The following is a 72,089-nucleotide window of genomic DNA, read 5'->3' as shown; positions in this document are numbered from 1 at the left end:
CTCATGAAATCAGCAAACTCTGAAAAAAATAGACTCACCTGATGGCGCCGGCCGGAAACTGTCTAGACGGTGATCGGACGGCGGCTGCGGCGGCAACTCCGGCGGGAAAACTTTTTGTTCTCTGCTGCGACGTGAAGATAGGGAGGAGGTGATGATGGTGGTCGGTCGTGAAAGAATAAAAAAAAAAAACAAAGGGATTAATTCCCTTTTATACCTAATTTTATTTCCAAAACCTAATTCCTTAAGGATTTACTTTTTGGACCCGACCCATGAATCCTAAACCAACCAAGGTTCCACCATCGAATCAACGGTTCTACATCAAATCATGTTCACTGGATGATGTTCTATTATCCCACATAGGTTTCCGCTCAAACCATGGCTTGCTCATTCAGTCGAAATCCGGTAATATCTTATCTTATGACCAAGTTCAATTACTTATTTTTGTTTGTACCTGGAAAATCACCATTCAATGTCACGTTCCTCACTAAGCAGGGGACTTAATGTAGATGGTGGATTTTCGACAAAGGGTAGAATTGTAAAACTATACTCCAGATTCGGCAACCGGATGAGTATTGAGGCTCATGTCTCTCATCAAAGCATGAAAGCTCATGCCATAAAATCTCTGAATGAGAAGGCCGTCTCTCAAAGTACATGTAGATGTGTAGTCTCTCAGCTGAGGCCACGACACATCTCATGAATACTGAGCAATTTCAGTAATTACTCCGGATCATGCAATCGGATGAGTATCGAGACTCATGTCTCTATGCATGAAATCTCATGCCACCTCTGATGGAGAAAGTCTCTAAGGGAAGATGAAGATGTGTAGTCTCTCAGCTGAGGCCACGACACATCTCATACTGTATAGAATCGAAAGATTGGGAGGCTCCTAAACAACATGTCTGCTAGTATAGAGCGACAACGTCTTCGGGATGTAACCAGGTTTTCCCCGACTATGCAAGAGGAATATGACACTCCTTCAAGTTCATATTTCTCGACCCTCAGATAATTAATGCTCCTAGTAGGGGACTGATTCCTATTTATCTTAATTAATGCTCATATTGCTCGACCCGACTATGGTCTGCTGAGTTTAAATCCCGAATAGGGGACTGATTCCTATTTATCTCATTCTCCGCTTATCGGACAAAGCTTAAATTTTAGTATGATGTTTGTATATATGAAATTTACATACTGTAAAAATTTCATGTAGTTCTGATCACTTTAGGTACACCAAAATTTGAGAAATCCGGAACTGAATTCTGTATGCACGTATTGAAAGTAGTCGGGTTCTGAGTAATGTATCTTTTTAATGAACCGTTAGAATGCTATGATTTTTTAGTGTGTTGTGGAATATTGAGTTGTAAGTGTACCTTAAAAATTTCAAGAGGATCAGGTAAGTATTAGTACTGCAAAGATTGGACAATCTGAAACTGTGTTTCGGTGAAACAGAATTCCTTTACAACTATCTTCATAATTTGTTATGTCATCATGCATTAATTGGCTTGCAACTTTGCATGGGTGTCATTGAGAATCACTATCACTTGTTAAGTCATCTTATTTAGACACATACTTCTCTTCTATTCTATATTCCAAAGTTCAATACAGTGGCGTACTTCATTCCGTATTGGCGTGTTTTAGCCAATTCATACGGTGCTTTTGTTATAATGATATCTTTAAATTCAACTGTTGGAATATGATGAAATTTGAGTATGTCGTATTTTACCTTTTTATAGAAGTACAGTAAAAGTTTCACACGGATCAGGTCACGTTTGCTACTGCAAAGCTTGCACAATATATGACTATGGTCTGCTGAGTTTAAATCCCGAATAGGGGACTGATTCCTATTTATCTCATTCTCCGCTTATCGTAAAAAGTTGAAATTTTAGTATGTTGTTTGTATATATGAAGGTTTCCTACTGTAGAAATTTCATGAAGTTATGATCACTTTAGGTACACCAAAGTGTGAGAAATCCGGAACTGAATTCTGTATGCACGTATTGAAAGTAGTCGGGTTCTGAGTAATGTATCTTTTTAATGAACCGTTAGAATGCTATGATTTTTGAGTGTGTTGTGGAATATTGAGTTGTAAGTGTACCTTAAAAATTTCAAGAGGATCAGGTAAGTATTAGTACTGCAAAGATTGGACAATCTGAAACTGTGTTTCAGTGAAACAGAATTCCTTTACAGCTATCTTCATAATTTGTTATGTAATCATGCATTAATTGGCTTGCTACTTTGCATGGGTGTCATTGAGAATCTCTATAACTTTTTAAGTCCTCTTATTTAGACACATACTTCTCTTTTATTCTATATTCCAAAGTTCAATACAGTGGTGTACTTCATTCCGTATTGGCGTGTTTTAGCCAATTCATACGGTGCTTTTGTTGCAAGGAGTTATTACTATCCTTGCTTTGTTAAGTTCTAGTATTAGTCTAAGTACTAATGTAGCTAACATGTCACACCATAGAGTGGAAAAATCCAGCCAACCTGCTGAAAACAACAAGAAGAAAAAGAATGTTAGGAAGAATAAGAATACGGAACCGGAAACGGAAGTGACTACGAATTACAAACAATGGACAACTCGAGAGACTGAGAAATTATTGGAACTGTTGGTAGAAGCTACACTTGAGAAGAAAAAAGATACTAGTGGATGTTTTACTAAGACCAATGAGACGCCCAGTTACTTTGTTTGGATATAACTATATAAGGAGAGTTTTGCGTCAAGACCCAGAAGACTTTCGAAGAAGTTATAGGATGTACCCTGATATTTTTCTAAAACTATGTTGTATCATTAGAGAAACTACATCATTATGTGATACAAGATGTGTTTCTATTGAATAAATGCTTGGTACATTTTTACTCGTTGTTGGACAAAGTTCACGATATTGCACAATACGTGACACATTTGGTCGCTCTCGGTGGACAATTAGTAAAAACTTCAACAGGATGTTGCGAGATTTAAATTCTATAGCTCCGAGGATGATGGCTAAGCCAACAAGTGCAACTCCATTTAAAATTCGTGAGAGTACACGATTTTATCCTTACTTTAAGGATTGCATTGGAGCTATGGACGGTACACATATCCCAGTAATGGTAGAGAAAATAAATGCAGCCGTTTATCAGAATCGACATGGAATTACATCTCAAAATGTGTTAGCAGTTTGCAACTTCAACTTGGAGTTCATATACGTGCTCAGTGGATGGGAAGGGTCTGCTCATGATTCGAAAATACTTAACGACGCAATGACAAAAAGAATTGGACTGAAAATACCGCAAGGTAATTTTACTTTTATCTAATGTGAAGTTTTGAGTTTTTTGGTTAAGTTATATTCGGGTTCTACTTGACGAAGTTTTCTTTTTGTGTTTTATTCAGGTAAATATTACTTGGGGGATGGTGGGTTTGCAAACCGATGATATTGTTTAACACCATTTCGTGGCCAACGTTATCATTTGAAAGAATTTTCTGGTACGGGTAATCATGCGAAAAAGGCTGAAGAATTATTTAACATGCGTCATGCTTCTTTGAGGAATGTAGTTGAAAGATTGTTCGGTGTTGTGAAGTCTCGTTTCTTGATCTTTAAGTCTCAACCTCCATTTCCGTATCAGGTGCAAGCGGAGATAATGACAGCTTGTGCAGGCCTACACAACTTCTTACAAAAAGAATGCCGTTCAGATGAGTTTCCGGTCGAGGAAGAGGAAGATAGCCATCCATCAACGCTTGTAAATGACGATGAAATTTTGACACAACAAACTCAAGAACAACAACGTCAAGAAGCTAATGCATGGAGAAAGAGTATAGCGGATGATATGTGGGAAAATGTTCGTGAACAAAGGGAGTTAGAATTGTATGGAGACCGTTAAATTGAAGGGAAAAAAAATTATCTCGTTGCACAAAATAACATACTATTGATACAGAGATATGATCATTTTCATTTATTTTTTTCTTTTGATTAAAGATCAATGTTATTTGCAAATAAGGGTTTATTGTTTCTTAAAAGAGAATGAGTTAGGAGTGAACTCTCTCAAACTCCCCCAAACTCCCTCTAATAAACTCTCTCAAACTCCCTACACTCCCCCAAACTCCATGAACTCAAAAACACAAAACTCTCTCAAACTCCCTACACTCTCTCAAACTCTCTCAAAATCCCTGAGATTTAAAATACACTCAACTCCCCCGAAATCACTCGAGGACTAACCCCCTGTTATTTTGTTGGTATGTACTACAATTTCAATTGATCCATCCATTTGTTAAGTTCTTAGTAATATTTCAATCTAGTAATATTACTCAATCGTTGTTGTTGAAGATGGATGCTAACACCAAATTTCGGTTCCGGGTAAAAATAGAATATTGGTCAAATTGTGTTTACGTGTCGGTTTCGGGTTTAGTCGGCCCAGTGTTCTATCTTCTTACCCACTATCTGAAGAACATCTCTGATGATGACCAACTCTTTTATTTTCTAAATTTATTTGGATTGATTGTTTTTTATGGTAAAAACCAGTGATTTGTTCGCTTATAAATGTGAGTTTTAAAATCACTCAAGTATGATGGTTTAATAATCTCAATTTAAGTGATTTCATAAAAATTGGAAGAACAAAAAAGATTGATCCAGATCTTCTGATTGATCGATTCCAATCGATTTAATGGAGTTTCCCCAGAACTTTGAACTTGAACTTTGTTTCACTGACTGTATTGGAAGGAAATTTGTGATCAATTCGATCAATAATCTCAAGATTCATCTTAATTTTGTGAAATTGTGGATTCAGAAAAACCAATTATTTTTCCTGTACATTTCTTGTGACTGACAAACACTACATATTCTCATCACATAGAAGGCCTCCTTAACAGTCGGCCAAATAATACTAGATTACTGTTAAGCAGTGGGTGCCGACGAAAAAAACGAACCAACACGTATCATTTTTTGCACATTTCATTTTTTATTGTCAACGCACTTATATACAAAAAGATCATGATTTATAAGGGCTGATACCAGCTCTATTAAAGGCTGATACCAGTCCATATAGGACAAAAAGATCCAGGCGATCCTGATCATTGGATCGATGGACTGGTATCATCCCTTAGTAGAACTGGTATCAGCCCCCTTATAAATCATGAAAATGAGGCTTACGAAAGCTGCAGAGCTAGATGACTGGATTTTTTTCTTTTTCCGACCACTTATGAGGAAGTCATTTATGGTCGAATGAAATTGGGTTCGTGAGTTAGTATGGATTACGAATTGCTGCCCAAGAAAAGGAAAACTGTAAGGAAACTTCAAAAATCCGATACCTATTTAGGCGTATAGCCGCATACGCTTTGCTGACATATTTTTTATTTTATTCATAAAGAAGGTGGAACCCATAAAACGAGAGGTTGGACAAAAAACGAGCAATCGGAGGATACTGACAAGCACGTATGTGCTATATTTTATATCCGTATTTATATTAACTAGGACTTATATTTTTGTTAATGACATTATTTTAGTACTTTTGTAGAAAATACAAACGAATTCAATCATCCGGAAAGAAAACGGCTAAACGTGAAGCAAAATGGTGTTTGTGATAAAAAGCTGCATATCACGACACCTGCAGCAGCAGCCTATACCAGCCAAGTTGATTATTTTTGCGATACAACCCAACCCACTTTATGGCTAGACTAGAAGATGGTGCAGTGGATATTTATTTACCAAGAAGTAAAGAAACATGCACGTGAGATGTTGAAGTCCTGGAAGTATCTGAGTGGTGGCTTCGTTATAACCACAATTCTGGGTGGTGTTTCTTACGTATTGAACAACATATTGTTCTCTTTCGAAACGAGAAGAAATTCTCATTTCCCTGTTAAATGAGACAGAGATAAAGGAGACAGCTCAAGGTTTAACAACAAATAGAGGTTGTTGTAGCTGGCATGAACGATGAAGGTTCGGAACGAGTTTAAACATAAGCTTTTGAAGAGATACCGGAGAATGGGAAGAGTACGGTGCTGTTGTTGTACTGATGACTTGATGGTGATGAAGCTCGAGCAGATTCATAGGTCGTAACTAATGGGAGATAAGGTGTTGTCTGGTCATGATATTCGAAGGAGAAGAACTCGTGCTCGACGCTCAAAAGAGTATGGAAGTATCGATGGAAGAAGCTCGTATTTGAGCTTGGCAGTGAACGAATCAGATAAGAAGAAAAGATAGCTGCCATTGCTGGGATCGGTCGGTGATGGACTCTGTGATGCAGGCGAACAAGGGAGAAGAGAAGTTTGCTGTGGCCTGGATTTGGAAGTCGATAGAACGAACGATAAATAATTCATGGATTATATTTCATTTCAGTAATTGAGTAGAAGTTGTGGTGGATACTATAAACCCCGGTTACCGACTTTTCCATTGGATTCGTTTAGTTTGTTTAATTTATTTTCTTTGTTTTTACAATTCTAAAAATATCAAAAACATCTTTTGTTGGTTAATCGATTAAGAATATTGGTTACAGTATTTCCACCGCTCCTTGTGGGAACGACCCGTACTTGCCTCTGTCTACTAGTTGGACACCTGCGATTGCGGTTATACATATAGGGTTCTTCCGGAATCCTATCAGATACAAAAATTAATTAAGATATATTTTTATTGTAGTTATCGGCACTGGAGAAACCTAAAAGAACATGTCGATGAGAACTTTCCACACTGAAAAACCATGTAGCAGCTATAGTAAAATATCCCCATTAAATTGTATTTTTTTTTCCCAGTATTAATGACACCAAAGTACCAGTATCAGCTGAATATAGGATGAAGCTAAGATGTAATTCTAGCTCCCATCATAAACGAAAGAGTTGGAAATGCACCTGGCCATAGGTGTTGATATACACAATGTAATGTGTGTATCATAGTAGCAACCAATTTTCACATCAGCTTTAATGGCAACAAGAACTTTGCCTGGCCAATTGACTATTTAATTAAACTATATCATATTTCTGCCCTTATAGTGAGAATGGATTTGATTGCATCTATAAATTATTTCTAATGAATGTGGAAGGAAGCATATTCTTAGAAAATTAAGGTGTCAATATAGTGAATTGTAGATCACTGGAACTTGAATTACTGAATCCTTATTAACCCCAACAATGAAATGATTGGGATTGATTCATAAAGACTTTGACATAACCATAAGGCGCATTGATTGTGATACGATGCTCCGTTTTGAAAGTACTAACACGAGCATCACTTCATTTGAGTGTATAAGAAAATGAACTAATAGAATGCGAAGTTACGACATCTATCAAAATCAGTGATTTCTAAAGTTACTAGATTTGCACTGCCTCTCCCCATTATGCTTTAGAGTAAGAAACACGTCACTCATCTTACAAAGTCTCTCTATTTAGTAAAACATGATTGAGACCATCCTGTTTTACTTAGATGCAAATGCTAAATACCTCATTCTCCAAAGAAATAAAGTGTTGTTAGTGAATATATATCCATGCAGAATGCGGACCATTCAAGTGATTTATGGCTCTGGTGGATGATTCGTTGCATTGAATCAGTTATTGTTCATAACAAACGATGCGTTTAATTTTTGTAGAATTCCTAACACATATTACACAAAGCAAAGGGCAAAGGCTCACCACCCTTGTTAATGCTATAAAATTTACATCAAAAGGACTTGATGAATATTGCATGTTTAATAAGATCAATATAAAGTATCTTATACCCATGGTCTCGCAGAGGCTACCATCAAAGTTACAGATGGTGCCTAAGGAATAGGTTATGCGTACTAACCTACCTTTTATTGCAATATTACACGCATCTTTACTTAATTCATTTTTAGACCCAATATTAGTCAACCTTTTCTGCGTACCAGTTGGTAACTGGATTTAAGCCTGACATTCGTGTTCTTACGCATTTTTGGTTGCACTATACATGTGCCATTACGATTCCACATCGTACTATGATGGGTCAAAAATGTTAAGTAGTTATGTTGGATATAGTTCCCAACAATTATCCGCATTTTAAAACCTTTGGCAGGAGATCTCTTACGCTAGATTTGGGTTATCATTTTAATGAGACAGTTTCCCGTCGTTAGGGGAGATAAGAAAAGTATTTCTAAGGGAACGACAGGAATTGTCGTGGTATGTTCCCACTGTGTCTCATATTGATTCTTGTACTCCACAAATGTAAATGTGAAGTGACAAAGAATAATCAATTTTCAGAATGTACACTGATGTCGCTAAAGTGACAAGATACACATACCAGCTGCAAATATTCCTGCAAGGTTAGAAATCCTCAGTATGGGGTACACCATAGACTAAGGTGTTGCAACTACACTTGGTGGAAGTGTAGTTGAGGCGTGGCTCCATAAAGGAAGATGGAGAGACCACCAGGTTCGATCAATGCTCACCTAGAAAGAAAATAGATGAGTAAGGCACAACCTAATTTGTATCATTAATGAAATCATCTCATTTGATTGTCTCTGAATATGTACATGAATCAATACTGGAGGACGCTCCGAAGTTTTAAATGATTCTAGAGAACAATGAAATCCTGACGCATTATGAGAATGCACATGAGTCAATGGAAAGATCATGCATGCACAGTGATGATATAATCCATAAATAGTTGCTCTAGAAGAAAAACACAATGAGATCGAACCATGCTTTATTTTGATTAATTTCAAATAAATAGCATATTTGGCCTATACAATCCAGGTAGAACTTGGTTCTTTGACAAATATACAGGTATTTGATGTGGTAGTGCTAACCAACCAAGTGTAAAGCCTATTGGACATACATGATTAATTTGTCACAAAGCATAATGAGAAGAAAGCAGTCTTAAAGTATAAAGACTCGCCTTGTGGCGCGAGGTTTCTCACAAATCCCTGGAATTGTTATCTTGTAATGAGATTTATAGTGTTCTGCTACTTAGTTAGCTTGGTAATTCAAAAGGACTTGAAATGCAGCATATATGTGTGGTTCTTACGTATCTCTGAAAGAATCAAGAGATAGAAGATATTTACAAAAGTACTTGATAGCCTTTTGTTTTCCAAATCAAGTGACTCTAAACCACAAAGTGCGTTTACAATTAGATAGAACGCTCACTTTTAGATTGAAGCAATCAGGCGGATTTGGTATACCCGTCTAAGTGGATATTTGATTTGGAGGGGATAAACAAGTAAGTTATTTTTCCTTGCTTATTCACAAGAAAGTTCCTGATTTGGAATTGTAGCTATCTATGTCGATGGTAAAGATGTAATGGGTACTCTTGATGTAATAATAGACCTTAAAAGCTATTTGAAATCCGAATTTGAGATGAAAAATCTGGAAAAAGCTCGACCGAATACTGAGCTTGTGGTATATTATTCCACCAGTTTGCATATGTATAAAGTTCTAAGGAAATTTAACAAAGACATGCATCCTGATAGCACTCCCACGATTAGTCGAGGTTCAAATGTAAGTAAGTGACTATTTCTTCTAAAGGAAGATGATGAAGATGTATTGGGAGATCAAATTCTCATATCTAAATACAATATACACATTTTTGTACTTAGTATAGTAATATACTCGACTTAATTTCACACCCTCATGGAACTTGTTAGCTAGATATAGCTCAGCGCCAACGCAACGTCATTGGAATGGTACGGTGAATGTAATCATGTACTTAAAAGTAACCATTGACATGAGTTTGTTTTATCCCTGCAAAGATATAGAAAGGAATTCTAAAGAAAATGCAATCCAAAGGTTGTTGATTATGAAGGAACAATAATCTTGTAATCAGGGGGAGATATGGTCGACTATTTTCTAAGTCACTACCGATATTCAGTTTCGAAAAGTATATGACTAAAAGAACTGTCTGGAACAACTCTGAAAGTAATCAGGGGGAGATGCCGACAACAGGGGGAGGATCCAAGGATATGATGTCGACATATTTTACTTTGAAATTGAAGATGTGTTGTACTCTTTTTCCCTTCAATCGAGAATATTTTTTTCCCAAAGGGTTTTGTTACTCGATAAGGTTTTTAGCGAGACAACACTAAAAACATCAAGTATATTGAACGTTGAAGACATAAAGATCACGTTGATATTACTGAAAATATCTGAACCAAATAAATGAAACGTGATAGTATGTTAAGCAACGTAACTTCCAGAAACAACAACAGGGTCTTATAAACATTTAAGTCACCAAAGTAAAGTGTGATAAACTCCTTTTGACTGCATTAGACTAATGAAAATTGTCTAACATCAGGGGGAGCATCTAATGATGTGTTGAACTATTTTCCTTCACCGAGGTTGCTTTTTCCCATAGGGTTTTGTTACTCGGCAAGGTTTTTAATGAGACAACAACAAACACCGGGAATGTACTTTCCCAGCTAAGGCTATTGTCTTTCCCACGAGGATTTTCTGCTTAAGAGTTATGTAGCAACTAGTCAACTTCGACGGAGCAAAGTGATCATCTTCAACGAATCACCTTTACTTGCATTTGTCACGTTGTACTCTTTTCCCTTCGTCAAGGTTTTATCCCGCTGGGTTTTCCTTGTCAAGGTTTTAATGAGGCAACATATTCGAGTCCAACTGGGTTCTAAGTTTGCTTAATATTGTACTCTTTTTCTTTAGTTCAGGTTTTGTCCCTATGGGGTTTTCCTGACGAAGTTTTAACGAAACAATTAACTTAGACTAGTCGGTCCTTGAAGACCGTATTGCATGTGATGAACTACATGTAAAGTACGAGACAACATGTGAAGTACTACGTGTGAAGAGTTGTACCAAGGTTTTATCCCACTGGGTTTTTCCTTGTCAAAATTTTAGTAAGGCGATTGATTTCGGCACAAGCCATCGAGGAGAGGACGTCATTTGAAGAAATACATTAAAAGCACTATATGTAAAACATTATGTATAAAGTTTTGTTATTAAACCGCACAAGGAGAGTGTTGCAGGGCCTACAGCCTATGGATGTGCGGTCCATGAATTATCCATTTATATGTAATATAATGTAACCTATGTAATAGAACTACTAATCTTCCTAATAAGATTCTTCTTCTTCCTCTCCCTCTCCCTCTCATCTCTCCATATTTTCATCTCTAATTCTCCTCAAACAATTGACATTTTGTTTCCCGTGTCATGAGAATGAAGCATGGTATACTTCAAAGAAAAAGAAAAGAAAATGCATGACGTACACGTGGGGATATAGATATGCTTTTGAAGCAACGAGTGTAAAACCCAAACTAACCATTTATGGTTCCCGGTCCTCCCTCTCCGCCCCTCTCTCCATTTCTATGTTTTTTTTTCTTCCTCTCTTTGGTGACTCTTTTCTTCTCTTTCTCTAAATTCTCTCAGTCTCTTATTACCATAAAATGAAAAAGTTTGAATCTGGTCTATTGGATTATTTTTCCTCTTGAAATTAGAGTCACGGGAGGAATGTTTGTTTCCATTCCAATCGTTTGTTTATTCATTTTCTTTTTATTAGATCTTGATATGGGTTTGTCTGATTTCTGATTTGAAAGAACGGGTTGTAGGATATTCATTAGTAGTGAAATCTAAATGGTTTTTGAGCTGGGTTGTTGTTTGTGTTGTGTTATGATACGATTTTTATGAATGGTATTCAGTTTGGTTTCATTTTGTGGATTAAAGAGAAAAGGGGGAATATGGAATCTGACTCAGTGATCGGGGATGTGAGTCATGTGACTCTGTAACTCACCGAGTCGACCCTAATTGACACGAAATCTCTGAAAGCTATACTCTTTTTTTTTTCTTTTCTTTTTCAGAGTTGAAGTTCTTTTTAGTAGCTCGGAAATTATGGTATTCAATGGAATTGCAGAGTTAAGAAGAATAAGTAACTTTGTTTTTAATCGTTGTATATGTGGGAGTTGAAATAATTTGCAAGAAGCTTGATTGAATTTGAAGGGAATCTGATGGAATGCTCTGTTTTTTTTTAATGAAATGGATACTTTAATTTATCGATTCCAATCGATCGATCTAACGGCTATTTTCAAGAATTTTTAAGAGTAATTTGTTCTTAGAATGTTGTTTGATCAAAATTGATGATCAATTTGTTTGATTATGTTGATTATCGTCCGAATTCGATGAAATTAGGAAAACAGCAAAACCAATTTTGATTTTTTTGTACAAAACTTTGTGACTGACAAATACTACATCTTCTCGTCACATAGAAGACCTCCTTAACAGTCGGCCAATAACAACAAAATCAACACTTAATTCCTCGACCTTATCTCCCAAATCTCTGAACAATTCCTCAAATAATTAAAACTTTAACAAACGAAATTCTCAGTACCCATTTATTATTAGGGTTTTTTTCCAGTTATTCAAACCTTAGTGTTGACGGTGGATTTTCGACAAAGGTCAAAATCGTAAAATCATGATAATGCATGTTTCTGGCACATGGTTTTTGGCATATGACGATTCATATTTCACGAGACATGATGAATATGTGATAGGGTGTAGAATACATCCTATTTATTATCTATTGTTTATGCTTTCTCTGCTATTTTTCTTGTAAATTATGTATTTTACGCGTGTTTTTGAGTTGTATAGCTACTTTGGAGTCATACGGAGGAAAAAAAGAAGAAATTTGGTGAAGAAGAAATTACCAAATTTGAGCCCAAAAGGAAAAAAATTGTCGTTCCATGAACGAACACTATCCGGAACCGGCTAAGGTTAAATGGAAACTCTATATGAACACTAAATAGAGATCAGCTAAGGTTAACGGGGTTACCATCTGGGTGACCCTTATCTCAAGTGTTGGGGTGTCTGAATCTGCCCTAAAACAATACCCTAAATCGAGAGAAGACTTGCTCTCATTCATTTCAATCATTTTCACCTGAAATTGAGAAGGAAGAAAAGCTGCGCAGCCATAAGAAAAACCGAGAGATGAAATTGAGAGACTGAATCCGAAATAGAGAAGATGATGGAGCAACCATGGGTTGGAGATGGGGTTTCTGTGAGAATCTCCGACAGTTGAAACTCAAGCTGTTAGTGATGAATTCAAGATCGAAGTCGAGCTGTTAGCGAATGATGATGTGTTTTTGCTGTTGCGATTTGATGAAGTTGCAGATGAGAAAGCAGATGGGTTTGTGGTTAATTTGGATTTTGCTGTGAATTGAAGGCTGAATCTGGTAATGAAAGAGAAGGGGATTGAATCTGTTTTGAGATCCAGAGAAGATGGTGGTCGATGTTGTCTGCGATGGGCAGAGAAGAACAAGAAATTGAGGTAAAGAATGGCGTTGTTGAGTTGATGGTAATTGAGCTCGAAGAAGAAGAACTGCAGCTGTTTATTGAAGATTACCAGGGGGAAACAATATGAGGTTTCTGTGAAGAAAATGAAGAATGGGTCTCGTCTTGTATTCAGAATTGAAAGTTGAAGCAACAAAAAATGGTGTCACAGAGGAGGACAATGCTGCTAATTGTTTAGTATGGTGCTGTTGTTTAAGGGGATCTTGCTATTGCAGAAGTAGGAGATGAATGAATCATTGAGATGAATAGATGAATGTCTAGGAATTGTACAGGGAAGTGAAGAAAAAGACCTGAAATTGGTCGGAACTTCACCAGAATACAAACGAAACTCGGCCGATGTTCGGATGCCGATGGCCTGACTCACGATTCAGGTGAATTCCGATTAAAGATTCAACTCAGTGATCAGACTACTCAGCTGAGTTACTAGCTGACAGAGAAGCTGACTGAGCAGCTAACTCACTCCTCCCTCGACCCTTCGACTGACGGTTTGACAAGAATGACCGTTAACTTTAACAGAACAGTGACGGATACTCTGTCGACGGAGAAGAACTTTCAGGTTGCCGGCGGCCACTTTTCATGCAGTATTCCGGTGATCCCGACAACTTTTCAGGCAACCAAAAATACGGGTATTTGTGAAGAATTCTCTAGACTCATCTAGACTCATGGGTTTGAGGAATTGGACTTGAATTTGGAAAGTGAAGATGAAAGATTTGAGAAAGACAAGGACTTGGAAATAAGACTTACAAATGGAAAGGGATTCTATTCCTAAGAGGATTGCTAGGAAATTGAAGCCTATAAATAGAGAAGTTCTTTACTTTTCTCTATATACACTTCTACACACTTATATACACTTCTAGACCTTTACACACCTTTTACACACACAACACTTGTATTTTTGCTTATTTTTCAAAATTCTTCTTTTAGTTATTTGTGTGAACTTCAAAATTCTCCTTTTAATTATTTGTGTGAATTTCAAAAACATGAGTAGCTAATTTTCTTATTGATTGAGGATGATTTCCTAGTTCTTGATATGATTTGAGTTTTTGTTTTAAAATCTACCTTGAAGTTTTTCACATGATTATCGTTTGTTTTACTAATTGGAATGTTTATACATTCATGGTTGTTTGATAGATTATTTAGAGTGCACGCTGAATTGATTTGTTAACTCAACCTAAATCTAGTATAAGTTAGGGAATACATAATCGTTCTCGACACTTTACACAAGTAGAAAACACGAGACCTTGCGGAGGGATTCCGTGGAGCAATTGTGTGTGAAAACAACGCTAGAAAGTGGACCAAGCGAACCGAGTCTAACTACTAGTACTAAATCTAAATTCATAAATCTTAATGCGTTCGGGGAATTACATCTATTAAGTGAACCTCAAGGTGGTTCTTTTGAATAGAATCTGATAACTAAGCGGACTTGTTACTCAGTGATACAAGGGATTTTGGGGTTAGCTAAGCGAACCTGTTATCCTACGGTTGGTGATAATCTGTGACTAATAACATGTGGATGAAAAACATAACTTGAATCATCGTTTTGCAACGAAGAAGGATTCTTTGGTCTTGTCTCTCTTATTGATTTTCCTTTATCTTTTAATTGCTTTGTTTACTTTCTTTTGCTTTTATCTAAACCAATAATTTCCCCCCTTTTGTGACAATTTTACAACTAAAAATCTCTTGCTCCTCGTGGGAACGAACTTGACTACACTATATTACTTGTTAATTAGGTGGAAAATTATTAATTAATTTGTTGTGGTTACGACACGCATCAATATGTTTCTCGAAAGGCCTCCACTAGCTGAGCGTTCGATACCTCGCATTTCATCGTGCTCTCTATGTAGAATAACATAATTGGGCGGTTCTCCGTAAGATTGAGAGCAATAACGCCTTCAGGATGTCGGTGACTCGTTGTTCCCTGACTACATAGAGAGACCCTCCTCTACATAGAAGTACGATTGGGCGGTTCTCCGTAAGATTGAGAGCAATAACGCCTTCAGGACGTCAGTGACACTCACTGTTCCCTAACTTTGTAGAGAGACCGTGTATAGATCCAGGCGGTTCTCCGTAATATTAAGAGCATTAACGCCTTCAGGACTTCGACAATACTCGTTGTTTCTTGACTATGCACCTTTTAGAACGGGTATGTCGTTTTAACGGGCTAATATCCCTTCTGCAATAGATTAATTCTACCGTGACATTCACCACTGAATTCCTAGAAGATAATCTATTGTGTCTCATTACTCCGATTTCATGATCGAATCCACGGCTTATTTCATGGAATGGTAATAGATAATCGCATTACTCTGATTTCCTGATCGAATCCACGGCTTATCTCATGGAATAGTAATAGATAATTTCATTACTCTGATTCTGTGGTCGAATCCACGATCCCATGGAATGGTAATACTCGTTTTATTATTCCGAATTCATGGTCGAATCCACGGTCGATCCTATGGATTGATAATAAATAACTACTCACTTTTATTACTCACTTTCATGAACTAGTAATAAATACTCAACAACCAGGCATCTGGACTATCACTGACTAAGCCCCATAAAATTGTGCAAGTGTACTCAACAATGATGCACGAACGAGCATTCAAAAATATGGACAAATGAGGAATCCTACACGGAATAGGAGAGAGAAAATATTATTAAAATAATAAAGTGGCGCCTATGGGACCGGGCCCACCGGCCGGCAAGTTATGTTGCCGTGGCCGGTCCCCCACGCCCTTTTTCCTTTATTTTAATTATACTATTATCTTCATGAACTCATGAAAACTCCTTTATTCTAGCAATTTTCCTTGTTTGAGAAAAACTCATGGTTTCTCTATATTTTCACGGTTTCATGAAAAATAATAAAAATAGGGAAAGGTATTGCGGGGCCGTGCAACCTAGCCGGCCGTCCATGCCCTAGCTGTGGCCTATCCCACACCTTACAATCCATAGTCTTTCATAATTATTATTTCCCTCATCTCATGAAACTCCTCTGTTTGAGCAGAATATCATGATTTCTTCATATTTTCTCAAATATTGCTCAAACCATCAAAAAGCCAAAAACCCAGATGGTCACATGACCGACTAGGCTACTCACGCCAAATATTAAAATATCACTATTTTAATATTTTCCAAATTTTTGATCAAACGAGCAAAGTTTTACTTGCTCGTTCGAGCAAAATCGAGAATTTCAGTCAAAGACCGAGCTCTTCTGAATATTCAAGATATTGCTCAAACGCACATAAAAAAATACTAAAGCTCTCAGGACTAAGACACATACATTATGGTGACACGGCCATGCTTCCTTGACCGACCAAGGCCGGCCTTAAGGCTTGCAAGGATCCGGTCCCACACATTCTTATAATTTTGACCTAATTTGCTCAATTGCTCATATTGGGTCCAAACTCTTTCCAACCAACTTGGAATTTGCTCAATCGACCATCAGCTGGTCCCACACCCCAAGGGCCGGTTTCATGCCTTCTTGGACGGTCCCTCACTTTTCCATAATTAGGTTTTATCACCTAATGCTCAATCGAGCACTATTTCAATAAATGATGAAACCGGCATTTAATCATCATTCTTTCACCAACTGGCCAACTAAGGACCCTGGTGCATGCTCACTCGAGCACTTGGGCGCCACATGGACTCCCTCATTCCATTTGGTCAGTCCCTCCCTCACTAATGACCTATTTTCAACAATTCATCAATTGACGAACAATTGATCAAAAATTAGGGTTTTGAACAAACGCTCCACAAAATTATCATTATGAGCAAGTTTAAACACTAATAAATTTATGTTGATCCATCAATCAACATCTGGATTAATTATATAATATTCGGTAGTCTACCAATATTTTAACTAATATTTTATTGGGTCACGTCACCAATAATTAATTCGTCGAATTGAGCAATACTTGGTCAGTTACTCGAATATCGATCCAACTATCAATATTCAGTAATTTGTCAGTAATTCGTCGAATTGAGCAATACTTGCTCAATTACTCGAATATCGATCCAACTATCAATATTCAGTAATTTGTCAGTAATTCGTCAAACTGAGCAATACTTGCTCAGTTGCTCAAATACTGATCCAACTATCGATATTCATATGCTCAGTTGCTCGAATTTACAATATTTGCTCACGAGCAATATCTAAGAACGTCTAACATGTTCAATCCATGAATCATCGAGCATTCGATCACTCATGCTCGATTCAACAGAACTTAGACTCATTATCTAATCAGTCAACAACTGACTAATAAAATACACGTCTGTCATGCAGACTCCATGATTCGTGAGACATCAATCACGTCACATGGGGGGATATCAATTAGGGTTTTGGTCTGGCGGCCTACGGCACGTGGATTCATCCACGATGAGAAATGTGAGTAAGTCGTGCAAACGGTTGAAGGAGTTAGAAAAGTAGTGGGTGGATGGTTAACCACGTCTTTGCACAACCTGGAACTGGTTTCACCACGATTTCCCACTTCCCCACTCTTTCACTCAAGAAACCGTCACACTTACAGGGATCAAGGTGTTCGCTATTCTGAAAATATAAATAAGTCTCTGGATCCACGATTGAACAACAACAATTTTTCCAGCAATCACTCTCAGAAATTCCATCAATCAACCAGAACTTATTCAAACTCAACATTCAACAGTTCATCAATTTTGCAGGAACCTTCGACACATCCACAATCCTTGATCATCATTGATCCCACACAATTCTCAGCTTCCCTCCTACAGATCAACCCATCTCCCTCTTTGCGACCGAATTGACTCTGGAACGACCATTGACTTGGTTTAGGCCGGAGTCCTACAGATTGATGCATATGTTACCTAATCTATCGTTTTATAATTGCAACAACTAAAAATTGGTGGTGTGTGATTGAGAATAAATATCTTTATCAGAGAGGAAGAAGAAGAATAGGAACAAACATAGATAGGAATGAAGGGGAAAAAATGGCATCAACTCTTCATCTCTCTTTTTTTCCCGTCAAAAACAATGGAAGGAGGAAGAATGATTTTGCTTATATACACACGATCAAATTAGGGTTTTCACGCAACTAAAAGTAGGGGTGAGCATGGGCCATTATCGGCCGGTTTTTACCTCATCTGCATCCAATCCAATTCCTTACGGATTTGAAATTTGGCATCCGCATCCAATCCAACATCCAACGGATTTACATCCAATAGATGCACGGATGAACGGATTGGGTACGGATAATTTAATGGTTTTTTTTTAGTTAAAATATGTAATGAAAAAAATAAAATAAAGATAAATGACTTCTTATAAAACCTACAAATTTTATATATGTATGAAAATATAAAAGTGTCATGGACAACACTCCAAGGAAACACTTAAAAATTCCTAAACTATCTATATATTTTCTAAATATTGTGTAAATACCCTTAATCTAACGGGTATGGATGTCCAACGGATTTTCAAGGTTGTATCCGGGCCCAATCCTTAATCCGTTGGATGTCAAAAATTCCATCTGCATCCAACCCATTAGTAAACAGTCCATCCATCCATCCGAAAAAATACGGTTGGTCCCGGTTATATTTGCGGATTATTGACGAAATGCTCACCCCTAACTATAAGATACTAGATAGGGCTTTCCATAGTAGTCAGTCTAATTTGGAGCCCATTCCCATTTGGGCAAATTAATAAAGAATCACCATTTTGGCACACTCAATAATTTTGGGGCATACAAAATTATATCCCTGTCTTATGGAAGCTGAAAAGGTTGTTTTAGTAATACACAAATAATTAGAAATTACATTAATACTCTTCAACTAAATGAAAACTTAAATCCAATACCTTTCCACTAATTAACCCCTCCACTAAATTAAAATTTAAACTTAAATTTAATCAAATAACTCTATCAAAATCAAAAATCATGTTCATTCCTCTCCTTCTCAAATCAAAAACAACGGAATGCCTTTCCACACTAAATACAATTTCAAAATTTAGTTGTCATATAACCGCCGGTTCACAAAATTCTGATTTTCGATTAAACTCATCTACAATATGCAAAGTCGTTATAAGTGATGTGGTAGAGGTAGGAAACGTGATCGGGGAATTGCATCTCTAGCAACTCTACCTAGGGTTTATGAAGTAAAAGGAATTTAAGAGGAAAGTTGACTGATTTGAAAAGACGAGGGTACCCAAATACACCACAATCTTTTATTTATCAACTTATAAGTCCGGTATCTTAAGTGATCGTCTATAGACTGAGTCGAGACAATACAACTTAAGTCATATACCTTGTGTGATTGTCTATGGACGAGGTTGGGACGATACAACAACAAGATATTTACTTGACAATAGTTATGGTAAAACTGATTCACTATTAGGATCAAAAATCAAGTAATTCGAATTAGCGTACAAGTGTAATTTACTTTAAATTATAAAACAAATTATAATTGCGGAATAGTAAAGTAAATGACACAACAAGATTTTGTTAACGAGTAAACCGCAAATGCAGGAAAAACCCCGGGACCTTGTCCAGTTTTTAATACTCTCAGAATTAAGCCGTTATACAAAATCTATGCCAACTTCGTATAATAGAGACCAAGCAGACTACCCTTATTTACCTAGTTTCCTCAGTATCCATGCACCTTCGGCTTCGGGAGTCACACACGTGAATCACAACTCCTTTGGATGGTATTCCAAATCGTAAAGGAAGAAAATATGTTTGGTAACAACTATATTCAATCTTAGTGATTAAGACAATATAAGTTTGACAAAGGCTCTTCCGTTTATCACAATAAACTCCTTTGTTGGGTTAAGATCTATCCAAATCAGTAACTTAGATTTGAATCTAACAACTATTAGATTCGGACATTAAGTAATGCCACCAAATGATAGTTGCCGATCTATGCGACTTTCTGATTAGATAAATATAATCTAAGTCGGATCCCATCCGATCAAGATGTTTTTGCAAGATTCACAAAGATAAAAAACCAATAAGAAAAAACTTCTTCATCTTCAAATCTTCAATCGCCTTCTTAAACCTGCACAACACAAACTTGAATCCTCTTGTGATCCATTGCACACAGAACGGAGTCTGTTAACAATGGATTATCACAAGATGTCTTTAGATCCGCAAATGGTTCTAAAGATCTCGTCGATACTTTGATCAAGTTTGAGTGACCCTTATGTCAGAAGAGAACTCTCTCAAGAATAATCAAACTAGGTGCAATCAAAGTTAAAACAACCGTTAGTCAATCAAATCAATAATCGAAAACTAATATAACTATTCAATACTAGTTTTCCCACCAACGGTACTCGTAGAGCTTCTTGATCCCACAAAAGTACTTAAACGAGCAGTCGTAAGAGATTTCGCCTAATTAGGTTACTTTCCTCTCCGGATAGACGGCTCCACCAGAAATAACACGAATGAAGTTTGCCTGGCTCCTAGGATAGTTTGCAAGAAATGCAAACTCAACTATTTATTGATAAAGGACATCTTCCTTAGTCTACAAGTTATCTTATTTCCTTTTCAATATTTCTCTTTATTTAGAACTCTAGTTATTTAGGGTGTTTAGTAGCATATATAACTAGGAATATACTTGTCTTAGGTTTACATCATCTTATTATTAATTATTCAACAATATTATATTGTTTATCAATTATATCAATTCTTTTATTCTTAATTATTGATTTCATCTTATTCGTATCTCTTTCGTCTCTTTGTATCACCTGTAATCTCCGTATTGCATTCTTCTATACAAAGTTCTACATTAGTTGGCACCAGAGACGCAATCCTAGATTCTCATCTTGGATTTAAATCCTTGGTATCGCTTCCACAAATCAAAACTGTAACTCAAACCCTAAAAAAAAAAAAAAATCTTTAGTTTTATCTTTCACAGAATTCAATGGAAGATAAGCCACTTACAAGAGCATATTTTAATGAACTTATCAAATCTCTTAAAGAAGATATCAAGAAGAAAAAAAGGTTAAGAATTCATGACCATATTAGAAAAACTTATAACTACGTACCAAAAGGAAGAAGCTACTTCTCAAAAATAAAAATATAAAAGAAAATCAGGTTAAAGAGATTACTCATGATTCACTAGATGTTATTGTTCTTAATCGGGGGAATCATGTACGAGCTCTTACATAAACCCTAACAAGGTTTCAGATGATTCGTTAGAGCTTGATGTTGGTGATAAGGATACCAAATAAATTTGTCTAAAGCACAGAGAAAATTATTTTCCAGAGGAGACTTCGCATACTTCTCCATAATTTATCGGTGAGTCATCTAACCTTAATAAACTTCTAGATGTGTTTATTCCTGATAATGATATATGTTTGTTTTCTAATGTTGAGTGTGATCAAGTTATTGATCAACTGGATACGCAAACCGTGTTGCATAAAAGCCCTAACAAGGCTCATCTTGTTGAGTTAACTGATGCGAATTATTTAGTAGAAAATCCTACGAAAATAGTGACTCATCAACAAAATAAAATTCGCTTGTGTTGTTTCGAAAATTTTAGATTTTTCTGCAATTGATCTCTGTTTTATATCACATAAGTATGTTCGACATCAACAATAGGCATACATGTCTGTCTATGTGAATGGGTATCTATCTCAGGAACAGAACGAAAGAAAATTACTCCGGAAGAATTCGAGGACGAATTTTCTCAAACTCTGAGGGAATTATGTTGGCAGATGATGTTTTCATCAAGTATAAGGGTGAAATTTCCCTACTCAAATACATTTACTATATTTTCTTAACTCTGCAAATGTTGCGTTGTGGGCTGATGAGATAAATCGTTTTCATAAACCTGTACTCGTTGATGGCTGTTGATTGGTATAAATATTCCGTTGAGGTTTGAGACCCTAGCTAAGATGGAAACACACTACGATGGAAACTATACTAAACATATGACAAGTGATAAAAAGGTTAACTGGGAGAATATTAAGTATCCACAACATATTTATGTTTTGAGATATAATGTCCAGGGGACATTAGTATGCCAGTTTTTGAACCCTCTCGCCAGTCTTGTGACTTTGTGATTACACTTATACTGATATCTGATAAGATATGCACTAATGAAGGCAGTAGTGCTGTGAAGGACAATTTTTCAAGCTTTGACAGAAGTTTTGTAGTGCAAGTTTACACGTCGACAACTGTTATTGTGGATTTTCAGAAAGAACAAGGGTTGACTAGAAGAGAATTTGTATCACATAGTTCTTGTTTTTCTAGAAATATTACTCAATTTGGAAAAATTGATTAGTACATTATGATATCTCTAAAGTTTGGATTAATGAGTTGTTACCCTATTTGCGAACATATTAGTAATACTGGTGTAGATGGGGAAAAACGATTTGCTGTTTTTTCAGGGAATTGAAGAGACGAGCGTGTTGTCGAGACTCCTCAACCGAGAAAACTGTTCAACCTCACACAAATGCACTGCAAAGGGAGTGCTTAGATTCGAGAGATCAATCTGTATGACTCTGGCCTAAACCAACTCAATGGCCGTTCCAGAATCAATTCGGTCGCAAAGAGGGAGATGGGTTGATTTGTAGGAGATGGGTTGATCTGTAGGAGGGAAGCTGAGAATTGTATGGGAACAATGATGATCAAGGATTGTGGATGTGTTGAAGGTTTCTGAAATATCTGTGAACTGATAAGTTCGAATAAGTTCTTGGAGATTGACGAATTCTTGAGAGTAATTGCTCGAGAAATTCTGTGTAGACGAATGCTGTACTCTCAATCATGGATTTAGAGACTTATTTATATTGTCAGAATAGTAAAACACCTTGATCCCTGTAAGTGTGACGGTTTCTTGAGTGAAAGAGTGGGGAAGTGGGAAATCGTGGTGAAACCAGTTCCAGGTCGTGTGGAGATTTGTTTCAGAGCATTGCTCGATCAAACTCGCATGCGTTGATATCTCAAGCATGTTTATCAATGTTAGTGATCAAAACTATAAGTCTTGATTTCTAGCCTACATAGCTAAAGGTCTCGGACTAGGATATAAAGTGTAGTTGAGCTCAATAACTCCATGGCAATCATCATACAAGACGAAGGACTACTCAAGGAACTGGTGGATCTTCATCGACTAAAAGGTATGTGGAGACTTGAACTTATTTGTCACTCAAAAGTCTATCTATTCTATCTATTACTCTTGAGACAAAAGTCGTTTTGATATATAGACTTTCATTATGCACATTTGCTATTTCGAGCCGAGTTTATCTCGCCTATCTATTCTCGAAATATGTGTTGGTAAGCTTTCGCTTTAGCCGAATTCATCTTTACCTAGTGACGAAAGTCATGTTATCTTTCAATCACTTTGAAAATTTCTCTGATGAAAAATGGTCTGTGAATAACGGCTATATCCGTCCTCTGAGAATGTTTCAATGATTGAAATGAAAGTTTAGATTACATAACCATTGGTAGGATATAAGCATTGTTGTGGAAACACATATATGTATAAGTCCTTATTCCTTGAACCAAAGTTTGCGAACTTTGTTGATCAAAATAAATGGAACTGGCGTGAGCCAAGTCCGCGAACTGGCGGAAGTTCTCGACCCGAGAATTTATGCTGGAGTTTGTGAACTCCTTCCATGAGCTTAAGTCCGCGAACCCAGTCCGCGAACTTGAGCAGGTTATATCTAAAACCGGTTGTTCTTGAACTCATGTTTATTTAAACTAAGGAATGCTTTTGCAAACCGTGGCTATAAAGTTCATGAAACGATTCGAGTAAATCAAACCATTTTTTCTTAGATTGTGTCTTGTGTAGTTACATAAGATCTAAGCAATTGAACAACTCTCTATCTAGTTCATTTGAGTCATTTGAACTAGTTATGGTGAAGAAGAATATGGTTGATATGAAAGTAATCATATGGCTAACCATTTGGTTAACTATTGTTGAACCAACAAATGTTAATGTTTGGGAACGGTTCGTAAACCCAAAATTGGACATTTCATTTGTGTATAACAAGCGATCCAAAGGTTGAGAAATATTTGCTTGAATCTAATCAGGTTTTCATCTAACGGTGAATATTGAATGCTTTGTTACCAAGCTAACATTGATTTGCAAAGCTTGATTTTGAAAACTATATAAGGGAGAACTCTAGAAACTGGGAAACCTAATCCCCACACCTCCTGTGTGATACTAGTTGTATTAGCTAGAGTCGATTCTCCTTTAACCTTAGGTTTCTACCGAGACCCCGTAGGTTAACGACTTGAAGACTTCATTGGGATTGTGAAGCCAGACCGATACTACTTTCTCGTAGTTGTGTGATATGATCTTGATGTTTCTATCGTACTAAGTACAATCGTAAGGATTAACTTGATATTGATTTCTCCGATAGGCAAGATATAAAATTAGTCACAAACATCTTCGTCTCATCGTTTGTGATTCCACAATATCTAGTTTCGTCATCATACGATTTAGATTATTGTGAGGTGATTGATAATACTAAGCTGTTCTTCGGGAATATAAGTCTGGTTTATCAATTGGTTCTTGTTCACCTTGATTTATCAAAATACGGAACAAAAAACTCGTAGGTATTTCTGTGGGAGACAGATTTATCTATTACCATAGACTTTTCTGTGTGATACAGATTTGTTTATTAAAGTCTTCGACTTTGGGTCGTAGCAACTCTTAGTTGTGGGTGATATCAGCTAAGGGAATCAAGTGCGTAGTATCCTGCTGGGATCAGAGACGTAGGAGCGCAACTGTACCTTGGATCAGTGTGAGATTGATTGGGGTTCAACTACAGTCCATACCGAAGTTAGTTTCCAGTAGGCTAGTGTCTATAGCGACTTAATACAGTGTGTGTTCAATCTGTACTAGGTCCCGGGTTTTTCTGCATTTGTGGTTTCCTCGTTAACAAAACTTCTAGTGTCTGTGTTATTTGTTTTCCGCATTATATTTTGTTATATAATTGAAATATCACAGGTTGTGCGTTTGAATCAATCAATTGGGAACCAACCTTTTGGTTGTTGATTGAAATTGATTGATACTTGAACATTGGTCTTTGGTACCGTTCAAGTGATGTCTCTCATATTCAATTAGACTCGCAGATTTCTATTTGCTTGAGTAAGTATTGAATCGAGAAATAGAGATATAACTCTTTGATATACTTTCATCAAGATTAAGTATGACTGTCTAGTTGATTCTCTTAAAAGTATATTGGAGTTAGTCCATACAGATTGCTAATCGAAATATTGGGTGTGATTGTTAGACCCTCGCTTTTTCAATTTGGTATCAGAGCAGGCAAACACGTTTAAAGACCTTACAAGTCTGTGTTTGTAGCGATCTGACCCTATGGACAAGAATTCTATCTCCATAAACGTACCACCAGTTTTTGATGGCTCAAACTACCTATGGTGGAAAATTTCTATGCGTGCTTTTCTTCAAGCTCATGATTTTAAAGCATGGGTACTGTTGTTAATGGCTATGATCCTCCGGTTAATACAGAAGGCGATGTACCTATATCTAAGGATATTGGTAGATATAGTCCAGAAGAAATCCTTGCTGCAAAGCAAAATTCTGACGGCTTAAATGTATCATACATGCCATTACCCCAGATCTTCAGCACCATGTGACTACGTGTACTAAGTCTAAAGAAGCCTGAGATATCTTAGAAACCGTATTTGAAGGAAATACCAGTGAGAAAGAAGCTAGGCTTCAAAACCTAAATTCTGATTGGGAAAACCTTCGTATGGAAGATGAAGAAACATTTGATGAGTTTAATCACAAAGTGTCTGAAATTGTTAATGCATCTTTTGCATTGGGTAAGACCATTCCTGAAAGGGACATTGCGATGAAAATTCTCAGATCGTTGCCATCTAGATACGATTCTAAGAAGCATGCCATCGTTGAAGGAAGTAATCTCGCAACGCTGTCCAGAAATACTCTGGTTGGGAAGTTAAAGACCTTTGATCATGAGCACACGTCCAAGTACAATAAGGATGTTGCTTTCAAAGCATTAAAGAACACTAAATTACTTGATGAAAGTAAAAGTGTTTACATCTATGAAGATGATCTTTCTGAGGCTGATTCATCAGATGAAGATCTTGACAAGTCAGTCCCGTTGATCACAAGACAGTTTAAGAATCTTCTTTTGAAGAGAAGTAAACAGTTTTCCAGAGATAAATCTAAGTCATCAGATAAACCACATAATCGTGTTCCTCCTAAAAATAAGAATAATGATGAAACTGATGACGAGGATATGCCTCAGTGCTTTAAGTGTAAAGGTTTTGGTCATTTTTCAAATGAGTTTCCGAATCGGAAGAAATACACTGGGAACAAAGGTCTTGCTGCAATTCTTGATGAAATGTCTGACAGCTATAATTCTAATGAAGACGAAAAATCAAGTGTTGCACTTCTTTGTGAAAATATGATTTTGATAATTGTATCAATACATACATCAATCTTGATATTCTTTCAGAAGAAAACTCAACCAATCTGGAAGAAAAAATTGACCTTTCCATTGGAAACTCTGTGTATGACGTTTCAGGTACCACTATGTGTCTAGCAGCTTGCACATCTCAGATGCCTGGGTTATATCCAAGATTGACATGCTCGTATTGTTCACTCAAAAGTCATGAACTATCAAAGTGTTACAAGTATAAACACAAATTGAGACATGTCAACAAACTTCAACGAAGAGCAAATCGATTAGCAAACAAGCTCAAACTTGTTCAAAAGACCGCTGAGGTATGTAAGATTTTATCTTCGTCTAAGAAGTTAGTTTCCAAGGATAAAACAAGACCATTAGAGAAGAAAGTATGGTCTAATCGTTTTGATACACAGAGGTCTATAGATTCCTCTCAAGAGGAACATGGTGGACAGATTATTGTTCACCACAACACAACTTGATTGTGTTGTTTTGTAGATTTTGTCTCATGTGCCTGATCAAAAGAGACAAGGTTGTGCACCTCTCAGGCTTTAAGAAAAGCTTTTCTTTTTTCTTTTTTCTTAGTTTTGTTTTGATGCAAAATTGAAATTTCATGTCTATCGTTTATTAATCGACAATTCTACTCTCCCTAGGGTTCAAAATTGTACGTGCACGAACCTATTAAAGGTTGTGTAACCCTACATTCCTCTTTCCTTCCCTGAAACTTCTTTTATCTTAAGACTGCTTGTTGAGTTGACTTGTGATTTCCTCTCACAAACCCATACGATTATGGATACTCCAAGTATTATGTCTTCTGATGGAAAAGATGTTAATATGATTGTCAAGCCATCAATCATGAAGGAAAAAGAGAAATCTCCGTTGCCTTCAACTTTGAAAAGAAAAAGAAGGAATGTGAGGAAGCCAAGAGTTGTTCCTCCAAATTCTCAGAAATTTTCCGACGTTCATGAAGTATTAAAGGATACGCGAAAGGAGATTCAACAGATAAAGGCTGTTGTAGTCAAGACTCTTGAGATTCAGAAGGCCCTAGTTCGACATCAGCCAAGAAGGTTTATTGATATTAATGAACCTTATGTCCCAATGATTTTTGATGACAAGGAGTTCAGGGACGATAAGGAATTATTCAAAGGTCTTAATGTCTAGTAAATCTTCTTATGAGAATTTTATTCTTGTGTTTTTAGGAAGAATAACTAGAGTTTGGAATAGCCATTATTGTGATTACACATAGGTATGTCCAACGATTTCATCTTTATTATTTTTTAGGTTTATTTGTTTGAATTCTAAAAAATTGTTTGGAGGATGATTTTTGCAGTATTAATCTTTATGGTTGTATATATTGCAAACTTGTTATGGGATATGTGTGTTTGCGTCCGTGAACTATGATTGTCCCATACTTTGTCAAAACTTAAGTCTTTCATATGTCGATATGCATGTATTGATAAAAGAATGAATGATCTTTTTACATTACAAAAGTTTTAAGCCTATTATGTCATTACGCAAATATTGATGGAAGATAGGATAAACTTTTGTTTAGAAGGATTATGTCTATTATATGTCATTGTGAAAATAGTGACGGGAAATATAATGAATCTACAAAGATATATACAAGATACGGCAGGCACTTATCTCCGATTCAGTTGCGAGTTTTACTGAAACCCTAAGTCTTGAACAAGGTCAAACTAGAGATGCGGAGTAAAATAGTGCACTAGGAACTGACCAAGGTTAATTGTGATCGGCAAGTCACAAGGCCCCATGTACTATACAGCTTATGTTTGGATATTTTCATAAGACGAAGAACCACAAGAGTTAAGGGAGATTACAATGAGTTCGACATGAAGATTGGCTCGGTTTGCTTAATTCAATCAAGAAGAACTCACGTTAATAAAATCTCTCGTTCGAAAGGAAGACCTAAATACTTCAATAAAATTGTTCGAATGAAGACATCTACTACGAAGATTGAGAGTATTCAAATACTAAAAAGAAAAAGAGATCGAAAGTAAAGCTACTCGTCAGATCCATCTGAGTTGTCAGATTCATCATCATTGTCCTTCTCAGAGTCTTCAGCACTATCCTTCTCGGAATCCTCTTCTTCAGAATCACTGTCATGACTATTGGTGACGTCTAGATGAGCATAAAAATCATCATCTGAATCTGAATGTTCTTCCGCTTCAGCTTCAGTGTCAATCTGCTCCATGGGAATTTCGGGTTCTCTGGCACACTGATCAGGCAAACCCCAAGTGGTTTCTTCTTCAGGAACATCAGCATCAGAATCAGAGGGTACCCCGTCCAAGAATTGGCGTTTTTCTTCAGCTTTCTGTATTTTGCGCCGGATTCGATCCTTTTTGCGCTGACGAGCATCTTTCTCATCGTCTTCGGCTTTTCTTTTCCTGAGTTCGGAAAAAGTAACTCTCCGCTCATTCAAGGGTACGCTGGGCTTTGCTCCCTCATCGCGAATTACCTTGGCTCTCGACTTAGCTATGGGAGCTTTGGGATCTTCGTCAGAACCTGAGGAATAACTATGACTGCTGGAAGCCGGCATTTTCTGAAACCAGGAGCATGGAGTTATCGACATGCAGATAAATTCATCCACAAAATGGTAATTCTTGAATCTTACCTCTTTAAATTTCACTAATAATAGTGGTTGCAATACAAGAGTTAACACACGAAATCAATTCGTTCCTTGAAATCTGCAATAACGAACAAAACTTCATTAGTTCATGGAAAATGATTTTCTCATAAAATCATATACATAATTTTCATAACATGAACATTCACAACTAAACTATGAAATTTACAATAAGACATGACTTCATCATAAATAAGTTGTCTAGTTTGAAGGTTACTCAAAACCCATGTCTTGATTTTATAAATCAATAATTAATGCAATTTGTTCATATAAATTTTCAGAATTTATCTAATAAGAACAAATCCATGTGAATAAAATATGTCATCATGTTTCACATAAAATATGTCACGGCTACATATATATTTAAAAAAAAAAATCTATTTTCCTTCGTATTAGTGTTTTATTAAAAAAACGAAGGTTTATGCTAATTTTGTGAAAGCTCATACCTATTGTGATAAAATACTAATTCTCATAAAATCTCATAAATTAAGTTTTATCATTGGACATAAATTCACATACATAAAAATATATATGTCTATTTTCCTCGAACGAGCATTATCCTCTAAAACGGGGTTTATTTCGGTCTTGTGAAAGCTCGCATCTATTAAGGTAAAATCTTGGTTCACATTAAAGCTCGTACACTAAGTTTTATCATTGGACCTAATTCCACATATATAAAGAAATCTCTCATAAATCAGGGATTTTTATTAGTTTTCAAAACTAACGATCGAACGAACATAGTTTGTTAAAACAAGGGTTTTTCTACAAAACTCACATCAAAATATACACATGTATAGAATTTTGACATGGTGAAAGCATGAAAAAATCATGAAATCAGCAAATCTGAAAAAAAAATCGACTCACCTGACGGCGCCGGCCGGAAACTGTCCGGATGGTGATCGGACGGCGGCGCCGGCGGCAGCTCCGGCGGGAAAACTTCTTGTTCTCTGCTGCGACGTGAAGAGAAGGAGGAGGTGATGATGGTTGTCGGTCGTGAAAGAATAAAAAAAAAAACAAAGGGATTAATTCCCATTTATACCTAATTTTATTTCCAAAACCTAATTCCTTAAGGATTTCCTTTTTGGACCCGACCCATGAATCCTAAACCAACCAAGGTTCCACCATCGAATCGACGGTTCTACATCAATTTATGTTCACTGGATGATGTTCTATTATCCCACATAGGTTTCCGCTCAAACCATGGCTTGCTCATTCAGTCGAAATCCGGTAATATCTTATCTTATGACCAAGTTCAATTACTTATTTTTGTTTGTACCTGGAAAATCACCATTCAATGTTGACTGAGGAACGTGACTGTTCCTCACTAAGAAGGGAACTTAATGTAGATGGGGGATTTTCGACAAAGGGTAGAATTGTAAAACTATACTCCAGATTCGGTAACCGGATGAGTATTGAGGTTCTTGTCTCTCATCAAAGCATGAAAGCTCATGCCATAAAATCTCTGACTGAGAAGGCCGTTTCTCAGAGTACATGTAGATGTGTAGTTTCTCAGCTGAGGCCACGACACATCTCATGAATACTGAGCAATTTCAGTAATTACTCCGGATCCGGCAATCGGATGAGTATCGAGACTCATGTCTCTATGCATGAAATCTCATGCCACCTCTGATGGAGAAAGTCTCTCAAGGAAGATGAAGATATGTAGTCTCTCAGCTGAGGCCACGACACATCTCATACTGTATAGAATCGAAAGATTGGGCGGCTCCTAAACAACATGTCTGCTAGTATAGAGCGACAACGTCTTCGGGATGTAACCAGGTTTTACCCGACTATGCAAGAGGAATATGACACTCCTTCAAGTTCATATTGCTCAACCCTCAGATAATTAATGCTCCTAGACAGGAAGCCCTTCTGGTATAGAGCCATCAATTAATTATCTTAAATCTTCTGAATATCCGGTAATATTCTACGAGCCATCGTATGAATATCCAACAATATTCTATGAGTCGTCAATTAATCGCCTGAATATCCAGCAATACTCTACAATTCCTCGTTATATTTCGTTACTTCAATCTGTGGTTCTTCCCAGCAGAATTCCACAGGTTAGTAATAAATATTTAACGAAACAGACATCTGAGCATCGAATAAGCCCTGACAAAAATGGTGCAAGTGTAATTAGCGGATAATGCACAGACCAACATTTTGAATGCACGAACGAGCATTTCAAAAATACGAACGAACGAGGAACCTATGCAAAATAGGAAGGGAAAATAATAATAAAATATTAAGCAAAAGCACCAGGAGACTAGGCTCACCAGCCGGCCAGTCATGCCGTGACTAGTCCCGAGCACCAGCCGGCCATGTCTTGGTCGTGGCCGGTCCCACACCTCACGTCCCATTATTTTATTTTTCCTTCTCAAATTATGAAAATTCCTTGATTTTATGAATTTTCCCTAAAATCATGAAAATTACCTAATTTCATGTATTTTTATCTAAATCACATGATTTTATCAAAAATAATAAAATTAGGGAACGGTGTCGCGAGACCACCGGCTAGCCGGTCATGCCTTGGCCGTGGCCGGTCCCACACCTCACTCCCATTATTTTATTATTCCTTCTCAAATTATGAAAATTCCTTGATTTTATGAATTTTCCCTAAAATTACCTAATTTCATGTATTTTCTCTAAAATCATGAAAAATATTAAAAAATTAGGAAAACTTGTGGGACCGGGCTCTAGCCGGCCGGCCATGCCCTAGCCGGTCCCACTCGCCCATTATTTTATTATTATTTGGTGTTTTGTTTCCTGATTTCATGTAAACTCCCTGATTTCAACAAAATATCTTGGTTTTCAACAAATCCCTTTGATTTTATGAAAATTATCTAAAATCATCAAAATTACATAAAATTGGGAAGAGTGCCTTGGGACTCGCGCTATTGGCCCGCCGTCCATGCCACGGCCATTGCCGGTCCCACACTCGCATTTCCTATTTTATATTTTAATTTATGTCTCTCATCTCATGGAAGTTCCCTAATTTTGCCAAACTCTCCAGTTTCATGGAATTTCCCTTAAATCAAAGAAAAATACATAAAATCACATAAAACTGGGAAAAGCATGTGGGACCTGATAGACACATTTTTGTGTCTAATTTGTCCTCAATGTCCGTATTGTTGGAACTCTATTTTTTTACTAATATTGTGTTTTTATGTATTTTTAGGAAATACAAATTTTTGGAAAATTCGGCTCGAAAAGTTGATTTTGGCACCCGGAGGACAAGTGTTATTCGGACTCTCGCTTTTTGATAAGGGGTAACCTAATTACTAAGGGGAACCCCCAGGTCACCCCCAAGGCAACTGCTATTCGCACCCCTACTCTGGATAGGGGGCTACCAGTTTCTTCCCCATTTTAAACGATTTTGGCGGGAAATTTCTAAACAGTTCTGGCAGAATTTCGATCATCAAAATGAAGAGGTTATGGGTCGAATCAATGGCTGAAATTTGGTATAGAGATGTGATATAGGTTAAGGAACATAGTATGGGTGACATGATCGATCAAATTTGGCTGGAATTTTCGGTATGATTCACACACCCAAAACAGAGCACGTGTACTGTAACACGAGCAAAATTGAAGTTCTTGTGTGCATGGGGGAGTTCTGCTGGCGTTGGAAGAGTGTTGAGGCGTGAATAAGACATTTGGGAGCGTGCAGGATCAAAGTTAACGCGTGCATGGGATTAAAAGTTGAAATTTTCATTATTATTGGCAGCCGAGAATATTTGGATTAAATGGAGTATATATGCAATCAATGGTCGGATTTTTGGCTCCAATTCACTATAAATACAAGGCAAAACAGTTTGGGAAAGGCTGGAAAGTTTAGAGAGTATTGGGAGAGGTTTAGATCACTACAGAGCAAGAAAATTGAAGTTGCAGAGATTCTGGTTCTGCTTCTGCTGCTGCTCGAGGAGTGGGAGAAACTTTTTAGTTGATATAAATAAACTCCAGAGCCTAGAAATTTATGCGTATTGAGGTAGGCACTAACTAATCTAAGTGGATGGAAGCATGTTGGTTGTAGGAGTTGAGGAACCAATCTGATTAGATGGAAACATCTAGAAGAGTCTATTCATAAAAGCACAGAGTTCAGGTGTTAGAAATAACATGATAGTTTCACCATATTTCGTTGAGTCCTTTTCACTTCTATTTTTATTTATTTTTTCATTTTAAACTATGTTTCTCTAAGTGATTAGGTGGGGCACACGATTCAATTTGTTACCACTGCTAGGGTGAATTAGAGTGATTGAGTTACTATAAAAAAAAAATACTTATTCCGATTGGTCTAACTGGTCCGGACAAAGGAATCTCACATTAGCTCGGATTGATCCAGAGGGGTTGCTCAAACTGTAACGAATTCCCCTTCGAGAGATAGAATCAAGTCTAGAAACAATCTAAGTGGAGCCATCATGCTTTTTTTTTGCTAGAATTTATAGGTTTGATTTGGTCGAGTCAGCCTTGTTTGTGATTGTGTAGAATTCCTTTGTAGTTTGTGATTCCTCGGTGATGAATACTTTTCAGGAGACGCCACCTGAGATGACGTTACGAGAATATATGTCTAGAAATTCTCGTTATCAAGAGACGTCTTCGGAAATGACTCTTGGTGAATATATGCGTGGGCAGCGATATATGGATACTCCAACTTTTATTGAGGAATCACCTCTAACGATCTATGAGAAATATTATAAACATAGACCATGTAGTTGGGAACAAAGCTTGAGAATTCGTGAATATCAAAAATTATATTGTGATGATGATGAGGAGTAGGATGGTGATGATGATTATAATGATATTTCTAGTTCAAATCCAAATAATTTTAATAATTATTTACCTATTCAAAAGGACGAGGATTTGACTAGAAATACCCCCGTTTTAGACGATGATTACGAAACAGATGATGGTTTAGAGGAAAGAGTCTACCCTGAGAATACTGTTTTAGAATCTAGCGATTCAGAAACACTAGTCTTAGAAGATGATAAACTCGTAGAAATGAGTGAGGATGAACCCAACTTAGAAGAATCTATTGACCATTTCCAGGAATCTGATGACCTAGAAATTAGGGAAGTTGTGACTAGTCTTTCTAGAGACATAGAAAATTCTAAGTTTGGGGGTGATTATCATTATCCGTGTGCTTTAACTCTTAAGTACCCTCCTGTAGGACTTGACATTTGTGCCTAAACCATCTTACAAGATTATCTTCATACACGTTTTCCCGAACCTAATGATGTCCAGAAAGAAGCTCAGTTGTTAGAAACCCATCCTCTGGTTGATGTGGTTAACCCAGGCTATGATACCAAGATTGACTTTGTTTTCCCACCAAAAAGTTTTCTTCCAAATGTGGGAACATATAGATTTCAAATGTGTCGAATATTAAGTTGTGAGACTAAACCTAAATGCCTTAGGAAATTAGAATCGACGCATTTGCTTAAGAATGACCATTACTCTCACTGTGGTCAACTATGTAAGTCATATCTGATTGACTTAGAGGATCCGCAATTATTTAGGTTGTTACTTCGTGATTCTAAGTTCGTATTTGAGTTTTTACAGACTCTAAGACCTAGTGATTCGGATCCCATCTATGAAGAAACGCAGCCAATGAAAATATTCTATTTAGACCCTTTCATAGAACCTGAGCCTGAACCGCATTTAGCGATAGTTTTCAGGAAACTAGGTAAGGGCATGCTTTTCTTGTCCATTTTCTTGGTTCACTGCAGTTTCCTATGGTCAGCTCTTTTTGGTTTTGAAGACCCACAGTTATTTCGACTGTTACTTTATGGTTCGAGTTGACCAATCCTTTTCCAAGTCTGGCTGAAGACTTTAAACTTAGCACTTCTTGGGAGGTATCCCATGCTCATGCAACACGGTAATATCTTTCCTTAACTCTTTCGCTTCAAATGGTAACAGTTTCTCCTTGTTCATGCTTTTAGTTTCATCTTTAGAACATTGAGGACAATGTTAAATTTAAGTTTGGGGGTATGGGAGAAACTTTTTAGTTGCAATAAATAAACTCCATAGCCTAGAAATTTATGCGTATTGAGGTAGACACTAACTAATCTAAGTGGATGGAAGCATGTTGGTTGTAGGAGTTGAGGAACCAATCTGATTAGATGGAAACATCTAGAAGAGTCTATTCATAAAAGCACAGAGTTCAGGTGTTAGAAATAACATGATAGTTGCACCATATCTCGTTGAGTCCTTTTCACTTCTATTTTTATTTTGTTTTTAAACTATGTTTCTCTAAGTGATAGGTGGGGCCCACGATTCAAGTTGTTACCAATGCTAGGGTGAATTAGAGTGATTGAGAAACCATGAAAAAAAATGGTAGTTACCAAAAAAAAAATAAAAAAATAAAAAAATTTGAGACCAGACCATTTGACCAAAAGGAATAAATTCAATAAAGTCGACCACTGGTACCCTTGTATATGCCAGTTGTGTTGAACTAGAGTTAGGTTATCGACCACTGGTACCCTTGTACATGCCAGTGTGTTGATATTAGTCATACTAGTATCTCAATCCATTAGGATAGGTTCATTTTGGCGGAGGCCTTCAGACAGATATGGGAAACGCCGTTCACTTATTAAACATCAAAACCATCTATGTTTTTCTATATCCATCTCTTAATCTTTCCATGTGATTAGTTTGACTCCGAATATGATGTCCATAGTGCAACTATCTGAGTAGAGCTCTGTCACTTATATATGAATTTTAGTATGCTTGAGTGCAAACTCGTGTACATCAATTGGAATTTCGCATCAGGGTACTTCCTCTTGTAGTCAATAAGTATGCCAACCAAGGAGATTCTTTAGTGCCTTCCAAGGTTCGTTGTAGATAGCTAGGGTCTGGAGTATTGGTTTTGTGGGTACACCTCTGGTAAACCCTCCCGAGTTTATAACTCGGTCTTTTTATTTTCTAGATTTATTTTTGCTCGAGGACTAGCAAATAATAAGTTTGGGGGTATTTGATAGACACATTTTTGTGTCTAATTTGTCCTCAATGTCCGTATTGTTGGAACTCTATTTTTGTACTAATATTGTGTTTTTATGTATTTTTAGGAATTAAACATTTTTGGAAAATTCGGCTCGAAAAGTTGATTTTGGCACCCGGAGGACAAGTGTTATTCGGACTCTCGCTTTTGGATAAGGGGTAACCTAATTACTAAGGGGCACACCCAGGTCACCCCCAAGACAGCTGCTATTCGCACCCCTACTCTGGATAGGGGGCTACCAGTTTCTTCCCCATTTGAAACGATTTTGGCGGGAAATTTCTAAACAGTTCTGGCAGAATTTCGATCGTCAAAATGAAGGGGTTATGGTTCGATTCAATGGCTGAAATTTGGTATAGAGATGTGATATAGGTTAAGGAACATAGTATGGGTGACATGATCGATCAAATTTTGGCTGGAATTTTCGGTATGATTCACATACCCAAAACAGAGCACGTGGACTGTAACGCGAGCAAAATTGAAGTTCTTGTGTGCATGGGGGAGTTCTGCTGGCGTTGGAAGAGTGTTGAGGCGTGAATAAGTCGAATTGGAGCGTGCTGGACCAGAGAAAACGCGTGAAAATCTAAAACAGGAAAGAAAATATCCGAAAATATTTTCTTTCACTGCCGAGGATTTTTGGAGTTATGGAGGAGATTCGATGCATGCTTCGGGTTTAAATAGAGTCCTTGGAGGTCAGAGAAAGGTTGTCGAGAGTTTGGGGGCTTGAGGAGAACTGAGGAGCAAGAAATCACCATGAACAACAAGCTTCCTGCTGCTGTTTTATGCTGCTGATGAAGATGAAGAACACGAAGAACAGACTCTCATAAACCATTGTTCTTCAATAGTGACAACGACAGCGGCTCGTGGGTCGTAGGTGTGGGTCTTAGAACCATAGCGACAACAGCAGTTGGATTTTATCGTTTATTCTGGACGCCTTTTGTGCGTCGCAGATTACAGTTTCACACCATTTTCTCTTCTTCTCTTTATTGTAAACACCAATTGATCTTAATAAAATATTTTGAGAGGTATTTCACCATGATGAGCTAAACCCAACATTGGGACAACGGAGGAGGCGATTTTCGTCATTCTGGTAAAATTAATTTATTCTTTTTATGACTTTTGCATTGATTTAAAATTAAAAAATGATTTTGATTAATTAGTTATCATTTTATTTGATGCGGCATGCTTGCTTAAATGTTTGATGTCCCATGCTTGCGATTTATAACTAATATTCTGAGAATCTATATTGGCAAAATAAGAGTCCTTACATTTTATGTTTTGAGCGATAATTGTTAAGGATAAATAAAATGTACCATATGCATGAGAATTGGCCAAGTCCTTAGTCCCAGTAACTCTCTACCAATTTGTCAATATTTGTATATATATTTATTTTCTAAAAAAATTATCCTTCACAAGTCCGAGAGTTTGAACCTCATTACTACAACTACGAAAAATCTTTAAAACATAGCAGTGGTAACAACTTGAGTCGTGTGCCCCACCTAATCACTTAGAGAAACATAGTTTAAAATGAAAAAAATAAATCAAAATAGAAGTGAAAAGGACTCAACGAAATATGGTGAAACTATCATGTTATTTCTAACACCTGAACTCTGTGCTTTTATGAATAGACTCTTCTAGATGTTTCCATCTAATCAGATTGGTTCCTCAACTCCTACAACCAACATGCTTCCATCCACTTAGATTAGTTAGTGTCTACCTCAATACGCATAAATTTCTAGGCTATGGAGTTTATTTATTGCAACTAAAAAGTTTCTCCCATACCCCCAAACTTAAATCTAACATTGTCCTCAATGTTCTAAAGATGAAACTAAAAGCATGAACAAGGAGAAACTGTTACCATTTGAAGCGAAAGAGTTAAGGAAAGATATTACCGTGTTGCATGAGCATGGGATACCTCCCAAGAAGTGCTAAGTTTAAAGTCTTCAGCCAGACTTGGAAAAGGATTGGTCAACTCGAACCATAAAGTAACAGTCAAAATAACTGTGGGTATTCAAAACCAAAAAGAGATGACCATAGGAAACTGCAGTGAACCAAGAAAATGGACAAGAAAAGCATGCCCTTACCTAGTGATGAGTGCCAAATATTGTATATATTTATCCCTTTTTGTTGGCATTTAACTCATCTTTTATGCATTAATTCTACATTTTATCCCATATTCTGTATTTTCATTGTTTTCAAGAATAAATATTTTTCTTACTTAATTTTGCATTTTTAGGTAATAAATAAAGATTGGATGAGTTGCGGAGCAAAAAGAGCAGAAAAGTGGTGAAAAGCCGGGAGAAATTACGCAAGGAAGCCGCAAAGAATGGAGCGCACGTCCAAAAAGCTGGAAATGGGCTCAAGAAGAAGAAAGTTGCTCTTAAAGAAGAAGTGGGCTCAAGGTTTTCCAAGCCCAAACTCATTTCCCAAACCCATATTCTATACCCAAAAGCCTAAAACCCAAATCCATACCCGCTTGCGTCTTCAGCCGTCAGATCAGTTCTCAGGAGCATCCGACGGTCGCTCCCTTGCTGTGCATCGAAGTTTGATATCTCCGCCTTACACTACAGTACCTAACTCCATCAAGTACCGTTCGTTTCGTCGTATCTCTTCAACCGACGGTCGCTCATCGCCTGCCTCCGCATCGCCGTCAGATCCACCTACCATCTTCCCATCCATCGGTCCAGCTTCGCGAAACATCAAAAATCGTTGAACCCGCCTCACACCCTAGCGACCTAACCCTATACCCATCGCCAAACACTCCCCTCCTTCTTTCCATCGACTTCTTCCTTCCTTCTCCTCTGCAACTGCTCCACCACCAACTCCACAACTGCTCCACCGTACCACCTGCTCCACCATCTCTACCACCTCACCTCTGCAGCGCCATCACTTCTTCACCATCATCACCCGACACCACACCATCCCCCTAGCCGAGTTGCTTTAACTCCTCTCACCAACTGACCTAGGTGAGGGTTGATAAAACACCTCGAATTAGGGAGCAATTGACGCAATTGGAGGCAGAGAAGGACCGAGAGAGAAGAAAAGAGACATGGGTCGACGTCAATTCAAAGTTTAGGTGAAAAATTTTGGGAATTGAAAAACCCTAATTTCTAATTTTAGGGTTTGAAAAAATTGGGTATTTGTATGCTATAAATAGCTCATGGTGTAGAACGAGTGAAGGGTGTTGGACTAGCCAAGTTACCAATTAGGTTTAATTTTAGTTTGTAAATTTTTAATTTCAAAATCAATTTAGGGTTTATGTTTAATTTTCAATTTCAATTTCCTGCTTCAATTTCAGTTATGTTCATGTCTACTATGTTCTGTTGATGTTACTGTTAATCCTGTTGCTCCCTGTTAGTGTTAGTTTATCATGTTAGGTTAAAGTAATTCCTGTTTATGTTTCTGTTAATGTGTTTATTTTCATATCCTGTTGATGATCCTGTTAATTTGTTAATGCTCCTTTTATGTTAAACTTGCTGTTAGTTTGATGGAATGCTAGGCTAGATACCTTTGAAGCATTGAACTGATTGTGCAATGGAAGAAATCAGTGCTCATAGCAAGCTGATTATCTTGCCATTCTATTTGTGTATGCTTAGGTTGCACTGTTGATTGAGCATTGGGAGAAATTAGTGCTCATAGCAAGCTAATTCTCTTCCCATTCTTTTAGTATGCCTGTATTCTTGCCTTAGTTTTGCTCCATGTTAGCTTCACCATTCCCCCTGCCTTAGGCTAATTGCCTTTGTGTCACTTTCACTTTGCTCCATTTTGTTTTGTTTTTGTTCACTGTTTTGTTGCTGTTTAGTTTTTAATCTGTTTAGTCTTTGCTGTTTTTGCCAATCTTTTTGTCTCTGGTTTGCTTCCAATTTGGCCTAGAGCCACTGTTTACCACTCCTTGTGCTGCTGCTGCATTGCTGCCTTTTTCTTCTACTGCTGCAGCTGCTGCTGCAACCCTTGCTGCATTGTTTTCCCTTCCCCTACAGCTGCTGTTGTTGTTGCTTTTTCCCTGCAGCTGTTGTGCAGCACTATTGCTGCTGCCTCCCTTCTCTGCTTGTGCAGCTGCCTTTTCCTGCCTACTGCTGCTGCTGCTCCAAAGCTCACTTCACTCCCAAAAGCCTCTGAAGCCCAGTTAAGGCCAAAGCCTAGTTCACTACCAAGCCCAAGTCACAAGTGAACTGTTAAGCCCAATTCACAAGTGAACTGTTAAGCCCAATTCACAGTTGAACTGTTGAGCCCAAAGCTCAAATCAGTTCACTGAAACCAAAGCCCATAGTCCACATTTCTGAGCCCAAGCTCAGTTCAACCCAATTTACTCAAAGGGTATTCAAAGCCCAACAATAGCAATTTAGGAGCCCAAAATAGCTAGAAACACTCCAAACACTCCCGATCTCTGTGGATCGACCCGTACTTGCACGAGCTACAACCGACGACCGTGCACTTGCGGTATTACTGTAGGCCCGCGTTTTTCTGCGCTTCATTTTATATACTTTTCAAAGCCTACCAAGTTTTTGGCGCCGCTGCCGGGGATCATTTTTAGGACCTTTTAGAAGCCTACCAAGTTTTTGGCGCCGTCGCCGGGGATTGGTGCTGTGTTTTTCTTGTTTTTTTATTAGCTATTTTTGCATTTCATTGCATAGCATTTGCATCTGCATCTGCTTCACTTCATTTGCTGTTGGACCTGCTGTTCTGAACCTGTTTTTCTCTGCTGGGACGCCACCAAGGAAAAGAACCAAAACCCAACTGGGTTTTTGCAACAATATCAGAGCAGCTGGGCTGTGCTTAAAAGGTAACCCATTTAAGAGAACCCGAATTGTGGGCTTCCAATTTTTAATTGTGGGCATGTAATATTAAAGCCAATTTTTGGGCTTCTCTTATTTTCTGTTGGGTTTGTAATAATTTATTTGTGGGCTTGTTTGTTTAATTTGTGGGCTTGTATTTAATTTTTGAGCTTGTTTAATTTGGACTTGTATTTTGTATTCTGGGTTTTTAAACCCAGCTGAGCTTGTAACCGACCACGCTAGTTGAACTCGTTAGTGGGCCGAGTACCCAAATTCTAGGCCGAGATTTTGGACTCAGTTCCACCAAAATTTTCAACCAAGCGGAGCCAAAGCAAACACAAAAGGCTTGCACAGTGGGCTTGCTCCCATTCAAAAACCAAATTTTATTTTCTTTTTCAAAAAAAAAAAAAAAAAAAAAAAAAAAAAAAAACCAAATTTTATTTTCTTCATTTTATTTTCTTCATTTTATTTTCTTTCTTAAAAAAAAAAAAAAAAAAAACCAAATCTTCTTGTAGATAATGTGTTAGTTAAATTTCCTTTTGTATATATTTTGCTAATCCAATATGATCTCGGCTGAAATATGTTGGATTTTTGCCCTGAATAACGGAGTTTTAATTCAGCTTTCGCCGAAATCGGGTATTCTCTCTCCTTTTACTCTACTCAGCATGTCCCTTTCCATATGTTGCATTTTAATTCTTTCCATATTTTGAAACATTGAGGACAATGTTTAGTTTAGGTTTGGGGGTATAGAGTAGATACCATGATAATTTGCCATAATTGAAAACGAACTCCTTCTTCTTTTTTGAAAAAATTGAAAAATTCCAAAAAAATTGAAAAATCAAATTCAAAAAAATTAAAAAATTAGAAAAATCATAAAAATGGAGCTCATTTACCTTGAAATGTTGACTCTTGTGCAAATATGTATAATTATTAGGAGTCTTAGTCTAGATATTTAGGCACCCTGATTCTAGCACAATTCACATAGTGATAAGAAATTTGCACGCGCACGATCTACCAATACATGTATGGCCTCGATCTTCAAGGTGTTTGATAGGAAGTTACGATTGCCAATCACTTTAGAATACTGAACGAAACTTGACTAGCTTGTTCTTTGGTTGGTTGGGATAGAAGGTGGAGGTTACATTAAGAAAAACAACCATCGAATTTAACTGGGTGCATCAAAAAGGGCTACCTCTTGCAAAGTGTCATGTAATCTTTTGTTTCTTTTTGTTATGTATCAAAGGTGTTTCTTTGTTTTAAAAAAAAAAAAAAAAAAAAGAGAAAAAAAAAAAAAAAAAAAAAGAGAAAAAATATCAGAAAAATACCAAAAAAAAAAATCATCAAGTATTTATCAATTCCATTCTATCTTGTTCCAAAAATAAAAAGAGAATAGTCAATGTAAATAAGAGTCATGTAAATAGTCATTTTGTTGTTTTATTGTAATAAGCAAGGAGGGTGTATGCCATTGATGTACAACGCGAGTAATTGTGAAATACCTCCAACTCATTCACAATTCTCGTAAAGTCCGGACAGCTAGCTAGATTTCGACCTCAGTTCTTAGCCTGAGAAACTATCTCTTGGTGATTAGTAGTCATAACTTCAGATCTTTCTTTACACATGTGTAGATACACTTTACACTCTTATCACATGTCTTTTTTTGTTATCAGTGCTAGGATTGTGCCTTTGATAGCTAGATTGACATCTCCATTTTGCTGTGAGCTTAAACTGTTTTGCACATGTCACATTTGATGGAATCTGAGCTTATATTTTGACCTAGAACTTTGTAGGTACGTTCTAAGCAAACCTTCACGAGACTTCAACTCGTCCACTAGGGACACTTAGTGGTTTAAAAGGCTTAGTGCATACGCTAAATGCATTCGAGAGACCAGCGACAGTGGTATAGTTAGGATTTCCTTAGTTTTGTTTTACTTGAGGACAAGTAAAATTCAGGTTTGGGGGTATTTGATGAGTGCCAAATATTGTATATATTTATCCCTTTTTGTTGGCATTTAACTCATCTTTTATGCATTAATTCTACATTTTATCCCATATTCTGTATTTTCATTGTTTTCAAGAATAAATATTTTTCTTACTTAATTTTGCATTTTTAGGTAATAAATAAAGATTGGATGAGTTGCGGAGCAAAAAAGCAGAAAAGTGGTGAAAAGCCGGGAGAAATTACGCAAGGAAGCCGCAAAGAATGGAGCGCACGTCCAAAAAGCTGGAAATGGGCTCAAGAAGAAAAGTTGCTCTTAAAGAAGAAGTGGGCTCAAGGTTTTCCAAGCCCAAACTCATTTCCCAAACCCATATTCTATACCCAAAAGCCTAAAACCCAAATCCATACCCGCTTGCGTCTTCAGCCGTCAGATCAGTTCTCAGGAGCATCCGACGGTCGCTCCCTTGCTGTGCATCGAAGTTTGATATCTCCGCCTTACACTACAGTACCTAACTCCATCAAGTACCGTTCGTTTCGTCGTATCTCTTCAACCGACGGTCGCTCATCGCCTGCCTCCGCATCGCCGTCAGATCCACCTACCATCTTCCCATCCATCGGTCCAGCTTCGCGAAACATCAAAAATCGTTGAACCCGCCTCACACCCTAGCGACCTAACCCTATACCCATCGCCAAACACTCCCCTCCTTCTTTCCATCGACTTCTTCCTTCCTTCTCCTCTGCAACTGCTCCACCACCAACTCCACAACTGCTCCACCGTACCACCTGCTCCACCATCTCTACCACCTCACCTCTGCAGCGCCATCACTTCTTCACCATCATCACCCGTAGGGCTGCACATGGTTCGGTTTTCATCGGTTTTTTGAAAAAATTAAACCGAAACCGAACTACTCGGTTTCCAATAATGAAAACCAATGAAACCATTTGGGTAGTTCGGTTTTTCTCGGTTCGGTTCCAACTCGGTTTTGTATAAAACCATTCGGTTTTTGGTTAACCACTGAAATTTTTTATATCTGTCAGTCTCACAAAAATGACAGGCAAATTTTTCTGAACCTGTCACTCAAGTTTCAAATACATCAAATGTTCCAACTTCCAATACATATTGATAGAAACATTAAATTTTAAAGAGTCTAGTTTCTCCTTAATAACAAAAATGAAAAAACATCAAAAAATCATAATCATAAGTTCATAACTGACTACACATCATAAGTTCATTCCTAAAAGGGTCGACAGGAAATAGTTTGTTACAGTGAATACACTTTGCATGTGTAGAAATTGGGTATTCCACAGGAGGTTGTAATGGTAACCTGCACATACACAAACTCGAGTTAAATATGAATTTCTCAATCATGATCAGTGCAATGGTACATAATGTAACTAAGAACATCAAGATTAGCAACCGCTATGGTAGAGAAGCACTAAACAATAAGCATTCGTTTAGCTGGAATTGAGGATGATCCTTTTTCTGGAATATGCATTTCTAATTTTAATGTTGCATTATCACCTCAACCAATGAAACTACAATGGAATTGTACTATGATATGAAGTTACAAGTAAAGTAAGCCCTGAACATTCATAACAGTTGACTAAGATGATCTACCTTCAAAGGCAATGGCATGAGTTTAAGCTATTTGGCGTAAAGGAGAGTACTCACATTATTGACAGTTCATTGTTTCTACTTGGCTATTCATATGCTTAAACAAATCTAAGTTTTATCTAAAAAAATATCAACTGCTAATAAAACTACAAACTAGAGAAACTTACCGCTAACCCGTTAAATCATTTATAATCAACTTCACGATAACAAAGTTGAATCTTCTTCTTCTTCATCATCATCTATGTCAATGCGGATGAACTTAGAAGTTGCAAGAGAACCTAAAAATTCTGCAAGAAATTACATCAATAAGTGACAAACAGTGAGTACAGAAAATAACAAATCAGAATTTTACAAAAGTGAGTAGAGAAAATACCTGAAACATCTTCAGCATCATCAGTTCCTAAGGTGTTTGGATCAAGATCAACCGGTGTCTGTAACCAGCTTTGCGTGCAAATCAACGCCTCAACAGTCTTAGGCAGCAGTGAACTTCGATATGAATCAATAACTCGCCTTCCAGTACTAAAGGCAGATTCTGAGGCAACAGAAGAGACTGGTATGGCTAGTATATCTCTCGCCATATGTGATAATACAGGATACCTTGTACTATTAGTCCTCCACCAACCTAAAATTTCAAACTGAACACCGCTAGGGCTAATTCTTGGTTCACGTTTCTCCTCTAAATATAACTCCAACTCAGTTTTCCCCTCAACATTGTCATCCTCCTCATCTTCTCTTGCTCTCTCTGCTATTAGACTAGCATATGCAGAATCTTCATCATCAGTAACCCCAGAAGATTGAGTAACGTTTCTTTCCCTTTGGTTCCACACATCAGAACGTTTCTTTCCCTTTGGTTCTGTCACTTGACTCACTTCTGTGTCATCTTCAGTTGCATCTTCAGGGGTTTTACGCTTATTGCTATGTGTTTCTGTCACTTTTATGACAGCTTCAGTTGCATCTCCATCTGCACTAGCATCTCCAGCAACACTAGCATCTTTAGCAGCACTTGCACCTCCAGCTGAATTTGCACCTCCATCTGAACTTGCATTAGGTGGAGGTCGAGGTGGCCGCTTATTAGAAGAAACAGAGGCAGTAGGTGTTGAACTGGATCCTCCTCGCATTGTCAAAAGGCAAGTCTGCAATGTGATAAACCATACATTTAATTTAAACCATACATTTAAGCAAAACCCCAATTTTTGGTTGTATGGGGTGATTACAAAAATGTTAAGAATTACAAATCTTAAAATTCTAACTCTCTGCATTCTTCTAAATTAACCGTATATAGGCACAAAAATAGTCATTTTCACATGGAGACTTATTCTTTCTACCCATTACTAATCAACTTTCTGATTCTTTCTACCCATTACTAATCAACTTTCTGATTCAATTCACAAAAACCCTAACTTAAGAAGAAATTAAAAGAAACCCTATACAATTCTCTATTCTTAAATTAAGAACAAACCCATCACTAATTACTCATTTTATAATTCAATTTCACATATATTTAAGAATAATTGACAAACCCTAATTTATGTATTCTGATTTACCTTCCCTAATTTATGTAAATCAACCTAAATGACCAATTTTACATTTGAAATCCCCAATTTTTTTCAATTTTACAAACCCTGATATCATAATTAAAATCATAAACATGACAACAATCACATAAATATGAACATGACAACAATCACAAGATTCACAACCAAACTACTTGCAGAGATCCCTGTAAATCAAGAATAAAGGTTGGATTGAACCTGAAAGACACCAGAAGTAGGAGTAATCAAAGAGAAGTTGGATTGAACAGCACCAGAAGAATCACGAGAAAGAGCTTCCTGAACCAATTTCCTCTACAAATCATAAGCACAGCTGCCAAAAATCAGTCGAGTCGAGTGAAGTTGGAAGTGGAACTGTCTGTGGGAAAGCTTTCTGATAATATGATATCTATGAAAGAAGAGAAGAGCGATGTAAGTTATTACTTATTAGGGTTAAATATCCCCATCAACGGCCTAAAATCATTTAATCCTACGGTCACTATTAATCGGTTAACCAATTGGTTATTGGTTCGGTTTTATTTCAAAACCTAAACCGAAACCGATACTGTCGGTTATCTGAAACTGACAACCATAAATGAACCACAGGAATATGGTTATGGTTCGGTTCGGTTAAAAAATTTCGGTTTTCGGTTTCGGTTTCGGTTATGGTTCGGTTTTGTGCAGCCCTAATCACCCGACACCACACCATCCCCCTAGCCGAGTTGCTTTAACTCCTCTCACCAACTGACCTAGGTGAGGGTTGATAAAACATCTCGAATTAGGGAGAAATTGACGCAATTGGAGGCAGAGAAGGACCGAGAGAGAAGAAAAGAGGCATGGGTCACCACCAATTCAGCGGATTTGGTGAGCAATTTCGGAATTTAAATACCTAATTTTAATTTTAGGGTTTGGAAATTATTGGGGCTTTTGTAGTATAAATAGCTCATGGTGTAGAACGAGTGAAGGGTGTTCTTGGACTAGCCAAGTTACCAATTAGGTTTAATTTTAGTTTGTAAATTTTTAATTTCAAAATCAATTTAGGGTTTATGTTTAATTTTCAATTTCAATTTCCTGCTTCAATTTCAGTTATGTTCATGTCTACTATGTTCTGTTGATGTTACTGTTAATCCTGTTGCTCCCTGTTAGTGTTAGTTTATCATGTTAGGTTAAAGTAATTCCTGTTTATGTTTCTGTTAATGTGTTTATTTTCATATCCTGTTGATGATCCTGTTAATTTGTTAATGCTCCTTTTATGTTAAACTTGCTGTTAGTTTGATGGAATGCTAGGCTAGATACCTTTGAAGCATTGAACTGATTGTGCAATGGAAGAAATCAGTGCTCATAGCAAGCTGATTATCTTGCCATTCTATTTGTGTATGCTTAGGTTGCACTGTTGATTGAGCATTGGGAGAAATTAGTGCTCATAGCAAGCTAATTCTCTTCCCATTCTTTTAGTATGCCTGTATTCTTGCCTTAGTTTTGCTCCATGTTAGCTTCACCATTCCCCCTGCCTTAGGCTAATTGCCTTTGTGTCACTTTCACTTTGCTCCATTTTGTTTTGTTTTTGTTCACTGTTTTGTTGCTGTTTAGTTTTTAATCTGTTTAGTCTTTGCTGTTTTTGCCAATCTTTTGTTCTCTGGTTTGCTTCCAATTTGGCCTAGAGCCACTGTTTACCACTCCTTGTGCTGCTGCTGCATTGCTGCCTTTTTCTTCTACTGCTGCAGCTGCTGCTGCAACCCTTGCTGCATTGTTTTCCCTTCCCCTACAGCTGCTGTTGTTGTTGCTTTTTCCCTGCAGCTGCTGTGCAGCACTATTGCTGCTGCCTCCCTTCTCTGCTTGTGCAGCTGCCTTTTCCTGCCTACTGCTGCTGCTGCTCCAAAGCTCACTTCACTCCCAAAAGCCTCTGAAGCCCAGTTAAGGCCAAAGCCTAGTTCACTACCAAGCCCAAGTCACAAGTGAACTGTTAAGCCCAATTCACAAGTGAACTGTTAAGCCCAATTCACAGTTGAACTGTTGAGCCCAAAGCTCAAATCAGTTCACTGAAACCAAAGCCCATAGTCCACATTTCTGAGCCCAAGCTCAGTTCAACCCAATTTACTCAAAGGGTATTCAAAGCCCAACAATAGCAATTTAGGAGCCCAAAATAGCTAGAAACACTCCAAACACTCCCGATCTCTGTGGATCGACCCGTACTTGCACGAGCTACAACCGACGACCGTGCACTTGCGGTATTACTGTAGGCCCGCGTTTTTCTGCGCTTCATTTTATATACTTTTCAAAGCCTACCACCTAGTTTCCTGAAAACTATCGCTAAATGCGGTTCAGGCTCAGGTTCTATGAAAGGGTCTAAATAGAATATTTTCATTGGCTGCGTTTCTTCATAGATGGGATCCGAATCACTAGGTCTTAGAGTCTGTAAAAACTCAAATACGAACTTAGAATCACGAAGTAATAACCTAAATAATTGCGGATCCTCTAAGTCAATCAGATATGACTTACATAGTTGACCACAGTGAAAGAGGTGGTCTTCCTTAAGAAAATGTGTCGACCCTAATATCCTAAAGTGATTAGGTTTAGTCTCAAAACTTAATAACCGACACATCTTAAAATCAAAAGTTCCTACAATTGGTTGAAAAGTTTTTGGTGGGAAAACAAAGTCAATCTTGGTATCATAGCCTGGGTTAACCACATCAACCAGAGGATGGGTTTCTAAGAACTGAGCTTTTTTCTGGACATCATTAGGTTCGGGAAAACGTGTATGAAGATAATCTTGTAAGATGGTTGAGGCACAAATGTCAAGTCCTACAGGAGGGTACTTAAGAGTTAAAGCACACGGAGAATGATAATCACCCCCAAACTTAGAGTTTTCTATGTCTCTAGAAAGACTAGTCACAACTTCACTAATTTCTAGGTCATCAGATTCCTGGAAATGGTCAATAGATTCTTCTAAGTTGGGTTCATCCTCACTCATTTCTACGAGTTTATCATCTTCTAAGACTAGTGTTTCTAAATCTCTAGATTCTAAAACAGTATTCTCAGGGTAGACTCTTTCCTCTAAACCATCATCGGTTTCGTAATCATCGTCTAAAACGGGGGTATTTCTAGTCAAATCCTCGTCCTTTTGAATAGGTAAATAATTATTAAAATTATTTGGATTTGAACTAGAAATATCATTATAATCATCATCACCATCCTCCTCCTCATCATCATGACAATATAATTTTTTATATTCACGAATTCTCAAGCTTTGTTCCCAACTACATGGTCTATGTTTATAATATTTCTCATAGATCGTTAGAGGTGATTCCTCAATAAAAGTTGGAGTATCCATATATCGCTGCCCACGCATATATTCACCAAGAGTCATTTCCGAAGACGTCTCTTGATAACGAGAATTTATAGACATATATTCTCGTAACGTCATCTCAGGTGGCGTCTCCTGAAAAGGATTCATCACCGAGGAAACACAAACTACAAAGGAATTCTACACAATCACAAACAAGGCTGACTCGACCAAATCAAACCTATAAATTTTAGCAAACAAAAATCATGATGGATCCACTTATATTGTTTCTAGACTTGCTTCTATCTCTCGAAGGGGAATTCGTTACAATTTAAGCAAACCCCTCTGGAATCAATCCGAGTCAAAGTAAGTTGAATTGAGGCGAGGGAAGCTCAGTGGAGCTTTGATACCCAAGGCCTCACCGCTATCACAAGGCGGCGCAGTCACGCATTCAACTCACAGAAACCATTATGAACTTCAAGGTGTGCTTAAGAAAGTAACCAATATCCTTCGAAATTTTTTCCTAATAAGCGCGTTACTCTATCAGTCTCGTTCTAGTCAAGTTTTAAGCTTGGGTTCGCGTTAGGTTTCGTTTTCCTAAGGCGGGCAAGAAGGGAGCGGTGATCAAATCCGAACCCTTATCTTGTATTGGCCAAGCCTTGCCCTTTACTAGGAATTTAAAAACAGTTTGGTTCGTCCTCAAACAATTATCACCTTAAGGCAGACAGTAACCCGCTTGCAGGAGATTCGCGGGTGTTTCGATTGGACTTACCTCCCGTACCAGACGGGCGATGAACCGTTGTCGTCGACTCGGACCACGACTCCTATGCCGTGTACGAACCCGAGGGGCCGAGACGATATAGTAATCGTCGTCCTTCCCTACAAACAGTTTGTATTTAAGGGTACCCTTCCGTAGGGTTTAAAAAAATAAATAAAATAATGTCCCGATTGTCCAGTCCAAAGAAAAGAAAAAAAATAAATAAAATAATAATTACAAAAAAAAAATGGAAAGTCTCTTAAAAAAAATAAAAAATAATTCTCTCTTTTGTTTCTTTTTCTCTCTTTTTTCTTCTTTTTTTTTTTTTTTTTTTTTTGCTTTGTCTTTTTTTCTTCTCTTATAGCTTTAAGCTTTGATTCCAAGGTCTTTAGTATCTAACTTCAAAACTGTAATACAAAGACATACCAAAGAGACGTAAAAAGAACAAATGGAATAGTAAAAAAAAATAATAACAAAATAATAAAAACCTAAAAATTCTACCTAAACACAAATCCGCGTCGGCGGCGCCAAATTGATTAAAAGATTTTTCGTAGTTGTGGTAATGAGGTTCAAACTCTCGGACTTGTGAAGGATAATTTTTTTAGAAAATAAATATATATACAAATATTGAAAAATTGGTAGAGAGTTACTGGGACTAAGGACTTGGCCAATTCTCATGCATATGGTACATTTTATTTATCCTTAACAATTATCGCTCAAAACATAAAATGTAAGGACTCTTATTTTGCCAATATAGATTCTCAGAATATTAGTTATAAATCGTAAGCATGGGACATCAAACATTTAAGCAAGCATGCCGCATCAAATAAAATGATAACTAATTAATCAAAATCATTTTTCAATTTTAAATCAATGCAAAAGTCATAAAAAGAATAAATTAATTTTACCAGAATGACGAAAATCGCCTCCTCCGTTGTCCCAATGTTGGGTTTAGCTCATCATGGTGAAATACCTCTCAAAATATTTTATTAAGCTCAATTGGTGTTTACAATAAAGAGAAGAAGAGAAAATGGTGTGAAACTGTAATCTGCGACGCACAAAAGGCGTCCAGAATAAACGATAAAATCCAACTGCTGTTGTCGCTATGGTTCTAAGACCCACACCTACGACCCACGAGCCGCTGTCGTTGTCACTATTGAAGAACAATGGTTTCTGAGAGTCTGTTCTTCGTGTTCTTCATCTTCATCAGCAACATAAAACAGCAGCAGGAAGCTTGTTGTTCATGGTGATTTCTTGCTCCTCAGTTCTCCTCAATCCCCCAAACTCTCGACAACCTTTCTCTGACCTCCAAGGACTCTATTTAAACCCGAAGCATGCATCGAATCTCCTCCATAACTCCACAAATCCTCGGCAGTGAAAGAAAATATTTTCGGATATTTTCTTTCATGTTTTAACTTTTCATGCGTTTTCTCTGGTCCAGCACGCTCCAATTCGACTTATTCACGCCTCAACACTCTTCCAACGCAAGCAGAACTCCCCCATGCACACAAGAACTTCAATTTTGCTCGTGTTACAGTCCACGTGCTCTGTTTTGGGTGTGTGAATCATACCGAAAATTCCAGCCAAATTTGATCGATCATGTCACCATACTATGTTCCTTAACTTATATCACATCTCTATACCAAATTTCAGCCATTGAATCGACCCATAACCCCTTCATTTTGACGATCGAAATTCTGCCAGAACTGTTTAGAAATTTCCCGCCAAAATCGTTTCAAATGGGGAAGAAACTGGTAGCCCCCTATCCAGAGTAGGGGTGCGAATAGCAGCTGCCTTGGGGGTGACCTGGGGGTGCCCCTTAGTAATTAGGTTACCTCTTATCCAAAAGCGAGAGTCCGAATAACACTTGTCCTCCGGGTGCCAAAATCAACTTTTCGATCCGAATTTTCCAAAAATGTTTATTTCCTAAAAATACATAAAAACACAATATTAGTACAAAAATAGAGTTCCAACAATACGGACATTGAGGACAAATTAGACACAAAAATGTGTCTATCAAGGAGGAAGAAGAAGAGGAAGAACAGACTACCAAAGGCAGTCGTTTACCAACTAAGACAACGACTGTCGTTCGTGGTTCATAGTTTTTCAACGACAACATCACTTTATCTCTATCGTTGATTCTGGACGCCTTCTGTGGGTCGCAGAATCCTGTTTTATATCATTTTCTTGTCATTCTCTTCACTGTAAAACACTTTTGAGCATCAATGAAATATTTTGGGAGGTTTTCCAACATGATGAGCGGCTAAAATACCTGGTGGCTGAGGCGACGGAGGAGCTATTCACTCATGTTTGATTGGTAAATTCTTTTTATAATTTCTTAATTATTTATTTTATTTAATTCACTTGGATCAATAAAAAAAAGAGATAAAAATGGTTTTCTTAATTAGTTGTGAATCAGTTTGATGTTTTATGCTTAGAATTAATTCTTTGATAAATCATGCTTAAGGATTACAATTTAATATTTGGACACCTTATAGATTAATAAGTGATTTAATGGAAAAAGAGCTAGATAATAATTATGAAATATTTTTGTAACCAATCAACTTGAAGTAATAGTGAATCCGGAGCCTTAGTCCATTTTAAATCTTGACATCACTCTTTGAAAATTAATTTGCTTTATTTTTATTAAGTCTAAAATTCATTGCCTTCACAAGTCTTAAAACAACCCTTTTATCACTATCTACAACAACTTTGAAATCACATCAAATTTTTGGCGCCGCCGACGCGGATTTGTGTTTTGGTAGCATTTTTAGATGTTTTTTTATTATTATTTTCATTTGTTCCTTTTTACGTTTCTTTGGGTGTGTCTTTGATTTGCAGGTTTGAAGTTGGATACTAAGGACTTGGAACAAACCTTAAAGCTAAAAGAAAAGAAAAAAAGAAGACAAATAATTTTTTTTTTAGGATTTAGTTTTATTATTTTTTTTAATTTTTTTTTAGAATTGTATTAGGAAATTTTTGTAATATTTTTGCACTTTACTTTGGACTTGGACTGTGACGTTGGACATTTTTAAGTTATTTTTACCCTACGGAAGGGTACCTTAAATACAAACTGTGTGCAGGGAAGGACGACGATTACGATATCGTCTCGGCCCCTCGGGTTCGTACATGACATAGGAGTCGTGGCCCGAGTCGACTTCAAATGTTCATCCCCCGTCTGGTATGGGAGGTAATTCCATCGAAACACTCGCGAATCTCCTGTAAGCGAGTTACTGTATTCCTTAAGGTGATTCATTGATTGAGGACGAATTTGGATTGTTTTTAAAATTCCTAGTAAAGGGAAAGGCCTGGCCAATACAAGATAAGGGTTCGGATTTCATCACCGTTCCCTTCTTGTCCGCCTTAGGAAAACGAAACCAAACGCGAACGAACTTAAGCTTTAAAATTTGGAATAGAAAGAGACCTATAGGGTAACGAGCTTAGTAGGAAAGTCGTTCGAAAAATATTGGTTACTCTTTTAGCATACTTCGAAGTTCATGATGGTCTCTGTGAGTTGAATGCGTGACTGCGCTGCCTTGTGATAGCGGTGATGCCTTGGGTATCAAAGCTCCACTGAGCTTCCCTCGCCTCAATTCAACTTACTTTGACTCAGATTGACTCCAGAGGGGTTTGCTTAAATTGTAACGAATTCCCTTTCGAAGGATTAGAAGCTGGTCTAGAAATAATCTAAGTGGAGCCGTCATGCTTTTTGTTTGCTAGAATTCAGTAGGTTTGATGTGGTGGGGTCAGCTTTGTTTGTGTTTGCATAGAACTTCCCTTCCCTTTTAGGGCTTTTCTTTTTAGTCTTGTTGTTCTAGTGTATGCCCGAGGTAGAACGGGCTTGGAAAAGAAACACTCTAGGTCGTCTGATTAGTGATAAACCTAGTAGTTCTTCTTGTGAAGGCGGGGAGCTCGAAGACTCTTCTTTAGAGAGCCCCGTTTTTGGAAACTTCAGTTTTGAGAATCTGCGTCTTTGTGAAGAAAGTTCTCCTAGTCCTTTGGTAGTGCCAGAAATGGCAACTTTAAAAGATTTATTGAACCCAACTAGGACCTCTCGTCCGTCTTGTATCAAGTTAGCTAAAACCGAGGCAAATTATGAACTCAAACCTGGGACTTTACAGATGCTCCCAACCTTTTTAGGAAAAGAGAATGAGAACCCCTATTTTCATGTTAGGGAATTTGAGGAAGTATGTAGTACTCTGAAAATTAAAAACCTTAGTGATGATGCACTGAAACTTAGGTTATTCCCCTTTTCCTTAAAAGATAAAGCCAAATATTGGATGTATAGTTTGGATTCTGAGTCAATTGAAACCTATGAACAACTTACATCTGCCTTTATACATAAGTTTTTCCCAAGGCACAAAACATCGTCTATTAGGACACAAATTTGTACTTTTGCTCAACACGAGGGAGAATCTTTATATAGGTATTTAGAAAGGTTCAATGACTTAATTTCTCAATGTCCTCATCATGGTTTAGAGAAGGTTAGGTTAGTTCAGATACTCTACGAGGGTTTAGACTATTCAACAACGACCATGGTTGAGTCCTTATGCACAGGTGGGTTTAAGAATAAAACTGTTGATGAGGCGATGACATTTTTGAATGAAATCGCCAATAAGACCCAACAATGGGAAAATAATAGGGAACCCCAGAAAACAAATCTTCTAAGTAGAGGAAATGTCAATAGGGTAAAAGGATCCTATGAGTCAGATGCTAAAATAGCATCCATATCCAAAAGGTTAGAAGCGTTGGAATTAGGTCATTCTAGTGGTACTAGTGGTAGAATAGAGCCTTTTTGGGAAGACCATATTGTTGAAGAGCAAGCCAATGCTCTTTATAACAACACTAGATTCGATAACCGTCAGAAGTTTGACCCTTATTCAGAAACCTATAACCCTGGCTGGAGAAACCATCCCAACCTTTCTTGGTTTAAGGGCCAGAATCAAGGTCAGTCTAGTGGTAGGCTTTGGGATATGTATAAAATAAGAGCAAAAACAGCCTACAGTGATAACCTGCAAGTGCACAGGGTCAAATTGTAGTAATGTGTGCAAGACAGGGTCATTCCACAGGGACTTGGGGTGTATTGAAGCATTCCTAAGCTAGTTAATCTAAATGCAATGAGTGACAAAGCAATAAGGCAGATGCAAAAGATGGGAAAAAAGTTAACAAAGCAAAGCAAATGACATGAAATTTAAGAACCAAAACAGCAAAGCAATATGGCAAAACAGTTAAGAACCAAGGCTGTAAGCCAAGGGCAGGGAGGAGTTTGTGCACTGATTTCCACCTTGTGTCCTAATCAAGCAATGCAATTCTAGCTTGAGTTGAATACCTTGAGCATATATTAGAATGGGAGGAAAATCAGCTTGCTCACTGATATGCCCCTAGTATTGACTGTCTTTTGACAGCACAGTCAATCACAGGCATACCAGAGCACTGATTACTTCCCATTGCTCAAGCAAAACAGGCATCAAGATAACTATCCTAGCAATACATCATTCAACAGTGCACTAGGCTTCATCTGAGCCCTAACTGAAGAACTAGAACATGTTTAACACATTAAATAACTGGAATTGAAACATTGAACATAAACAGAGCATTGAACTGAACATAAACAAACACAGAAGACATAAAACAAAAACATGAACTGAATTGAAACTAAATAAGAGCAACTGAACTGAAACTAAACAAGAGTAATGGAATAAACATGAACTGAAACTAAATAAGAGCAATGGAATAAACATGAACTGAAACTAAATAGAATTGAAACATGGAATAAAAACAAAGACAGTTGAAAATTAAACACTAACCCTTGAGACACTGGCTATTCCAGTGCTCTTGGGTGACACACTGGATAGTCCAGGCATGCCCCAATTTCACACCCAACACCTTCTATTTATACAAGCAAGCAAAAACCCAAAAATCCCCAAATTATCAGAAAATTAGGGTTTCACCAAAAAGTGAAATTGACTCACCTAACCTACTGATAACAGCCCTAATACGTCGACCCATGCCTCTAATTATACATTCAATCACTTTCCCCCCAAAATCCCCAATTTATGAAATTAGGGTTTGATAAAAAATGAAATTAATTCATACCTAATCTCTGAAAACTGCTACTGACTTCGACCCATGCCTCTTATTCTTCTCCTGCCTCTCTAGCTACTTCCAATTGCTCTTCTAACTCGACCTAATTTATCAATTTTACACGTTAGGGTTTTGGAAGAGAAACGTGTAGAAATTGAGAAAATAGGTGGCTAGATATATGGTAATGATGGTGGTGGAGATGGGTTATAGTGGTTGAGTGATTTGAGAGTTAGTAGAGGTGGTTGTGGTGGTGGTTGAGCGGGAACATGGAGTTGGTGTTGGCGGACATGGAGGAGGCAGTGAAGAAGAGGGGAAGAAGAAGGAAGAGCCCGATAGTTTTTTTAGGGTTAGGTGGTGTTTGTTTTGGGTATAGGCTTTTTAGATTATGGTGTTGAGCGGGCTCATCAAATTTTGATGTTTAGCAAAGGGAAGATATTGGATGAAAAGATGAAGGAATGATCCAACGACGCGATGGAGATGGGTGTGGAACGACCGTTGGATCTGAGATACATCAAAACTGACGGTCCAAGATGGAGTTAGGTGTTATAGTGTTAGACAGGAACATCAAAACTCGATGGACTCTGATGGAGCGACCGTTGGATGATGGAATGGATTCAATCTGACGGTGAAGGAGAGAAACGGGTTTGGGTATTGATTTTAGGCTTAGAAAATGGGTTTGGGCTTAAACAATCTTGAGCCCACTTCTTCTTTAAGAACAATTTCTTCCTTTGTGAGCCGATTTTCATCCTTGAGTCTTCCATACCGCATTTTGCACTTCTTTTCCTCTAGAGTTTCCGCCGGTTTTCTCCGTGTCTTTGCACTTTTCGCTCCGCAACTCATCTAGTCTTTATTTATTACCTAAAAATGCAAAATTAATTAATAAAAATATTTATTCTTGAAAACAATGAAAATACAGAATATGGGTTAAAATGTAGAATTAATGCACAAAATATGAGTTAAATGCCAAGAAAAATATATAGAAATATGCACTTTTTAGCACTCATCAAATACCCCCAAACCTGAATTTTACTTGTCCTCAAGTAAAACAAAACTAAGGAAATCCTACCTATACCACTGTCGCTGGTCTCTCGAATGCATTTAGCGTATGCACTAAGCCTTTTAAACCACTAAGTGTCCCTAGTGGACGAGTGAAGTCTCGTGAAGGTTTGCTTAGAACGTACCTACAAAGTTATATGTCAAAATATAAGCTCAGATTCCATCAAATGTGACATGTGCAAGTCAGTTTAAGCTCACAGCAAAATGGAGATGTCAATCTAGCTATCAAAGGCACAATCCTAGCACTGATAACAAATAAAGACATGTGATAAGAGTGTAAAGTGTATCTACACATGTTTCTAGAATGACCTGAAGTTATGACTACTAACCACCAAGAGATAGTTTTTAGGCTAAGAACCGAATTCTAAGCCAAGCTAGCTGTCCGGCTTTACGAGAATTGTGAATGTTCACCCAATGAGTTGGTGATATTTCAGTTTACCCGCGTTATACATCGATGGCTGCACCCTCCTTGCTTATTACAAGACTATTTACAACAAAAAGATGACTCTTTACATGACTCTTATTTACATTGATTACTCTCTTTTATTTTTGGAACAAGAGAGAATATTGTCTTTAACATGACTATTTAGCCAAGTTCTTTTATAATGGAACAAGAGAGAATATTGTCTTCCAATATTAGATGCAATTAGGCAGATTCCCTCTTATGCCAAGTTCCTTAAGGACTTGTGTACGCGAAAGCGTAAGCTCAGTGTCCAGAAGAAAGCCTTCATAGCTAGTCATGTGAGTTCTATTATTCAGAATACCACTACTCCTAAGTATAAAGACCCAGGGTCCCCTACCATTGCTTGTACAATAGGTAAGTACCGTGTTGAGAAAGCGTTGCTTGACTTAGGAGCCAGTGTGAACTTACTGCCATACCATGTGTACCTTAAGCTAGGACTTGGTGAGATGAAACCTACACATATGACACTTCAGTTAGATGATAGGTCCGTTAAAATTCCTCGTGGTGTGATCGAGGATGTTCTCATAGAGGTCGACAAGTTTATATATCTGGTGGATTTTGTTATCCTAGATACCCAACCTATCCCTGACCCAGAGAACCAAATACCAGTGATTTTAGGTCGCCCGTTTTTAGCTACATCCAATGCGATCATTAACTGTCGAAATGGTATTATGAATTTGTCTTTTGGTAATATGACTATTGAGATGAACATTTTTAATATTAGTAAGCTACCCTCTGAACTAGATGACTCGAATATAGAAGAGGTGAACATGATAGGAACATTAGTCGAGGAGTCATTACCAAACACTTTGTTAGAAGATCCATTAGAGAAATGCCTAGCTCACTTTGGGATTGATTTTGATGATGATAAGGTGATTAATGAGGTGAATGATTTGTTAGATTCAACCCCTTTGTTAGATACTAGTAATGGATGGAAACCTAAGTTCGAACCACTACCAGTTTCTAAGTCTACCCTAGTTCCTTCTTTAGAAGAGCCTCCTAAGTTGGACCTAAAACCATTGCCAGATACCCTGAAGTATGTGTTTTTAGGCCCGTCTGAGACTTTACCTGTGATTGTTTCTTCCGACTTGGATAGAGATCAGGAAAGTAGGCTAGTAACCGTCCTTCAAAACAACAAGGAAGCTTTAGGGTGGACCATAACATATATTAAGGGTATAAGTCCTACTGTTTGTATGCATCAGATCTATTTAGAGGAAGACACCAAACCTTCTAGGGAGATGCAACGTCGACTAAACCCCAATATGAAAGAAGTAGTTCGAACTGAGGTTCTTAAGCTATTAGATGCAGGCATTATCTACCCTATTTCAGACAGTAAGTGGGTCAGCCCCGTTCAGGTTGTTCCCGAGAAATCTGGTATTACTGTAGTCCAGAATGATAACAATGAGTTAATCCCGACCCGAGTGACCACGGGTTGGCGTGTTTGTATTGACTATAGGAAATTGAACAAGGTCACTAGGAAGGACCACTTTCCTGTTCCCTTCATCGACCAGATGTTAGAGAGATTAGCTGGACATAGTCACTACTTTTTAGATGGCTACTCTGGATATAATCAGATCGTTATTTCCCCAGAAGACCAGGAGAAAACCACTTTTACCTGTCCCTTTGGTACCTTTGCGTATAGACGCATGCCTTTCGGGCTATGTAATGCCCCTGCGACTTTTCAGCGTTGCATGATGAGCATATTTTCTGACATGGTAGAACGGTTCTTAGAGGTCTTTATGGATGATTTTTCAGTGTTTGGTTCGTCTTTCGATGAGTGCTTGCATCATTTGTCATTAGTTTTGACTAGGTGTAAGGAAAAGAATTTAGTGCTTAATTGGGAGAAATGTCACTTTATGGTTCGTTCAGGAATTGTTCTAGGGCATATTGTATCTTCAAAGGGTATAAAGGTAGATAAAGCCAAAGTTGACCTTATTAAAACTTTACCGGTCCCAAAAACCGTAAGAGATATTAGGTCATTCTTAGGGCATGCTGGTTTTTATCGTCGTTTCATTAAGGATTTTAGCTTGATGTCTATACCTCTTTGCAATTTGCTTGCAAAAGATGTTAAGTTTGTATTTGATGATGCTTGTTTAGAGGCTTTTGAGAAGCTTAAGTCATTACTCACTACCGCCCCCATAGTCCAGGCACCCAACTGGAACCTACCCTTTGAGATCATGTGTGATGCTTCTGATTATGCAATTGGTGTTGTGCTAGGTCAGCGAGAAAATAAGTTACTTCATGTGATTTACTATGCTAGCAAAACTCTGAATGATGCCCAGTTGAACTATACCACTACCGAGAAGGAACTATTAGCCATTGTGTTTGCCTTAGACAAGTTTAGACCCTATCTCTTAGGTTCTAAGATCATCATATATACTGATCATGCTGCTTTAAAATATCTTTTGTCTAAGAATGATACTAAACATAGATTGATTAGGTGGATTCTGTTGTTGCAAGAGTTTTCTCCAGACATTAGAGACAAAAAGGTGCCGAAAATATTGTAGCAGATCACTTGTCTAGGCTAGTTGTTAGTTCCCCAGATGATTCCCTTCCTATAAGGGATAACTTTCCTGATGAACAATTGTTCTTTGTTACCCAATTACCTTGGTATGCAAATATAGTGAACTATCTTGTTACTGGTCGAATGCCACAACATTGGGGTAAACAAGATCGTTCTAGATTTTTAGCTGAGGTTAAGCACTTCTTTTGGGATGATCCTTATTTGTTTAAGTATTGTCCAGACCAGATTATTAGGAGATGTATACCTGAGAGTGACCAGTCCAGTATTATTTCCTTTTGTCATGATCATGCTTGTGGGGGTCACTTTAGTGCTAAGAAAACTGCTGCTAAGATATTGCAGTGTGGATTCTATTGGCCTTCGTTGTTTAAAGACTCCCACAGTTACTGCGTTACTTGTGAACGATGCCAGAAATTAGGAACCATTTCTCGTAGGAACATGATGCCCTTGAACCCTATTTTAATTGTTGAGGTCTTTGATGTGTGGGGTATTGACTTTATAGGTCCGTTTCCTAATTCTTTTGGTAACCTATACATCCTTGTCGCCGTAGACTATGTCTCTAAGTGGATTGAGGCGGTTGCGTGTAAAACCAATGACTATAGGGTTGTGATTGAGTTCTTGAAAAATAATATACTTACACGTTTTGGTACACTACGAGCTATAATTAGTGATGGAGGGTCGCACTTTTGTAATGGGACTTTTAAGCTTCTGATAAAGAAATATGGTATTACACATAAGATAGCTACCCCGTATCATCCACAGACTAGTGGTCACGTAGAGGTTTCCAATAGGGAGATAAAACGTATATTAGAGAAAACAGTTAATCCTAATCGGAAAGACTGGTCGTCTAGGCTTACTGATGCCTTATGGGCTTACCGTACTGCGTTTAAGATCCCCATTGGAATGTCGCCTTATCGGCTTGTTTATGGCAAGGCATGTCACTTACCTGTTGAGTTAGAACATAGAGCTTATTGGGCTGTTAACCAGCTAAATTTTTCACTTGACGAGGCAGGAGCCCATAGGAAACTCCAGCTCAATGAGTTGGAAGAGATTCGTACAGATGCTTATGATAGTGCGAAGGAGTATAAGAACAAAATGAAACTTGTGCATGATAGAAACATTTTACGGAAGTCATTTTCTCCAGGTCAAAAAGTTCTTCTGTATGATACCCGCTTGCATCTTTTCCCTGGGAAGTTACGTTCTCGGTGGACGAGTCCTTTTATTGTTTGCACTGTTTTTCCTCATGGAGCTGTTGAGATCGAGACACCAGATGGTAGTAGTTCTTCGAAGGTTAACGGTCAGAGATTGAAACCCTTTTTAGAGCCCTTTCCTACAGGTGATGTTGAGGAGGTCCCTCTGGAGGACCCTGTTTACCCTTGATTGACCATCGAGGCAGTTGTATGTTGTATATTAGTTTTTGATTTTCTTCACCCAGGTACTATCTTTCCAACTTCTCCTCGTGTTATTTTACTTTTGGTACTGCTCTTTAATTAGAAACATTGAGGACAATGTTAGATTTAAGTTTGGGGGTGGGGAAGAAACTTTTTGTTAGCTTTTAGTTGCAATAAATAAACTCCAGAGCCTAGAAATTTATGTGTATTCAGGATGGCACTAACTAATCTAAGTGGATGGAAGCATCTTGGTTGTAGGAATTGAGGAACCAATCTGATTAGACGGAAACATCTATAGAGTCTATTCATAAAAGCACAGAGCTCAGGTGTTAGAAATAACATGATAGTTGCACCATATCTCGTTGAGTCCTTTTCATTTTTTATTTTTTTTTCATTTTAAACTATGTGTCTCTAAGTGATTAGGTGGGGCACACGATTCAAGTTGTTACCACTGTTAGGATGAATTAGAGTGACTGAGTTACTAAAAAAAAAAAAAAAAGAAAGACCGGACCAGTTAGACCAATCGGAATAAGTATTAACACTTGGATAGCAATATGCGTGTGTTCTCCCTGTTTCCGTCGCCTAAGCAAGCGTGGAATGCAGGACCCATGGGAACTATCGTGTAATCTGCTGACAAGAAGCATGTGCTTGGATCAAAAAGATCTATTCATGCCGTTAAGTTAAAAAAAAATAAAAAATTGTTATTGTTCTGTGTAGTCAACTGCTGGTTCCCTTGTATTTTCCAGTTTGTTGATCTAGATTTAAGTTATTGACCACTGGTTCCCTTGTATATGCCAGTTGTGTTGATATTAGTCAGACCGGTATCTCAGTCCATTAGGATAGGTTCATTCTGGCAGTGGCCTTCAGACAGATATGTGAAACATCGATCATTTGGTTAACATCAAAACCATCTACATTTTTCTATTTCCATCTCCTTTTTCTATCCATATGATTAGTTTGACTCCGAATATGATGTTCATAGTGCAACTATCTAAGTAGAGCTCTGTCACTTATATGAATTTTAGTATGCTTGAGTGCAAACTCGTGTACAGCAATTGGAATTTCGCATCAGGGTACTTCCTCCTATAGTCAATGATTGTATGCCAACCAAGGAGATTCTTTAGTGCCTTCCAAGGTTCGTTGTAGATATCTAGGGTCTGGAGTAAAGGTTTTGTGGGTACACCTCTGGTAAACCCTCCGGAGACAACACTCCGCCACTAGGGCCACCTAGTGGTTTAACGGCTTGCTGCACGTGCTAAGTGTAGTCATTTTACTTTCTAGATTAGATTTTCTCGAGGACTAGCAAATAATAAGTTTGGGGGTATTTGATAGACACATTTTTGTGTCTAATTTGTCCTCAATGTCCGTATTGTTGGAACTCTATTTTTGTACTAATATTGTGTTTTTATGTATTTTTAGGAAATAAACATTTTTGGAAAATTTGGCTCGAAAAGTTGATTTTGGCACCCGGAGGACAAATGTTATTCGGAATCTCGCTTTTGGATAAGGGGTAACCTAATTACTAAGGGGAACCCCCAGGTCACCCCCAAGGCAGTTGTTATTCGCACCCCTACTCTGGATAGGGGGCTACCAGTTTCTTCCCCATTTGAAACGATTTTGGCGGGAAATTTCCAAACAGTTCTGGCAGAATTTCGATCGTCAAAATGAAGGGGTTATGGGTCGATTCAATGGCTGAAATTTGGTATAGAGATGTGATATAGGTTAAGGAACATAGTATGGGTGACATGATCGATCAAATTTGGCTGGAATTTTCGGTATGATTCACACACACAAAACAGAGCACGTGTACTGTAACACGAGCAAAATTGAAGTTCTTGTGTGCATGGGAGAGTTATGCTGGCGTTGGAAGAGTGTTGAGGCGTGAATAAGACATTTGGGAGCGTGCAGGATCAAAGTTAACGCGTGCATGGGATTAAAAGTGGAAATTTTCGTTATTATTGGTAGCCGAGAATATTTGGATTAAATGGAGAATATATGCAATCAATGGTCGGATTTTTGGCTCCAATTCACTATAAATACAAGGAAAAACAGTTTGGGAAAGGCTGGCAAGTTTAGAGAGAATTGGGAGAGGTTTAGAGCACTACATAGCAAGAAAATTGAAGTTGCAGAGATTCTGGTTCTGCTGCTCGAGGAGGAAGAAGAAGAGGAAGAACAGACTACCAAAGGCAGTCGTTTACCAACAAAGACAACGACTGTCGTTCGTGGGTCATAGTTTTTCAACGACAACAACACTTTATCTCTATCGTTGATTCTGGACGCCTTCTGTGGGTCGCAGAATCCTGTTTTATATCATTTTCTTGTCTTTCTCTTCATTGTAAAACACTTTTGAGCATCAATGAAATATTTTGAGAGGTTTTCCAACATGATGTGCGGCTAAAATACCTGGTGACCGAGGCGACGGAGGAGCTATTCACTCATGTTTGATTGGTAAATTTTTTTTATAATTTCTTAATTATTTATTTTATTTAATTCATTTGGATCAATAAAAAAAAAGAGATAAAAATGGTTTTATTAATTAGTTGTGAATCAGTTTGATGTTTTATGCTTAGAATTAATTCTTTGATAAATCATGCTTAAGGATTACAATTTAATATTTGGACACCTTATAGATTAATAAGTGATTTAATGGAAAAAGAGCTAGATAATAATTATGAAATATTTTTGTAACCAATCAACTTGAAGTAATAGTGAATCCGGAGCCTTGGTCCATTTAAAATCTTGACATCACTCTTTGAAAATTAATTTGCTTTATTTTTATTAAGTCTAAAATTCATTGCCTTCACAAGTCTTAAAACAACCCTTTTATCACTATCTACAACAACTTTGAAATCACATCAGACCGCGGGTCAGCAAGCCGGCCATGCCCTAGCCGTGGCCGGTCCCACACCTTGTGATTCCTTGTTTATTTATTATTTTCATCATCTCATGTATTTTTCCCAGTTTCAACAAAACCATGGATTTTTCATATTTCTCCAAATGTTGCTCAAACGTGCACCAGAAAATATCAAAATTCTCAGGACTGAAGCACGGAAATCATGGTGACACGGGGACATCCCCTTGACCGACCAAGGGTGACCCTGAGGCTTGCAAATAGCTGGTCCCGCATGTTTTAATGATTTTAACCTAATTTGCTCAGTTGCTCATATTAGGTTCGAACTCTTTCCAAACAACTGGAAGTTCACTCAAACGACCATCTACTGGTCCCACGACCACCAAGAGCCGGTCTTATGACCTCTTGGTCGGTCCCTCATATTTTCTACATCAGGTTTTATGATTTGTCGCTCACACGAGCATTATTTCAGTAAATGATTAAATCAACATTTAATCATTCTTTCACCAACTGGTCCTCAAGAGACTTTGGTATTTTTGCTCATTCGAGCATTTGGGCATTATATGGTGAACCCGTCATCTCATGTAGCCGGTCCTATGTGATTTGCAGTAAATCATCATCTCGGTAAAATTAGGGTTTTGAATCCAGAACTCTGCAGAAACGTGATTTTGAGCAGATTCGAACACTCTGATAATTTTATGTTGATTCCATGATTAACATTCGTATTTGTTTTGCTCGACTCAGCAGTCAGTAACTTAAATTAATATTTTATTTGGTCCAGCTACCAATAATTCATCAAAAGAACAATATTTGTTCAAACTAGCAATATTCGCTCGAACCGGCAATATTTACTCAATTAGCAATATTCGCTCAGACTAGCAATATTTGCTCAAATCAAAGAATATTGGTTCAACTATCAATATTCAACAATTTAGCAACACAGTTTTGCTCGTCTTAGGTTATGATGATACCTCGTCTCAACAGACACATTAAATTCATGAGTTTCGAAACATTTGCTAATCATGTTCAACTCAGCAATACATGGACTCATCGTCCCATAAAGTCAGCAACTGACTCCACAATCACGAGATTTCAATTGTGTCACATGGGGGGATATTAACTATGGTTTTGGTCTGGCGGTCTACGACACGTGTGTTCACCCACGCTGAGAATGTGAGCAAGTCGTGCAATCATGTTAATTGGTTTTAACATGATTTGCCCATTTCCCATTCTCTGATTCCAGCAACTGTCACACTTCATGGGATCATGGTGTTTTCAACTACGACATTATAAAATGTCTCTGAATCCTGATTGAAAAGACAGAGGTTTTCGAACATTCGAACAAGATTCGCCAAAACGAGTAATTTCTCATCAAAAGTTCATACAAACAATCTTTCGTCTACACGAACTCACAGAAATTACTCTCAATTGAGCAAAATTCAATCATTCAGAGCATTTTCACGCTGAATTCACAACACACCTACAATCTCAGATCACCACTGATCTCACGCATTTCTCAGATTCCCTCCTACAGATCAACCCATCCTCTCTTGTGACCGAATTGACTCTGGAACGGCCATTGTTCTTGGTTTAGGCCGGGGTCTTACAGATTGATCTCTTGAACTTAAAGTACTCCCTTTTTGCAGTGCATCTGTGTGAGGTTCAACATTTCGATCGGTTCAAGGAGTCTCCACACGGTCGACTCTTCAATTCCGTAAAAACCAGCAAATCGTTTTTCCCCACTCACAACACTACAAATACATATGTTTTTCGGACCATTATGTAAGGGGGAGTGGTTTCCATGTGAGATGGAGTATTGACTAAGGGGGAGTGATACATATCACCATAGAATTATTGTCTAAGTTGTGATATAATTGCACTTTGATGCTGTATAATAATACTATGACATTGTATAACGATGATTGAGAATTCTTGTTTTCTCATTGTTATGACTACGGATTTTCAACAACGATGATACTAAACTTACAACCTTTTGGATCATTGGAGTACTTGGAAGTGACGAAGATTTCGAGTAATGTTGAAGAACCAAGAAGATCAGGCATGTGGAAGAGAAGCTACAAAAGTTTGTTTATCTATTTTTGTATTCCATATGTATTGATAGTTTTGTCATTAAAATTGACAAAGGGGGAGATTTTTAGAGCACTGCTCGGTCGAACTCGCATGCGTTGCTATCTCAAGCATGTTTGTCAATGTTAGTGATCAAAACTATAAGTCTTGATTTCTAGTCTACTATTAGCTAAGTCTCGGACTAGGATAGAAAGTGTAGTTGAGCTCAAGACTCCATGGCAATCATCATACAAAGACGAAGAACTACTCAAGGAACTGGTAGAACTTCGTCTACTAAAAGGTATGTGGAGACTTGAACTTATCTATCACTCAAAAGTCTATCTACTCTATCTCCTATCTTGAGACAAAAGTCGTTTTGCTATATAGACTTTGATTATACACATTTGCTATTTTGATCCGAGTTTATCTCGCTTATTTATTTCTCAAAATATGTGTTGGCAAGCTTTCGCTTTGGCCAAGTTCATCTTTAATAGTGACGAAAGTTATGTTAAGTTTCAATCACTTGAAAATGGCTTTGACGAAAAATGGTTTGTGAACAAAAACTATATAACGTCCTCTAAGAATGTTTCAATGATTGAAATGAGAGTTTAGATTATATAACCATTGTGGGATATAAGCATTGTGTGGTAACTCATACATGTATAAGTGCTTATTCCTTGAACCAAAGTATGCGTACTTTGTTGATCAGAAAAACCGGAATAGAGTCCGCGAACCCAGTCCGCGTACTGTCAGAGGTTCTCTTCCCGAGAAAATCTGCTGGAGTTTGTGAACTATTTACAAATTTATTCCGGGTACTTAAGTCCGCGTACTTAAGTTGGTTATTTTCTAAAAACGATTATTCGTGAACTTAAACTTATATAAACTAAGGAATGCAAGTTTGAAACCGTGGCTATAAAGTTCATGAATCAATTCGAGTGAATCAAATCGTTTTTGTTTCAATTGTGTCTATTATAAAGATCTAAGCAATTGAACAACTCTCTAAATAGTTCATTTGAGTCATTTGAACTAGTTGTGGTAAAGAAGAATATGGTTGATATGAAAGTTCTCATATGGCTAACCATTTGGTTAACTACTGTTGAACCAACTATATGTACATGTTTGGGTACGGTTACACAAACCTAGATAAAGTGCATTTCATTTGTGTGTAACAATCTAAGTTTCGATCTAACGGTTGAAAGATATTAGCTTGAATCTAATCAGGTTTTCATCTAACGGTGAGTATTGAATGCTTTGTTACTAATCTAACATTGATTGCAAACCCTGATTTGAAAGACTATATAAGGGAGAACTCTAGCAACTGGGAAACCTAATCCCCACACCTCCTGTGTGATACTAGTTGTATTAGCTAGAGTCGATTCTCCTTTAACCTTAGGTTTCTACCGAGACCCCGTAGGTTAACGACTTGAAGACTTCATTGGGATTGTGAAGCCAGACCGATACTACTTTCTCGTAGTTGTGTGATCTGATCTTGATGTTTCTATCGTACTAAGTACAATCGTAAGGATTGACTTGAGATTGATTTCTCCGATAGGCAAGATATAAAAGTAGTCACAAACATCTTCGTCTCATTATTTTTGATTCCACAATATCTAGTTTCGCCATCATACAATTTAGATTATTGTGAGGTGATTGATAATACTAAGTTGTTCTTCAGGAATGTAAGTCTGGTTTATCAATTGGTTCTTGTTCACCTTGATTTATCAAAAGACGGAACAAAAAATTCGTAGGTATTTCTGTGGGAGACAGATTTATCTATTACCATAGACTTTTCTGTGTAATACGGATTTGTTTATTAAAGTCTTCGACTTTGGGTCGTAGCAACTCTTAGTTGTGGGTGAGATCATTTAAGGGAATCAAGTGCATAGTATCTTGCTGGGATCAGAGACGTAGGAGCGCAACTATACCTTAGATCAGTGTGAGATTGATTAGGGTTCAGCTACAGTCCTGACCGAAGTTAGTTTGCAGTAGGCTAGTGTCTGTAGTGGCTTAATACAGTGTGTTTTCAATCTGGACTAGGTCCCGGGGTTTTTCTGCATTTGCGGTTTCCTTGTTAACAAAACTTCTGGTATATGTGTTATTTCTTTTCCGCATTATATTTTGTTATATAATTGAAATATCACAGGTTGTGCATTTGAATCAATAAATTGGGAAATCCAACCTTTGGTTGTTGATTGAAATTGATTGATACTTGAACATTGGTCTTTGGTACCGTTCAAGTGATTTCTCTCATATTCAATTAGACTCGCAGATTTCTATTTGCTTGAGTAAGTATTGAATCGAGAAAGAAAGATATAACTCTTTGATATACTTTCATTAAGATTGAGTATGACTGTCTAGTTGATTCTCTTAAAAGTATATTGGAGTTAGTCCATACAGATTTCTAATCGAAATATTGGGTGTGGTTGTTAGACCCCCGCTTTTTCAGAGCTGCATGGTGCCACCATTTCCTCTAAACTGGATTTTCGTTTTGGTTATCACCAACTTAGAGTACATGCACCCGACATTCCAAAGACAACATTTCGAACTCATGATGGTCACTACGAGTTTCTTGTCATACCTTTTGGTGTTTCAAACGCTCCTGCCACTTTTCAGAGTTTCATGCATCATATTTTCAGGCCTTTCTTACGCAGGTTCGTGCTTGTTTTCTTTGAGGATATTATAATCTACAGTAAGAGTCTTGCTGATCATATCAATCACTTGTCCTTAGTATTTGATATTATACGAACTAATAAGTTGTTTGTTAAATACCCAAAGTATGCATTTGCTCAAAGTTATATTGGATACCTTGGACATGTAATTTCTTCTGACGGAGTTTCAGTGGAGAATGACAAAATACAATGCATTTTGTCATGGCCAATTCCTACCACAGTTAAGGCACTACGAGTTTTTTCGGGTTTAGCTGGCCTCTATAGGAAGCTTGTTAAAGATTTTGGAAAAATCAGTGCCTCATTAACTCAGTTACTAAAAAAAAGCAAGCTTTTGTTTGGACTGACAAAGCCGCTGCCGCTTTCAAACAACTCCAACAAGCTTTAACTTCAACATCAGTTTTAATACTTCCAGACTTCTCAAAAGAATTTGTGTTGGAATGTGATGCTTATGGGAATGGATTAGGTGCTGTTCTAATGCAATCAAATAGACCAATTGCATATTACAGTAAGCCTTTATCTGGTAAAATTTAAATCTCTCTATCTATGATAAAAAGATGCTTGATGTTGTTTCTGCAGTTCAAAAATGGCGCCCATACTTACCTGGGAGACATTTCAAGATTTATACAGATCATAGAAGCTTAAATTACTTTTTGGATCAAAAATTGTCTTCTATGGAGCAACAAAAGTGGTTATCCAAATTATTGGGATATGATTCTGAGATAATATTTCGTCAAAGAAAAGAGAATGTTGCAGCTGGTGCCCTATCACGTCTTCACGGCTCTGTTTTTCTCCTTTCTGCGCCAATTTTTTCTGGTCTTACTGACATTATTAAAGAGTGTCATGATGACCCAGAATTGAGTGCTCTTATTCAACAATTACGTGACAATGCTTCTTGTAAGTTACATTCTTCCTATGAGAATGGAGTATTACGTTACAAAGGTAGAATAGTAGTACCATCATCTTCTACTTGGTGCACTAACCTACTAGAAGAGTTTCATTCGAATCCTTTTGGTGGGCATTCTGGATTTTTACGTACCTACAAGCGTCTACAACAAAGTTTTTATTGGAAAGGTATGAAAAGAAGTGTTAAAACTTTTATATCTCATTGTGACATCTGCCAGTAACAAGTCTGAAGCAGTAGCTCCTCCAGGCAAGGTTTTTAAATCGTGAATTGAATCGTGAATCGTTTTTTGAAAATTGCAAATCGAATCGTATGTTAAATCGTGAATCGAAGATTCATGGTTGATTATTAAATCGTAAATGTATTCCTATAAATATCGTTGAATTATACAAAATAAATTCTAAGGTTTGATTTTTGATGTATAATTCTTATAAATATAAAATATATTCAGTATTTAGCACCAACGACCCAGCTGTAACACTGGTTGGAGGCCATGCGTGTGACGCTTGAGGTCATGGGTTTGAAACTTCATGCTCCCATTTTTGAAAAAAACTTTTTGGACCTTTGAATTCAGTCAAGAATCGTAGTCAAACAAGGTTGACTACCGATTCTCAGGAAAAACGATTTAACCCTACGATTCAAAGCGTTTTTGTAGAAAATGAAGTAAATCGTGCGACTCGAATCGTGAATCCGACGATTTTAAAAACCATGCCTCCAGGATTGTTGAGTCCTTTACCAATACATGTTGATATTTGGTTAGACATTTCAATGGATTTCGTTGATGGTTTTCCACCCTCCCATTGGAAGACTTCTATTTTGGTAGTAGTGGATATATTATCTAAATATGCACATTTTATTGCCCTCACACATCCTTATTCTGCCAGCTCTGTTGCCGAGATTTTTGTACGTGAAATTGTTCGTCTGCATGGCATGCCAAGGAGTATTGTCAGTGATCGTGATCCCGTATCCATGAGAAATTTTTGGGAGGCATATTTTGTTTTGCAGAATACCAAATTATGTCGTAGTTCTGCATATCATCCACAATCAGATGGACAAACAGAAGTTACTAATCGAACTTTGGAATGTTATTTAAGATGTTTTGCTGGAACAAAACCTAGTGATTGGTCAAGATGGTTACCGTGGACAGAATGGTGGTAGAACACAAGTTTTCATCCTGCCATTCAGATGACTCCATACCAAGCAGAATGGCGACGAGAAGATGACCATGCGTAATGAGGGCTGGCGAAAAAAAAATGCAAGACTCCTTAAACTCTCAGAAGACACAAGTCCATGAAAATACTGGTCGCTAAAATATGCACCGAGCACTATGTATTGAAATCCAATGTGCAAGGCTAATTAGGCTCATGAGCTTGCGTTTTATAAGTCCCTTTAATCCTGATGTTAATAATTACGTGGAGCAAAGAATCTTTTTTGCGTTTAGCTACATTTGGAAACATCAACTATAAAACCTAATTGTGGGAATGTTATATATACCCCTACTATCCATGGATCCTGCACAAGTACCCTTATGAGTCTTTACATATACCCCTAGTGGCATAATTGAAATTATGAACAAAAAAATGATTTGCATAATCCCAACTTTAACCTTTACCTCTTACACTTCGACCTCTTCTTCATTTCTCACTCGAGAAAAACCAGTGGAACTCTTTCACTCATCTGCATCTCCCTCGCCACCACCATCTCCATCTCCGTTGCCACCACAACCAACGCCACCAACACCATCGCCATCGGCATCATCTCAGAGAGTTATCACTATCTCTCTTCTCCTTATCTCCGGCAATCACCACCACCACCAACAAAAAACCCATCGATCCACCTCCAATTCCACCACCACCTCAAAATCCACCAAGTCTATCACCAGATCCATCAACAATTCTCTCTTTATGTGAATCAAATCCCGAAATTCGAATATAAAAATCATCAGGAGCAGAGGTCCATCTTTTTCTTCTTCGTTGAAGATTCGGGTGA

General features: G+C 37.5%; 1 protein-coding gene across 1 annotated transcript; it reads right to left on the bottom strand.

Annotated features, from left to right (window-relative positions):
• Positions 1–43,768: 43,768 nt before the first annotated feature.
• LOC113312158 lies at positions 43,769–46,737 on the bottom strand. The gene is made up of 4 exons (XM_026560911.1): positions 46,280–46,737; positions 44,902–45,661; positions 44,696–44,815; positions 43,769–44,238 (listed from the first exon to the last, which is right to left on the bottom strand). The coding sequence occupies exons 2-3, from the start codon at positions 45,644–45,646 to the stop codon at positions 44,727–44,729; spliced, it is 834 nt and encodes a 277-aa protein (XP_026416696.1). The 5' UTR covers positions 45,647–45,661; positions 46,280–46,737; the 3' UTR covers positions 43,769–44,238; positions 44,696–44,726.
• Positions 46,738–72,089: the final 25,352 nt, after the last annotated feature.

Source organism: Papaver somniferum, chromosome 9, assembly GCF_003573695.1.
Source record: "Papaver somniferum cultivar HN1 chromosome 9, ASM357369v1, whole genome shotgun sequence".
In the NCBI taxonomy this organism is placed as follows: domain Eukaryota; kingdom Viridiplantae; phylum Streptophyta; class Magnoliopsida; order Ranunculales; family Papaveraceae; genus Papaver; species Papaver somniferum.
Note: the sequence above shows the minus strand (reverse complement) of the source record. Positions and strands in the feature narration are given on the sequence as shown.

Coding starts and splice junctions, on each gene's coding strand:
- LOC113312158 (XM_026560911.1), bottom strand. CDS start 45,646: ATGCGAGGAGGATCCAGTTCAACACCTACTGCCTCTGTTTCTTCTAAT. Junction 44,816..44,901: donor TGATGCTGAAGATGTTTCAG/GTATTTTCTCTA, acceptor AATTTCTTGCAG/AATTTTTAGGTTCTCTTGCA.